The following is a 72,089-nucleotide window of genomic DNA, read 5'->3' on the forward strand; positions in this document are numbered from 1 at the left end:
GACTTTTTCATTGATTTCACTGGGTTGTCTTATTCGAAAGCAATCCGTTTTCCATTGTCTTTGATAGGATCTTTTTACATATGAATAGAGGATATGAGTTGATGACCGGATTGGGTGATGAGCAGCTCGGATGGAGGAGGAACCAAAGTCTCTTCAAGAAGCTCATCAGGTTTCTTGGTGGGAGAACCTTCATCAATTTAGACAATCCTCGGAGAAGTAATTGTATGAGGCATTGACTGAGTGGCTCGGAAAGCATCAATAGTCAAATTTTATTTTAACTTTGCCATGTCGTGAATCCTTCTGAATGCTTTTGATAGAGATGATGTCACACCCCAAAACTGGAACGGCAGAAATGTTCTGGGGCGGAAGACGTCATGTACAATATCATAACAATGCACAATAGTAAATCAAGCAACATCATCCATTTCATTAATTGAGTTGTTAATACAAGTGTATTCTTTAATAATAGTAAGATGCCAAAAATGTAACATCAAAATAAAACACGAGTCGTGAACATGCTTCGTCTTCTCAAAAACCTGGTCCAATGCACATGTTTACTGGATCCCTGAGAATACAAGTTATTTTGAAAGCGAGTATCAATATTTGATTTGGTGAGTTCATAAGTATTTGGTGTCAAATGTTTGCATTATTTTCACGAAAATGTTTGTATTGTCCTGTAAAAATGTTTGTATTAGTTTGAATCCTTTCCAGAAAATCCTATATTTTCTCCTTTGAAATGTAAAGTAGTCTACTCTCAAAGACTGACCTGTTTGTATGTTTGTTCTCTCGAAATGATGTAAAATGTATGTTTGTACTTGATAGAGTATAAAATGTATGTTTTCCATGTTTGTAACTATCTTTACTAGAAAAATAGTATGCTTATCTCATGCGAGAAATTCACTGCATGAATGTAATGGAAAATGAAGATATAAAGTAGTATTGTAAAAATTACACTACTTATGCTTTAACTACCTTTAAAACCTGAACTGGTTGTTTAAGGTTAAAATGTGATGAGGTTATAACCATGCTTGATTGACTTAGTATAAAACATGACGTTCTTCAGGCGTCGAAAATGAAATGACATTTGTCACCCGTAGACCTGTAGGTCCGACTATAGTTAGCAGCAAGGTGTGGGATGGTTAATCCCGTATGGATCTATACACAAACTCACGCTCTCCCTCCATGAGACTCTGGTTACAAAACGTGAAATCCATCGTAATCTGCTCCCACTTCCACTCAGGTATCTCCAGTTGTTGTAGAAGACCTGAGGGCTTTTGATATTCTACTTTAACTTTGGTGCAAGTAAGACACTTGCCTACAAAGGTAGAAATATCAGCTTTCATGTTAGTCCACCAAGATAACTTTTTGAGATCCAGATACATCTTATCTGAACCCGGATGAACGAAATATCGAGTATTGTGTGCTTCTCTCATGAGAACATCTCTGAATCCTCCGAAATTCGGTGTCCAGATCCGCTCCATGATGTAAAAGGCTTCGTCACTCTTGCCTTCTAAGTTCTTATCCATCCCTCTCAGGGTTTCACCTGCCACATTTTCAGGTTTTAAGGCTTCCTGTTGAGCCTCCTTAATTTGGGTGGACAGATGTGAATGGATCATAATAGTCAATGATTTGACTCTTCGACTAGAGTATACTTTCCGACTTAGGGCGTCAGCTACCACGTTGGCTTTACCGGGATGATAACGAATTTCACACTCGTAATCATCTAGTAGCTCGACCCACCATCGTTGTCTTATGCCGATCTCCTTCTAGTCGAGTATATGTTGAAGGCTTTTGTGGTCTGTAAAGATAGTGCTTTTCGTACCATACAAATAGTGTCTCCAGACCTTCAGAGCAAATACCACTGCTCCTAACTCAAGATCACGTGTAGTGTAGTTGACTTCGTGTGTATTAAGCTATCTTGAGGCATAGGCGATGACCTTTCCTCGTTGCATAAGAACACAACCAACCCCTTGATTAGATGCATCACAATACACTATGAAAGGTCACACCTTTCTGGGAGGGATAATATCGGTGCACTGCATAAGGCTTGCTTCAGCGTTTGGAATGTTCTTTCTTGTTTCTCTTCCCATTCAAAGGTCACACCTTTCTGGGTCAATGTGGTAAGTGGCTTCGCGATCCTTGAGAAATTCTGAATAAACCTACGATAGTATCCACCGAGGCCTAAGAATTGGCGTATCTCGGTAAGCGTCCTTGGTGCTGACCAGTTCTCAATGGCTTTGATTTTGGAAAGTTCCATGTGAATACCCTCTTTGCTAACCACGTGTCCCAAGAATTCGACTCTTCGAATCCAAAATTCGCATTTAGAGAACTTCACATAATGTTTCTCCGCTCGAAGTGTATATAGAATCTATCGCAAGTGTTGACTATGTTCCTACTTACTGCAAGAGTATATACGCATATCATTGATGAATACTATCACAAACTTATCTAAGTAAGGACGGTACACCCGATTCATTAAGTCCATGAATACCGTCGGTGTATTGGTTAATCCCAAGGGCATCACTACAAACTCGTAGTGACCATAACGAGTTCAGAAGGCTGTCTTGGGAACATCCTCCTCTAACATTCATAATTGATGGTACCCAAATCGTAAGTCGATCTTTGAAAAGTAGCTCGCCCCTTGTAGTTGATCAAATAAGTCATCTATGCGTGGTAGTGGGTATCGATTCTTAACGGTAAGTTTGTTCTGTTCGCGATAGTCGATGCATATACAAAACGATCCATCTTTCTTCTTCACGAACAAGACCGGTGCTCCCCAGGGTGAGAAACTTGGTCTAATAAATCCCTTGCTGAGAAGTTCGTTTAGTTGACTGGAAAGTTCATGCATCTCTGCTGGAGCTAGACGGTAAGGCGATTTAGCTACTGGGGTAGCTCCTGAAATTAAGTCGATTCTGAACTCGACTTGACGTTGTGGTTGTAATCCTTGTAGATCTTTAAGAGAGATGTCGGGAAAATCGTGGACTTCTGGAATGTTCCTTATGTCTTTCAATTCTTGTCTCAAATCAACTACGTGAGCGAGGAACGCATGATATTCCTTTCTTAAGTACTTTTGCGCTTGAATACTCGAGATGATTTGAAGGTTTGTGCCCGGTTTTCGCCGTAGATAACTAGGGTTTCGTTGTTTGGATGATTAAGACGAACGACTTTCTCAAAACACATGATGTCGGCACGACACAGACTCAACCAATCAAGATCGATTTAAAAAGAATAGTTATCTAAAGTAAGATTGCATCCTATGAATATTTCGGTAGTGCTCTCCGTTTTCCCGTTAGCCATTTCTACTGTGAACGTTTCTTTCAGTGCTTGTGGTTGTTGTTTAAGTAGGTGTTTAAATTTTTGTTTACGAAACTCCTCTCCGCTCCACTATCAAATAGTATGCATGCATAAGAGTTATCGAGGAGAAACCTACCCGTGATCACTGTAGGGTCTGCCACGGCTTCTTCATGGCCTATTGCCAAGATCGTTCCCACTCCTGCAACATTCCCAGCTTTCGCGCAGTTCCTTTTTTAGTGGCCAACTTCACCGCACCCGTAGCAGGCCTGGCTCACTTCAATACCAGGGGCCTGGTAGATTGGCCTAGCTGGTGCCTTACAGAAACGGGCAGTGTGCCCCTTCCTACTGCAGTTGGCACATTGCATCTCCCGGCAAGGTCCATTATAATGGAAGTTGCACTTGGTGCATTTTGGCAAATTTCCAGCGTATTGCTTTGCTGGTGTGGGGACAGCAGGGGTTGTTGCGGCATGAACAACCACGATTTGTTGTTTCTTGGCATAGTTCTGCCCTGATTGATTCTTCTTCCTGTCCCGAAACTTTCTTTTGTTGTCGTTTGTTTTGGCCGTTTCTGGGACAGTAGTGGTAGTTGTTTGAGGATGGACCCCATGGTCGATGAGTCTTTGTGCCAATCTCTTGGCACTGTCGAAAGTAGTGGGGTTTAAGGATAAAACGTTCCCCTGATATGGAGGTACCAGTCCCCATATGTACCTCTCGATCTTCTTGTTCTTAGTGGGGACCATTCCTGGACATAGAGCCACCAGGTCGCTGAACCTAGCCGTGTAGGCTACTATATCAGAGCCTTTCATTGTAAGGCTCCAAAGTTCCTGCTCAAGTTTCTGAACTTTGCCCCTCGGGCAGTATTCTGCCCTCATGAGGTCATTCAATGCTTCCCAGCCCATCTCATTCGCCAATACGAGGGTAAGTGACTTGACATGGCTGTTCCACCATGTAAGGGATCTTTCAGAGAAGGTGCAGGCGGAAAATTTTACCTTGCCGCATTCGGGACAGGAGCAAATTTCAAAGATAGACTCCGTTTTCTCGAACCATTGTGACAGAGCAATAATTCCTCTAATCCCATTAAAGAGTTTGGGTTTGTAGTTGGTGAAGTCCTTATACGAACACTGCCTAGGGTGTCCATGACTGTCAAAATGGTTAGAGGGTTGCACCCCAGTCCCTGAACATAGCATCTGCTAAATTTGCAGTGACTGCTGCCTGAAACATCGCAGCGTCAAATTGAGGAGGGGGTGGTGGAGGCGGCGCATCATTAACGTTGATACGTCTCGGGTTTCTTCGTGGAGGCATCTTTCACTTTAAGAATTAAAATATAAACAGATGATAAGATATCAATAATAAAATTGAAGTTGATATCTCTGAACTAACAATACATAGTTCAACATGAATTCTGAGAAGAGTTGGTAATAGCAGTCTACTACAAGTAACACTTGTAGAAAGGATAACACGAAATTGAGTAGTTATTTTTCCAAAAGAGATGTGATGCATGTCGATTTGTATTGGTATATTTAATACCTAGCGTTTGGGAAAACTTGACCTTAAGTAGGTCTACAATATACCACAATACTGGGAAAGACATCGACACCAAACTGACCTACCGAAAATAAAATTTTCGCGGTCGAATTGATAGACAAGAAAAATAAAGATACGACATATCCGAAGACTTTAATTTAAAACCCAAAAGAGTAAGTAGAGTACAATCTACTTCCTACTAGATCCGGCCCTGGATTTGGCTAATTGGCTCTATATCGACTAAACACCTTTCTTGTATCCTTTGATGATCTCGTAGCTCTTTAACTTCGGCTTGGGATGCCACTTGTTCTCTCTGCAAGAAATTAACACGATCTCTTGTTGCATCATGACTATATTTTAGGTTGTGAAGACGAACAGTGTTGACTCCAGTTGCAGCATCAACCTGCATAACTCGGTCGATGGCAGCTCTTCCCTGTTCAGTGTTACACGCAACATGAAGAAGTAGCACGGGAAGGGCTCTATCTGCTGAACCTGAAGCTTCAACATTATAGAAGCTTCGGTCTCCTTGGTAAGGGTGATTCTGACATTGTTCGTCACTCCACCTGTCTAGGTTTATTGCCCACAGAGGCAACTGGTGGTGGATTCTAGGGTTCTGATCCGGAATCAGCATCTTTAGGAAAATCTTCTGCACAATCATCGTCCAAGGTAATTTCAGGATTCTCTTATGGCTCTGCATCTAGCCATCCACCATTTCCCTTATTGGGAAAATACGGGTCTCCGGGGAGATGGAATCCAGCCATTTTTATCTAAGCGAGAATAAGGATATAAGAAATATCTAACAATTCTAACTTAAAGCAAGTAAACAATTTCAAGTTTGTGACAACCCGAAATTTCTATTTTGTACAACCATTCACTTCAATAGAAGTCAGAACAGTTTCTGCTAACTTCTGAGCTGTGTAGAGTCAGTTTGAGTATTCTAAAGCCTAGTACTTCAGGATATAACTGGAGAGAGGATGCCCTAGGGTTTATTGTGCAACAATAAAGTCCCAAAACTCCAAGAGTTTAGAGTTTATGGCCTAAACATGGAGTTTACGGCCGTAAACCCCAAGAGGTGTAAATATGGCACTTAGCCATTTTATTCACTTTTTCACAATTTCAAAACTAGAACACAAATCTTCTCAAGTAGCATCCAAATTTTCCTTCTTGATCTTCAACTATGTAAGTGTTTCTTACCCTAATAAGTTGATATCTTACTTAATCTAGTGATCTTACGTGATTCCATCCGTGAAATCATTCCATATGTGTAGATCTTCAAGTTTCACCAAGAACACCAAGAACACACACTAGTGTTCTTGGACTTCTAACACCCTTTCAAGCTTCTACATAGTAAGTACTCTTACCTTGGCTTGTTATAAGGCTTGTTACACTTCTTAATCATCTAGAAAACACAAGGAAACACTAGATCAAAGGTATTTACGGTCCATGATGTTTTTGGACCGTAAACCCTAATGAAGGGGCCAAAGTGTGCCCTAGTCCCTTACCAAGCCTTGTATACTAGTCTAGATCCCATCCTTGATGTGCTTAGGACTTAAAACACCAAAAAGACCATAACCATATGGGTTTATGGCCGTAAACACATGGAGAAATGGTCCATGGGCCGTAAACTCCATAAAGGGGTGAAATGTTGCCCTAATCACTTCCAAAGGCTTAGACTTGAAGTAGGAATGCTTCTTATGACTCTTAAAGATTCAAATCACAAAATGGTAAAAGTACCGTGAGTTTACGGCCGTACACTCATGTGTTTACGACCGTAAACTCCAAAGGAGTTGGTCACAAAACCGTAAACTCCAAAAGAGTGTCCCCTTGAACCCTAAACTCAAATGCATGTTATAGCACTTAAATCAAGTGTTTTACATGTCTTAGGATGCCTTAACTTGGTTAATTAGTTGTTAAATGACTAATTGAATACATATATGTGTTATTATATGTTAACTAGGATCCTTGTGTGTGTTCAAGTCTTCACTTGACACTTAGCATTCTATAACATCCGTTCATCCAAACCACTCACTACAGGTGAGTTCATACCCCTTAATTAACCTTTTAAATGTTTTTAAATGCTTTTATGGGGGGGATACAAGTTGATCTATTATAGTTATTATATCAATCACATGTGATTAATAACTACCAGCCTAGTGCATTTCTTACTTTTCAAATTGTTTTACAAACACTTTTACATACCAAATGCTTTTATCAAACTCTTTTACATTTTATCAAACTCTTTTACTTAAACTCTTTTACACTTATATTCTGTTAAATGTACATCTTTATAGATATAGTTATATAAGTAGGATTGAAAGGACTTAGGACTGATAACTCACCTTACCTCCTGTTCCTCGTTTGGTTGTGGACTTAGGGTATCGGTTATTTGTCCGAAGGTCGTTTGAATCCTAGTTATATATCATGTATATGTATATAGATATAAAAGTTCTTTCTTTCTATTTAATACCCTTGGGTAGCAAGGATATACAGTCATGTTCATACATACAAATCATATTACTAGTAAATTATAATAGGTATAGTTTAGGGAGATACTAATACTATTACTAGAACAGTGAAACATACAATGAGTCAGTTCATACATGAGTCAATAACATACAGATAGAGAATACTATGATGAGAAACAAACAATACCATACAGAGAGAACATACATACATGCTAGACAGAGAGAGAACACACAATACAGCTAGCACATACATATACTAGGACATTACTACAGGTATGTGAGCCACATAATGGGGTATGGCTCACCTGTCATGGCCCGTTTTGTATCCAGAATCTCCTTAAGTGGGGAGCGTATGAGTTTGTATATAGATCTATACTGGATTGACTATCCTACACCTCGCTGCTCGCTACAGTGGGACTTGCAAGTCTACGAGTGCCAAACGTCATTTCTTCCGACGTCTTACATCGTGGCGTTCTATAGTCGGTAGCAGGATACAGGCCGATCACATGGTACTTTAAATAACAATTGGTTTAAGGTAGTTAGTACAGTAGTAGTTACTTAATACAAAACTACAGTACTATTTCATTTTCCCATTGCATTCATTTTGTGATATTCACACAATAAACAGTAGTGTAGAAACTATACTTTTTGGTTAATGATAGTCAAATTTGGGGAAAATACATACTCTTACAAGAGACACACAGACACTAGATGCCTTGCTAGAAGGCTACTTTTAGTAGGAAACATAGGGTTTTCTAGGAGAGTCAAACCTTTTCCAAACATTCACAAACTTTTACAAACTTACACATCACATACTTATAAGCACTTTCATACAAATACAGACACTAAAATACTTATGATCTCACCAGCTTTAAAGCTGATACTCTCTTTCAAAATAACTTGTATCCTCAGGTCACTAGTAGACAGGTACCGGAGCCAGGTTTCGAGAAGATGGAGCTCGTTCAAGACTCATCTTTCATTTTGATTTATATTTTGGTGTCTATTTAACTTGACAGAACACACTTGTATTAAAATTATATTATTAATGCAATGGATGATGTTGTTGCTTGTTTACTACTATTCATTTTTGTGATACTGTACATGACGTCCACTGCCCCCGAACGTTTCCGCCGTTCTTGGTTTTGGGGTGTGACAGATTGGTATCAGAGCATTGTTTATAGGGAATTGAGTATATCAACCCATAAAAGATATACAGACTATAAATATAATGGGATTAAAAATACTCTGACCAAGAGTTGATACTTTTAAATAATAAAATATTTAAGTAAGTATACATGCCTGCATTCATACTAAAATCAGTGTCACTAGGATAGAACAAAAGTATTACGATTGTTGGGCAGCACAAGAAGACTTAGAGACATATAGTCAAAACTGGGAAGATATAGCCTGATCAACTATATTATCCGAGGATTGACTAGCATGTGCCTAAGTCTGGTTGTGAGGTTGCAACAAGTCTAAAAACTTACCAACACTACCACAATAAAAACCTTAGAACAGAACATAAACCTAAAATACTATAGGGGTATTTTGTGTTACTATAAATTACTTACGTGCTTATTTCTTATATCCCTTTTCTCGCATAGATAATATGGCTGGATTCCATCCCCACGGCAACTTGTACTTCCCTAACCAAGGTAATGAAGGAGGGTTTGAAGCCGAGCCAAAAAATGATCACCCAATCCCTGTGGATGGTCACCAGGCTGAAGGCTTTGCAGATGGTTCTGACTCCCAGCCTGAAGTTGAGAACCTACCCCCGATGGCTCTTGTCCCAAATCCTAACCCTCGTCCGGCTTTTGAAGGCCCGACACCTCCATGGGTAGAAAGCTTGGAAACATGGAGCCAAGGGCAAGATCTGCCCATGCCATTCAATGGAGACCGAAACTTTTATGACCTGAGCGAGGGGGGCTCACCAGACAGAGTCTTGCCAATCCTGGTCCGTAGAGTGGCCCGAAATGAGATTCAAGGCAGGACAGCTCTCCATCGAATCACGGAAGTTGACACCAATGCAAGAATGCATACAATCCGTACCGTTCGTCTGGAAGATGCTCGTGAGAGATCCAGAGTAGATCATGAGACCCTACAGCAAGAGCTAGCTGAAACTCGAGCTGAAGTCATAGAGCTCCGAGTACTCGAAAGGGTGTACGAAAGGCACCTAATTGATATGGAGCGTCAGCTGGCTGAACTAAGGGTTCCCCCAAGGGATAACCGTCCCCCGTAGGAGATATTCTACCTTTCTTTCCCAGGTTGAAAGAATAGTCTTCCTAGCTATGCTCTAAGTACTACTTTTCTAAGTAACTAACTTTGTACTGTAAGTACCTTCTAGTTAGGCCAGTATGCCGTCAAAACTTTTGTTACTTCGGATATGATGTAAGACCTACTCCAAGGTCATTTTCCCAAACGTATTACATCTTAAATATCAATGATATTGAAAGTCAGCAAATGTTTGGTGCCAATCGTTTTTCAAATACTTCCGTTTTGTTATCATTAGAATCCTATCTAAACACTCTCTTCGTCAAATTATTGAGCTGTGGTGAATGAGCTCAATGATTTCTTTCAAATTCTTGTCAAAAGTTGGATCCGGTTATCCACCAACCAATGATAGTCTAGTGCGAAATAGCAATTGTCTAGTAAACATTCTACGAACTTACTTCAACTCTTTTCCAGTTCTGTATCATAGGGATGTAGGTCAAACCATCGAGAACAGTTTAGAAAAACAAAAACTTTACGATTACATGATTGAGTAGAATACATCTAGGGCCGACCATAATCACTCACGAACTCATTTTCTTTTGCATAACAGAATCACGTCGTCACCCAGAAATAACCAGCCGAGCAACGAAACCCCTATCCTTCATATCGACGCCGCTACTTTCCAAGCCGCGGTATCATCTGCCGTGGCAGCTGTCCTTGCAAACCTCAGCGCTAACAACCTAAGCGAGGCTGACAAGGGGGTTGATAATGCGGAGCGTTGTATCAGTCCGGGAAACCAACAAATGATAACAGTCACATACTTGCAAAGCCGTAAAACCGAGAAAAGAAAACAAAAGCGCCAAGCCCAAAAGGAGAGCTAGCGATCCCAAAGACTTGCCATGAAACAGCAACAAGTGGCAACCCTTGCCATCCCAACACCGATCAGACCATATGAGGGAAAACTTACGAATTGTGACAAGTGTAGATTTCACCATAATGGGACTTGCAATGAAATGCAATGCTGCAATTGCCACAAAATAGGGAACCATGCTCGTAGCTGTGGAGCACCGGCACGACCCATCACTCAAGTCCCTGACATCGGAGCCAACCAGGCTTACTATGGTTGCGGTGAAATCGGACACCTTAAGAGGAATTGTTCGAAAAGGAGGAGCAGCGAAAGCAACTGTGTCCACATAACTCTGACCCGACACATAATTTCCACAACCAATGCAGGTGCAAGCCAGATATGTCACCTATACTGTGAGATAGGACACCTCGAGAAGGATTGTCCAATAACGAAGAACTCCGGTGCAGACGGGAAGATACTAAGGATCACAGCCGCAGGAGAGACTACTGCGGACCCACGTTGAAATACTAGGGCGTTTCGTTTTAGTACACTTATAAACTGTTAAAAACTAGTGCAACTCGAGTCTTATCTTTTTGCGAGACCCCGTCAGTCAAGGGACTCTCGTGCTGCGTATACATGCTTTTTGTAGTATTCCTGTTCACAGCAGTAGTCTTATAGATAAAACTAAAGTACTTAAACTCTATAAAAGTTGCACCGTTATGTTTTGTAACACCTTTATGATCTAGTCTAACGCCCTTTTATTCCGAGTAGTCCGACATTATCGATTAACTTGAGTAAAATTCGATTCTCACAATGCCAGTTTCATGCATAAATTCTTTTCTCCGAAATCGACTTTCTAGCAAAGCCGTCATTCCAGAACTCCAAGGTACTCATGCAGAGAGTACCTTATGTCTCGTATCCTTCCCGAAGGCACTTCGGCAAAACTCCCCGGAGTACCACTCGTACAGTACGTCAAGTTCAACCCGAAGATCCATAAGGTTGATCTATCACTGGAGAAGGTATACGCAAGGGAGATATATAATCAAGGTTCTAAAGGCTTAGAATTGATGATTCCGCTTTAACTTCTTTTCCTTGTTTGGATGTGAGCTTAAGGAAGAATCATTTATTCGACTGCCTTTTCAGTCTTAATTATATACGACTCGTATACACGAAGCTGTGGTTGATGAACCAAATATGACTTCTGATATGAACTTTAGGACGGAGACTATCCAAGACTACGAGTGATCGTACTGCCATGCGGATAAACTTAGAATCCAATCAGATGCTTTTCCCACCAATCGAGACAATAGATTCAAATAGAACAGAAAACTCCCAGGATTTCCTCCGCAATGTCAAGGTCGAATACCGGAAACCCTCGGGTCTACTACAACAGCTGGAGATACCGGAATGGAAGTGGGAGCGGATCACTATGGACTTCATAACCAAGTTGCCCAAGACAACGGGTGGACTTGATACCATATGGGTCATCATCGACAGATTGACCAAGTCCGCACACTTCCTGCCGATCAAGGAAACAGACAAGATAGAGAAGCTTACAAGAACTTACATGCGGGAGATGGTACGACTGCACGGTGTTCCCATATCTATTATCTCGGACAGAGATAGTAGATTCACTTCGACGTTCTGGCAGTCGCTACAAAGTTCCCTTGGAACTAGGCTGGACATGGGTACAGCCTACCATCCACAGACCGACGGACAAAGTGAGAGGACTATCCAAACCTTGGAAGTTATGTTGCGAGCCTGTGTGATCGACTTTGGAAAGAATGGGATTCTCATTTACCCCTTGTCAAATTTTCCTACAACAACAATTATCACACAAGCATAAAGGCTGCTCCATTCGAGGCCCCCTATGGCCGAAAGTGCAGATCCCCTCTGTGCTGGGCTGAGGTGGATGATACCCAGTTAGCTAAACGACGAGTTCCTGAAAGCACTCTCACGGGTCCGGAGATCATTCGGGAAACGACAGAGAAGATCGTTCAGATTCGTGAACGATTGAAAGCCTCTAGAGACCAACAGGAAAGCTACGTGGATAAACGAAGGAAACCGTTGGAATTCCAGGAGGGAGACCGTGTTCTATTGAAGGTCTCACCCTGGAAGGGCTTGATACGCTTCAGAATGCGTGGAAAGCTAAATCCAAGGTACATAGGGCCTTTCGAGATTCTTGCCAGAATCGGCCCTATAGCTTACAAACTTAACTTACCTCGTGAACTCAGTAACGTACATTCTACTTTCCACGTCTCGAACTTGAAAAAGTGCCTGTCCGACGAGACTCTTGTAATCCCACTCGACGAGATCGAGATCAACCAGTAGAGATCATGGACCGAGAGGTCAAGCAAACGAAACAAAGCCGTATCCCGATAGTGAAGGTTCGCTGGAACGCCAAGCGAGGACCTGAATTCACTTGGGAGCGAGAGGATCAGATGAAACTGAAATGTCCTCGTCTTTTTACTTAGTTATTGTAACTACTTATTTGCTTAGACTCTAATTTCGGGACGAAATTCCTTCTAACGGGGGGATGATGTGACAACCTGAAATTTCTATTCTGTACAACCATTCACTTCAATAGAAGTCAGAACAGTTTATGCTAACTTCTGAACTGTGTAGACTCAGTTTGAGTATTCTAAAGCCTAGTACTTCAGGATATAACAGGAGAGAGGATGCCCTAGGGTTTATTGTGCAACAATAAAGTCCCAAAACTCCAAGAGTTTAGAGTTTACGGCCTAAACATGGAGTTTACGGCCGTAAACCCCAAGAGGTATAAATATGGCACTTAGCCATTTTATTCACTTTTTCACAATTTGAAAACTAGAACTCAAATCCTCTCAAGTAGCATCCGACTTTTCCTTCTTGATCTTCAACTATGTAAGTGTTTCTTACCCTAATAAGTTGATATCTTACTTAATCTAGTGATCTTACGTGATTCCATCCGTGAAATCATTCCATATGTGTAGATCTTCAAGTTTCACCAAGAACACCAAGAACACACACTAGTGTTCTTGGACTTCTAACACCCTTTCAAGCTTCTACATAGTAAGTACTCTTAGCTTGGCTTGTTATAAGGCTTGTAACACTTCTTAATCATCTAGAAAACACAAGGAAACACTAGATCAAAGGTGTTTACGGTCCAAGATGTTCTTGGACCGTAAACCCTAATGAAGGGGCCAAAGTGTGCCCTAGTCCCTTACCAAGCCTTGTATACTAGTCTAGATCCCATCCTTGATGTGCTTAGGACTTAGAACACCAAAAAGACCATAAACCATATGGGTTTACGGCCGTAAACACATGGAGAAATGGTCCATGGGCCGTAAACTCCATAAAGGGGTGAAATGTTGCCCTAATCACTTCCAAAGGCTTAGACTTGAAGAAGGAATGCTTCTTATAACTCTTAAAGCATCAAATCACGAAATGGTAAAAGTACCATGAGTTTACGGCCGTAAACTCATGGGTTTACGACCGTAAACTCCAAAGGTTTTGGTCACAAAACCGTAAACTCCAAAAGAGTGTCCCCTTGAACCCTAAACTCAAATGCAAGGTCCTACAACCCTTAGATGCAATCCTTAGTACTTATAGCACTTAAATCAAGTGTTTTACATGTCTTAGGATGCCTTAACTTGGTTAATTAGTTGTTAAATGACTAATTGAATACATATATGTGTTATTATATGTTAACTAGGATCCTTGTGTGTGTTCAAGTTCACTTGACACTTAGCATTCTATAACATCCGTTCATCCAAACCACTCACTACAGGTGAGTTCATACCCCTTAATTAACCTTTTAAATGTTTTTAAATGCTTTTATGGGGGGGGATACAAGTTGATCTATTATAGTTATTATATCAATCACATGTGATTAATAACTACTAGCCTAGTGGATTTCTTACTTTTCAAATTGTTTTACAAACACTTTTACATACCAAATGCTTTTATCAAACTCTTTTACATTTTATCAAACTCTTTTACTTAAACTCTTTTACACTTATATTCTGTTAAATATATATCTTTATAGATATAGTTATATAAGTAGGATTGAAAGGACTTAGGACTGATAACTCACCTTACCTCCTGTTCCTCGTTTGGTTGTGGACTTAGGCTATCGGTTATTTTTCCGAAGGTCGTTTGAATCCTAGTTATATATCATGTATATTTATATAGATATAAAAGTTCTTTCTTTCTATTCAATACCCTTGGGTAGCAAGGATATACAGTCATGTTCATACATACAAATCATATTACTAGTAAACTATAATAGGTATAGTTTAGGGAGATACTAATACTATTACTAGAACAGTGAAACATACAATGAGTCAGTTCATACATGAGTCAATAACATACATATAGAGAATACTATGATGAGAAACAAACAATACCATACAGAGAGAAGATACATACATGCTAGACAGAGAGAGAACACACAATACAGCTAGCACATACATATACTAGGACATTACTACAGATATGTGAGCCACGTAATGGGGCAAGGCATCACCTGTCATGGCCCGTTTTGTATCCAGAATCTCCTTAAGTGGGGACCGTATGAGTTTGCGTATAGATCTATACTCGATTGACTATCCTACACCTCGCTGCTCGCTACAGTGGGACTTGCAAGTCTACGAGTGCCAAACGTCATTTCTTCCGACGTCTTACATCGTCGCGTTCTATAGTCGGTAGCAGGATACAGGCCGATCACATGGTACTTTAAATAACAATTGGTTTAAGGTAGTTAGTACATCAGTAGTTACTTAATACAACACTACAGTACTATTTCATTTTCCCATTGCATCATTTTGTGATATTCACACAATAAACAGTAGTGTAAAAACTATATTTTTGGTTAATGATAGTCAGATTTGGCGAAAATACATACTCTTACAAGAGACACACACATACACTAGATACCTTGCTAGAAGGCTACTTTTAGTAGGAAACATAGGGTTTTCTAGGAGAGTCAAACCTTTTCCTAACATTCACAAACTTTTACAAACTTACACATCACATACTTACAAGCACTTTCATACAAATACAGACACTAAAATACTTATGATCTCACCAGCTTTAAAGCTAATACTCTCTTTCCAAATTACTTGTATCCTTAGGTCACTAGTAGACAGGTACCGGAGCTAGGTTTCGAGAAGATGGAGCTCGTTCAAGACTCATCTTTCATTTTGATTTATATTTTGGTGTCTATTTAACTTGACAGAACACACTTGTATTAAAATTATATTATTAATGCAATGGATGATGTTGTTGCTTGTTTACTACTATTCATTGTTGTGATACTGTACATGACGTCCTCTGCCCCCGAACGTTTCCGCCGTTCTTGGTTTTGGGGTGTGAAAAAGTTTCTATAAGCGAAACTTACAGTTAACAGATAGTGTATTCTATACTGTATGACTCCTACTGGGTCCTTCTATGAGCACATAGTGTATACCAATTATATACTACTTGAGTCGAATAGACCTTCGAATAAATGGTCCTACTCTAATCCCACATCCAAATAAGGAAAAGGAAATAAAGCTTAGACCACACATTCTAAGTCTATGAAACATAATTATATATAACCATGATGCATGCACTTAGTACTCATAGAACTATCAGCAAAAGTCCTTTGTTTTCATGTAGTTCGTTCTTAGTAAATAGTACCGAAAATACTCCTATAATATTTTAACTTTCATGTTATGTTCTAGAGTTCTTATATATATATATATTGTATATGTATAGTTTGGTAAGTTTTAGACTTGTCGCAACACTACCATCACTCCCAAAACACATGTTCGCCGTATCTCAAGTAAATATAGTTTATCAGGCTATATTGATCCCATATATGATTCCATAAATGCCCAGGTTTGACTGTAATGTCCATCATCTAATTACTTTTTTTTCTGTTCTAGTATGACGTTGTTCGTTAGTATGTATGTAGGTATGTATACTTTAATAAAATGTCTTATAATTTTGAAGGTATAACTCTTGGTCAGAGTGTTTTAATCGCAATGTATTTATAGTTGTATATCTTTTATGGGTTGATATACTTAGTTCACTATAAACAATGCTTTGATACCAATCTGTCACACCCCAAAGCGGAGGAAATGTTCTGGGGCGGAGGACGTCATGTACAGTAACATAACAATGCACGATAGTAAATGAAGCAACAACATCCATTGAATTAGTAGAGTGGTTAATACAAGTGTATTATTTAATAATAGTAAGACACCAAAAATGTAACATCAAAAGAAAAGACGAGTCTTGAACATGCTTCGTCTTCTCAAAAACCCGGTCCAGTGCACCTGTCTACTGGATCCCTAAGAATATAAGTTTTTTTGAAAGCGAGTATCAACATTTAAGTTGGTGAGTTCATCAGTATTTAGTGTCAAATGTTTGCATTAGTTTAACGAAAATGTTTGTATTGTCCTATAAAAATGTTTGTATTAGTTTGAATCCTTTCCAGAAAATCCTATATTTTCTCCTTTTAAATGTAAAGTAGTCTACTCTCCAAGACTGACGTGTTTGTATGTTTGTTCTCTCGAACTGATGTAAAATGTATGTTTGTACTTGATATAGTATAAAATTTCTATTTTCCATGTTTGTAACTATCTTTACTAGAAAAATTGTATGCTTATCTCATTTGAGAAATTCACTGTATGAATGTGATGGAAAATGAAGATATAAAGTAGTATAGTATAATCACACTACTTATGCTTTAACTACCTTTAAAACCTGAATTTGTTGTTTAAGGTTTAAATGTGATGAGGTTATAACCATGCTTGATTGACTTAGTATAAAACACGACGTTCATTAGGCGTCGAAAATGAAATGACATTTGTCACCCGTAGACCTGCAGGTCCCACTGTAGCAAGCAGCAAGGTCTGGGATGGTCAATCCCATATAAAGCTATAAACAAACTCACGCTCTCCCTCCAGAAGACTCTGGTTACAAAATGTGACAAAGCAAGTATTGCTATGTCATGAAATAGAATCTCACATTTAGTTATCTTATTCTTGTTATAGTATGTGTTCCTTTCTGTACTTGTTAAAGTGTGTGTTCCTTTCTGTACTTGTTATAGTGTGTATGTTCCTTCTTGTTCTTGTAAATAAATAGTATACTTTGTATTGAATAGTAATAGTATGCATGTATTGATTCATGTATGTTCCTCTATCATAGAAAATAGTAAGTATTGAACCTCTCAACTATACCTATTATAGTTTAGTAGTACGGTCTTTAATTGAATGACTGATCATGTTTGTACACTTTTGCTCAACAAAGGTATTGAACTGATTGAACGCACTTTTATATCTATATACATATACAAATATATATAACTAAAACTTAAACGACATTCGGACAAACAACCGATACCCTAAATCCACATCCAAACAAGGGAAAAAAAATAAAGCGAGCTATCAGTCCTAAGCCCTTTAAACCTTATTTATATAACTATATATATAGACATGGTTTTGACAATATATAAGTTTAAAAGAGTTTTTGTAAAACATTTAAAGAGTTTAATCATTTGAATGATTCTTGGTGACTTGGTGTCAGTTTTTAAAATGATATGAAATAGTTTGTTTGATAACACAGTAATTAAATATAAGAAATCCTTTTTGTTTGAAAGTTTTCACATGAAAATGATAACACATATGTATTGTGTTCTACTTGTATCCCCCCCCCCCATAAAAGCATTTAAAACCATTAAAAGATAGATTTTAGGGGTATAAACTCACCTGAAGTGAGTGCTTTGAATGAAAGATCGATATAGGATGTTTGAATTCACAAGTGAAGTACCGAGCACAAACGGATCCTATTTAGCATATATTAACATATATCGGTATACAATTACTGCCTTTAACAACTATATGCATAGAAAACAGCCTTAGGAAGTAGGAAACACTTACAAAGAAGTTTTATAATCGAAAATGGAAGGCTGAAACTTGATCACGGCCAAGCTAGAAGAGTTCACGGCCTTAGAAGGGACCACGACCCTAGAACACTTGAAGTGTTCACGGTCCAATCTTGAAGGTTTGAAGGGTTATCAGCCACGATGAAGGGTTCACGGCCAGAAATCTTGAAGATCTTGATGATCTAGATGAAAAGTGATGAATTCAAGGATGAAATCAAAGGGTTTCAAAGTAACAACAAGAAAAAGGATGTGTTACTTACGATTTTGAGGAGCTAGGAGACCCTTTTTCAGATGATACTGGAGAGAGAAATACTTGGGTTCTCGGTTAGAGATGGAGAAGTGAAGAAATATTCAGCCGAAATCCTATATGTGGGAAAGAGTTCTCGGCCGAGAAGTTCACGGCTTCGGTTCACGGCCGTGAACCGTTTGCGGTCCGAGGGATGTTCACGGCCCGAAGGCTCGTTTGCGGCTGCGAGGCTTGTGGTCCGAAATGGTTTTCCCTCCAAAACACACAACACCTCCATGATACTAGGTTTTTCTACTTATAAAAATCCTTATCCTAACTATATTAAGATAATAATGGAAATAAGTTTGACCTTTGATTCATATGTTTGACTTTTACAAGAATAGGAATTACGGGTTGTCACAGATGATGGCCAAGAGACTAAGGACAATTTCATCTTATCTTCTCCCGAAAGGATTTTGGTGATGATAGGTTGTTCCCTGATAGCTTAAGTCCAAGAATCGCATTACTCACCATATCATTTTCATTAAATCCATCTTCTTATTTAAAAGCTTCTACTATAATGATTTCTTCGTTATTAGTTTCATCTTGGAGCACATATTGCGAGATAGGTTTCCACTTAACTATCTTCTCTACCCTCTTGCATGGGAAGGCCCTACCTCTGATGCAAGTAATGCATCTTATTGGACACTGTCTAAGCGTTCGAACAACCGTTGAAAGCTCATGTTGGCTTGCATGGAAAGCGAATCATAAGAATCAGCAGTTGGACCTTACGCTTTGTGATGGTCAAAATTTTATACCATAATTAACAGAAGCTCATCAAACTTGTGGTTTGGAGTATCCAAAAAGTGTTGAGCTGATCGAATAACCTTGACAAGAACTTCATGCATCACCATGTTCATGGCATCTTTGTGAAGAATTTCCTTTTCCAGTCTCTGAATTTGCTTCTCATGACGAACATGAGTTTTTTTGATTAGCTCGTTGGTTGTAGAGATCATGTCATCTTGGATACTAAGCCGTGTAGAGGTGGTAGAGATGTGATGACTCATATTTGCATTGTAACTTTCCTCAACCTCTTCTAAAGAGCGCTTTAAGCGAAGAAAACAAGTTGGTCCAACTGATTTGCTAGATCAAGATCCAAGGGTGCAGCAACCTTGATCTCAGAATGAGATTTAATCACAAGATAGAGATTCAAGTCAAGTGATGCAACCATTTCATTGACCTTGTCAACCTTGGAAGTAGCAGTGGAAACATTGTCTCGGAGTTCTATAAGAGCAAATGGATCAGTAATGTTTTTGTCTGAGGATCCTGTGTCCGAAGTATAACTCTCTGACTTCTTATCATTATCATCCAATGTAGTTTCTGGATGGGGAAAGGTGATGTTGAGTCCTTCTTGATTTCTTTTCTCCGTCCATGTCGTCCGAGGATGAAGATGGTCCAAGATCAACAAGAATAAGTTTTTTGCAATAGGTTGAAGGTAGTAGGAACTAGGATGACACCAACAGTTGTGTTATCATCTTCAAACATGATCTCATATGAGTGATCTTGTTCATCATTGGGCTTGGGAGTTTTAGATATAGGTATGGAGACATGAACATCATTTGCATAATCAGTCTTCAAAGGAGGATTATTCAATACAAAAGTTGTATTGGGAACTTCTCCTGCGCCAACGTCTTTATTCCGAGGAGGATCGTCCACTGTATTGTCAGGAGTGGGAACTTCTACACTCGGTTTAGACTTTAAGAAAATAAGAAATGGTTGAAGTTCTTGATCAATCTCTTCATTAGATGGAAGAGTGTAGGAAATGCGACTTCTGACTGCCGGTTGACGCATAAAGATGAGTGTGTACTCAAATTGGTCTAGAAGTAAGCTTCTGATGCATTGTGTGAGTTCTGCTGACAAAATCAACCCAATCGTCTTTAAAAACACACGATCGTCCTTTACTTCTGGCAGGTATCAGATCAGTAGAGGCTTCCAAGGTGGGTGAGACTACTCCTGTCTTGGAAAGCTTGGAATTAGTGGCAGGGGCCACTGGTTGATCTTGTGCAGAAATGAGAGGGTGATTCAAATTAACTCGTGAGTATGTCCCTAGAGCTCCAAGGAACTCTGTTCAATATCGACACCAACTTTTGAGAAGGTGGTGGTAGATTGTGTATAGACTCCCCGTGAGTGTGTGAAAAGTGTGTTTGTGAAACTCCAAAAGGTACTTCGAAAGAGTGGGTAGGTGGGGGTACAAGACCCATATTTAGTTCGAGATCCGATTTGTGAATCCTGTTGAGAGGATTCACCGGCTTTGGTTCTCTTTTTGGAATTAGGTTTCGAGGGTGATCAATTTCTCTTCTTAGTAGTTTTATTCGACTGGGGTAGGTTGTGTTGGGTTGAACACAACTGAAGTCTCAAGATGTTGTTTCAGATGTGGAGATTCGCAAGGAATAATAGCCAACGTGTGATGGGGTAGAGGTCGAATAGGCCTGAAAGAGGTTTGACTAGGTAACCTGTAGGTCTTAATTGTTTTAAAAGAGAAGTATACCTCTCGTATGTAGTAGTTGGTAGGAATGGATTCATGGAGCTTAGAGTACAATTGATGAAGAGTTAGAGCCCAGAATCTTGTACTCGAAATCTCGTTTGCCTTTCTGTTATGGGTGAACTTCCTGAAGTCTTGACAAAGAGATTTAGGTAGATCTACGACATTGTCTCTTCCAGTGGATATGTTGAAGACAACATAGATCCAATCGTTGCTCATCGTGTCCATTCCTTCGTGCTTCCCGAATATTCCTCTGAGGATGAGATGCATCAAGATGGTCAAAAGGCCCGGAACAACCGATTTCTTGAACTCCTTTGCCTAAAATTTTCCATTGCATCCAATTTGAGTGAGGAACGATTGGAATTCGTCTGATGTGGATTCCTACAATCAAAAAACTTGAGGGTTTTCTACAACTCCAATTGCACGAAGATATGTTGCTTGGTGCACTTGTACAATACGACCGTCTGCGATTTTCACTTCAAGAACATCATATTTGATCGTAACACGTTCAAAAGCATTGTGTAGAAGTGTAAGAGGGAAATTAGGGTTGAGAATTTTGGAATGAGGAATGGTGATGGGATGTCTAGAGATGAACTCGATCATGATTGAAGGAAAAGAGTTGGGTAGTTTTCCCTAAGGATGGGTTCGGTTAAAGAAGATGAATCAGGCCCCTTTGATGACTTCTTCTTAGTTGCAGGTTTAGAAGTTTTCGACACCATTGACGAATTTCAGGAAATCTAAAGAATTAGAGATTACAGTTGAGAGGTTCTAGGAATACGATAGCCAAAAGTGTGAAAATTGGGAACAGTTAGGAGTTAAAATCCTTTTATATGTGAATGTTTCCAAGTCGGGTCTAAGAGCTGAATGATGACACCCGAATGAGGAAATGGGTTGCATTAAATTCTTAGTTCTAAAAGACCTTCCTAAGTAAAAGCTGGTAACCACGAGATGGGACATTAGTTTGTTAAATTTGGGTAACTGGCGATTCGATTCACAAACACTCATTACATTAATTGGAATGTCTGCCAAAAACATGTTTATTGCTGATTAAGAGGATAATCATAAAGAAATTACTGTTTAAATCATCAAGAGAAAATGTTTCAAAATTTAATTCTTAAGTGATAACCTTAAAATTTATGTATTAAAGATTTAAGAGAATCTCAGAATGATCAAGTTCCAAGATGGAAATCATTTAAGATACTTTTGAAGAGATTTGAAAGCATCATTGATACTAGATATATGTTCAGAAATGGCACATACTCTAAATGAATTTAAGAGATATAAACGAATGAAGATCTTAGAGGTCATATTTTGAAAAGCGTATATCTGAGAAATTATGAGAGATGAAGGTGATAATCTCGGACTAAGATAAGTGAGAGATCATATTACCAATTCGGATTGGAATTCTGAGGTCGATTCATCGTTAGGATCTCGGAATGTGATATATTCCAAGGTGAAACATTCTTAGAATATCAGAAAAACATGAATTGGATGGAACTTTAATGAGGTGGCAATCTAAAAACCTTAAGACTGGAAGGAAAGGTTAGACAAAAAGACATATAATGATCATTTGTTTTCCGAGAAGAAATATTTCCAAGATAAAAGATATGTTTTAGAATTATTTGACTTTCCAATTTTTCCATTAGAGAGGACAAACTTCTTGAAAGAATTGAGGATCACACATCATGATTCCTATTTTGTTAAGAAAACCATTAAATATGGTTTCATTTAATTCCTTAGTAAAGACATCTGCAATTTCATCGTTAGATGGAACAAAAATGAGCTCAATGTTACCTTTTAAAATATGATCTTTAACAAAATGGTACTTAATATCAATGTGTTTGGTCAGGGAGTGATGAATTGGATTGTGAGATATCGCAATGGCACTTTGAGAGTCACAATAGATTGGAATCTGTTGAAATAGATAACCATATTCCAAAAGCTGAGATTTCATCCATAGAATTTGTGAGGTGCAGCTTGTAGTAGTAATGTATTCTGCTTCTGCTGTTGAAAAAGCATTGCTGTTTTGTTTCTTGGATGACTAGCTAACCAGTCATCCTCATAAAAATTGATCACCACCTGATGTGATTTTTCTATCAAGTTGAAGTCCTCCAAAGTTTAAGTCCGAATAAGCTTGTAGTAGGAAACTTTCATTTGCAGGATATGAAATTTCGAGGTTCTTTGTTCCTTTGAGATATTGGAAGATTTGCTTGATAGCCAAAAGATGAGAGATCTTCTGTTTAACCTAGAATCTAACACAAAGACATGTGGAGAACATGATTTCGTGACGACTTGCAATGTGGTGGAGTAGCGATCCAGTCATTCCCCTATACTTCTTATGATCAACGACTACACCGGATGGGTCTGAGAAGATCTTGTGTTCGAAACCCATTGGAACCTTTGCTGAGGCACAAGTCTCCACTGGATATTTCTTCAGAAGTTTAGAAATGTATTTCTTTTTATGAATTAAGATTCCTCTTTTGGCCTATTTAACTTGTAGTATGGGGAAGAAGCTTAATTAACGATTCATACTCATTTGGAATCAACTAACCATCAGCTTAGCAAAGTCAACAACCATTATCGGATCAGTTGATCCAAAGATAATGTCATTGATATATATTTGAACTAACATGAGATGATTTCCGTTGGATCTTCAGAATAATGAAGGGTCAAGAATTCCTATTTGAAATCGAGAACGCTTCAGAAAATAGATGAGTGTCTCGTACCAGGCATGGGGAGCTTGCTTGAGGCCATAAACAACATTTTGATGTTTGTAGCAGTAGTTCGGACATGAAAGGTTTAAAAACCCAGAAGGTTGTTGAAGATATACTTCACTATCAAGTTCACCATTGAGAAAATAACTCTTACCGTCCATTACGTAAAATTTAAAGCATTTGTGAGGAACATAAACGAGAAAGATTCAGATAGCTTCAAGACGGGCAACAGGAGCAAAGGTCTCATCATAGTCAAGTCGTTCGATCTGAGTAAATCCTTTGGCTACCAATCTATCTTTGTTTCGAATTATGATTCCAGCTTCATCGAGTTTGTTTTGGAAGATCCATCTTGTACGAACAATAGGGTGATCCCGAGGAGGAGGGACAAGAGTCCATACTTGATTTTCTGTCAAATTCTGCTAACTCTTCTTGCATGGCTGTAATCCAATCAAAATGTTCTAAGGCTTCTTTGATAGATTTAGGTTTAACCATTGATATGAATTCAGAGAAGTGACACTCATTTTGAATGTTAGTAGTAGAGCGAGTTTGAACTCCAGCGTTAAGATTTCCAATTACTTGTTTCGGAGGATGATCCTTTGTCCATATATGCAATCTCGAAAGTTCTTGTGTAACATCTCGTTTTGAGAAGTTTCTTATTCTGGGAATGTTGACAATAAATTGATCAAGTAAAGGTCTTGGACTTCAAGGGAATGGTTTTTAGAACTTATTGGATGATGGTAATGTTGGATAAATGATTCAATCATTGGTATGTGTCTTGGAGTCAAAGGTAAAATGTGAAAAGTGATGTGTTAGACTTCTTTTATGAATTAAGGATTTTAGTTCAATTTGTTTTAAGTTAAAAGTAATTACATAGGGCTGTAGGCTCATCCATACCTTTACGTTCATATAAAGAACGCCAAAAAAGGAGTTTAAACGAAGAAGCTATGACCATTTAAAGTTGGAGTGAAATTGGGTGAAAACCCAAAGCACACAAGAGTTTTAGAGTTATGAAGGTATTTAAAGGTAAGGATTCATATTTTAGGGTATTTTATTAGCCTCCATCACATTTTGAACCACTTAGGAGAAACCCTAGCCTCCACTTTCAATATTTGAGCCTCCCCTCTCCTCTCTTATCTATTTTTGGAGTTTTTGGTGGTTTTGGAGCAATGATTTCATGCAAGATTGATCCTTGAATCTTGGAAATTGAAGATCTCAACTTTCATCAACCTTCAAGATCGTTGTAAGTTATAAAGTTCCAAGGTTTATTGATTTTCATCTTTGGATTTAAGTGTATTTGGTGTTTTGGTTCGTTTCAATGAGTTTTGTGTGAGAGTTGGGAATAAAGTTTAAAACTTTATTAATCTCCATGGTCCCAAGAACATTGTATATTTCAGATCTGGATTCCAACAACTTTTGAACTGTATAAAATGTTTTCTTGGACCTCATGGACTGGGAATGTTTTGATATTTTGCCTTCTCTTTCAGCCATGCAAGTTATTTTGGTCATTTAGGCTATTTTATTGTGTTAAAGTTTAGATCTTTAAATCTTGAGACATTATTATAGATAAAGTTGGAAACTTTATCCATCTAAACATCATGTTGATTCAGATCTGAAGGTTAGAGACTTGGACTTCATGAATTAAGTTGATAAATATTCATTTTTAGGTCCCTTTGATACTTAAAGTCTATATCTTGGTGGTTTGTACCTTCATAATGAATAAATTAGTTAGAAACTTAATCCATTAAGACCTTCGAAAGGATCAGATATGAGCTTTGGAACTCTTGAAATCAGAATAAAATGAATTATGCTCATTTGTGTTGTTCAGACCAGTCCCCACGGTGTGGTCTTAGGCTGCCATGACGTGGTGACAAGGAGATTAGTGACTCTTTTGGCATTTTGTGCCCACGACATGGCCGAAGAAGGCCATGATGTTGAGGGCTGTTGATTGGCAATTTTAACATTGACTTTGACTGTTGACTTTTTGATCAGTTTGACTTTTGGTCAAACTTGGGTAGAATTGACCATTTGACTAAGGATTGGTCTCAGTTTGGTTTCAGGAAGTTTGGGTTGGATGTTTTGATATTGAGGTAGCTGTTGGGCTTCTGTTGAATAGTTCAGGTGAGTCTCCTCACAATATTTATTGGTCGAAGGCACCAATGCTGGCCCATTGATTTATGTTTATACGATGTTGGCTGTCTGTGTGACTCTTGCATGTATTGTATGTGTTTGTATATATACCGAGCAGCGCCCGATGCCAGACGAGGCCTGATGAATGTGTTGGGTGAGGCATATCCCTTGTTTCTGACAGATATATAATGGGCGGGGCCCGTTGTATGAATGGTATGTGGTATTTTGGGGAACTCACAAAGCTTTTTACTTACGGTTTATGTTTAAAATGTTTTCAGGTGCTATTGGTTTCAAACGGAAGGGACCGGCTTGATCGCACTGCATCCCATGGTGATTTCTTTCGCGTTGACTATTTATGATTTTACTTTGATGTGTTGAGAATACTTTTATTATGACCGTATGTTGGGATAATGACTGAATGGTTTTGACTAAATTAAAATGAAATTTTTACTCGGTAATTTTGGGGTGTTACAAGTTGGTATCAAAGCCTTGGTTTGAGGGATTCGGGAACACTCTCGCTCTTTCTAACCTAAACTAAGGATTTCTATAATCCTTTAAAAGAAAATGAGTTTCTAAAAAGGTTTTCTAAGAAAAAGGGGTACAATGCATGCAATCAGCCGAGCTCAAGTAAGTATTTCCCAAAATACTCGTACATGTTTTATGCTTATTGTTTTGTTATGAGTATATGAGAATTTCATGCTAGACTAGGGCTAAGGATCTGCTCAGGATTTGCTTGATAGGATGCTTGGAGATATGCCTTTATATGCCTGTTTACTGGGATTTTGGAACTGCATGCTAGTTTGGATTTCAGATTGTTGGATAGAAGGGCTTGATTAAGTGAGGCATTGGTTTAGATTACTAGATGCACGAATGATGCTTTCTTTGTGCTTTTAGAGACCTCCAATTATATTAGCTAACTATTAAGCGAATACGTTATGTTACATGTTGCAGGGATTTGATAATTTTAGAAGGTTAGGTTTAGCTCTATTACATAACTCTTGTTTGAGTCCAACCGTTGTAGTGTTGGATTAATGTCTAAGTCCATAACTATAATTGGTAAGACTTGACCCGACCCGGCATGGTCCATTTGGGTTGCATGGCATCATGCATTTGGATAGACTATAATGAGAGAAATAACACTTAAGGTTGGTTAATATATTATAAGTTCTAATATATTAATAAGGTTATTTAATTAGTATTGATCAAGAATTAATTTGGAATTAATTAAGTGATCAAAAGGAGACTAATTAAATATATGGGTTGATTGTGTAAATCATTCATTCTTATATATGTGGGCTTGTGATCCAAGATTTCTTATGTTGGACTAAGTCCATGGGGTGACCCATGGATACTCCATGGAGGTTAAAATCCATGGAGCATAAGGAATGGGTAAAGTTATGAGTTACATGGTGTAACCCTAATAGCCACCATATAAAAGAATCCCATGGCTCAAGAAATCGTGCACTAATGTGTGAATATAAGGGCTAGACGATTTCAAGGAGTGTTCCATTTCTCTCAAGTCATTCCATGTGCATTTGGTGTTGTGTGAACCATTTGAGGTGTCACACTTGGGGCACTAGGCACTCAAGCTTCATGGAGACAAGCTACATCAAACAAAGGTATGTATTCTATCCATTTGATTACCCAAGTATCAAGTATTGTATGCTAGATAGGGTAATACCTTGGAAAGTTCATAATTGCATGTATAATAGAGAAAACATAGATCCAAGGTATTTAGGGTTGCATGTACACTTAGGAGTGTTAGAATGCGCAAAACCCATCAGTGGTGTCAGAGCCAAGGTTTGTTTTCTTGTTATACTTGCAAAATTAGCTGAAAAATCGAATTGTATTAGTTTAAAAGTTATGCTAATTACTTGAAAAAGAATTTGATGTGAATTATCTTTGTTCATATGAGTTTATTAGATTAATAGAAAAGTTAATTGATTATGTGTTTTCAATCCATTTTAATCTAAGAGTTGATTCTAAAATGTGTTTTTGTAACTTGTCCTCAAGTTATATGAAAAGTCACATTTAAGTTTCATAAAACTCATAAAAAGTTGGCAATGGTTACAAAAATGAAGAGTCTTGTCCTCATTAAATGGTTTTATGACTCCATAACTTGTCCTCAAGTTATGGAGGTTCAAGAGTCACTTCATTAAATGATAAAATGTGTAACCTTAATTAGTTCCATAAGTTACAAAAATAAAGAAAAGTTACATTGTTTTATTAGTTTAAAGTGTTCCATAACTTGTCCTCAAGTTATGGAACTTGAAGAGTTTTTTTTTAATTAAAACTACTTTAAACACATAAGTAATGGAATTAATTAGTTTTGAATATTTTCAAAACTTGCCCTCAAGTTTTGGAATTTGTAAAGTTTTCCCCATGAATACTTTAATTCCAAGTTATCCCTTAGAATTTTAAAAGTTAAAATTCAACCCTTATACTTTATAGTATTATAAGTTAATAATAAATATATGTATAAGAGCAAGTCAGTCTTACCGTTAGTAGGCCTCATTCACAAAGCCGGTCTATAAGGGGGGTATAAGGTTACTGCCTATAAAATGGCAGTTTAATGGGTGTCCACTCTCACCGACCGCTTCCTTGACTGGTGGAGGGTCGTTAGCCGAACGGGTAGGACAAGGACTATAATTCTCCCTTCATTAAAAGTATTAATGATAAATACTAAGTAACTAAACACTTATAAATTCCCAATCTTAGTTACTTAGGAAAATGTGAATAAGGTGCTAATCCATGAAATTACACTTTGCACTTTGTTTAAACCGTTTGTGGAGCGTGTGTGGTTAACCGGCACACTAACCTGGATTTAACAAAGTAGGCAAAGGGTAACTTAATATTTATCATAGTATCGGTGGAGCTCGTGTGGTTAACCGGCACATCGATTGAGGGGTAAATATTAAGGGTACCAAGTATATTTGCATGGTTACTTCACACCTTGTTTTGTGATCCTCGGCATCCCAGTCACAAAATCTGAAGGGCACACTCGAGATTGAAACATGCCATTGAAAAGTTCAATGAATCTCAAAAGATCTAGGAGTTTCAAATCCAATTAAAAACCTAATTACATTATTTCGTTTTTCATAGTGGAAATTGGTAAATCGTCATTTACCTACCTTCAACTATTTTATAACTCGGATTACGGCATCCCTCTTCCAGTTATAAATAGGTTGTTGGATCCTAGCCTTAATATTTCATATTGGGTGTTATATTAAGGACTTTAGATCAACTATCTTGAATATCTCCCAAAAGATGTCTAGTTCAGACATCTATGATCTTCCCAAATCTCTTGGAACTTTACTTCCTCCACCTCCTCCAATTATTCTCCCTAACCCACTAGTTCAAGGTCACTCAAGCCCTAATGGCAAGCAAGGTCTATGTGTGATCACATCTTAGAGATGAAGTCACATATTGACAAGCTGGGAGAGTTGGGTGTCAAAGTCTTGAGAAAGTTGGTGGTTCAATCACTTTCTAAGTCACATAGTGAGTTCCTTTGGGACTCCTATGAAACAGACTATGACAAGACCCGATCTTATCTATTTGCTTGGTACTACTGAATCAGCTATGATTTGGAAGGCTAGTAAAGCAAATTTTATTAGAAGATCGACTTCCCAAAACTTTATGGACATTGACAATGATGACACTGGAAATTCAGAAAAAGCATTCTCTTCCCAATGGAAGGGATCGGCCATAGTCAACTCGGTTGACCAAATGGTAAAGAGAAAAGCTAAGTGTGTGATAGTCCCATGTACCATTACCAAAGGGTCCATTTGTTAAAATTGCCAAAGGAAAGGGGCAATGTTTGCGAAGCTGCCAAATTTACCTAAGGATGTTAAAGTCAATAAGTTTGACTCTACTTCAGGTAAAGTCCATTATCTAACTCTGTTAAGCTCCTATTTGGAGATTCTTATTTCATAATGTGACTGAGTCACATGGTGATGTTATAAGAATCAAATAAAAGAGAGAAAGCGTAAAGGAAGTATATGCTGCTTCTGATCGCGAAGATGGACTTCGATCGCATCAGAATTTTGAAGCTGTTACTTAGGAGTTATGACACATTGCTTAGGAATATATAACAACAAGGTTTTCATATGGATTGTAAGGATGAGTTTTTCCGCAAAGTTTTTAAAATAAAAGGAAATTTTTGATTTTATTTATTTTAAGTATCCTTACAATGGCATTTGTGAAAAAAAATTGTTGTTTATATGATTCCATTGCTAGTAATATAGGAAAATGGTTTTGATTCTTTCATTTGTGGTAGTGTCTAAATTTACCAAATAAAGAAAGTTTCTCATCACCCAAGTTTCAATTGGACCGAAACTTGGAATCATGCAAGTTGTATAGTATGATGAATGAGAACTTTCAAGCATTGGAAAATTAAGACTTGTTCACATGGATGTGTGAATCAAGTGAAGGACTAAAGAGATCGAGTACACATTCTTGTGCACTGGTCATGTCCACCACAAAGCTCGTTAAGACTATTTGATTTACTAAAGTTTAGTAAATATGGTTATACTTACAAGTTTAAGTATAATTCTGAAACATTGGAAAAGTCTCAATGTATGACAGAACAAATGAGAAGAATCAAATTAGGCAGAAAGATAAAAGTTTTCTCAAATCTGAAAAGATAGGAGAGTACTTTAGTATCATATTTTGTGATCATATTAATGATTTAAGAACCACATCACAATTGGTCTTATAAGGACATCTTAGTGCATTCTTATGACTAAGAAGAGGAGTCATGAATTGTTGAAATGGTTAAATCAAGAAGATGAGTCATACTTCGTTTCAAAACAAGTCTTAGAGTCATACTCCAAGACTATAAGTTGAGTGGCATATCTTAAAGAAAGGTTTATAACACTTGTCAAATGTAAGAGTAAAAGTGTCCTACTCTTGTTCATTTGAAGTTAGTAAGTTGTGATATTTTGGATTAAACAAAGACCAACTAAGGCCAATTGTGTGAAGTGTTTGTCTTGATAAAGAATCCGTACTATCTCTTGAATATTTGGCAAGATAGTCTTATATGTCAAGAGGACAGTGGGAGTCTTAAAGATCCTAAAAAGAATTTCAAGAACTAATCAAGAATAAAACCTGAGGTTCTTCACTAGCATACGACTTGAGGTTTATAACCTATCATGTTGACATATTCTGTGCCCATTCCAGTTAAAGTTGGCTTTGCATAGGAGTTTTGAAAGTTCTCAATTGGTTGCATAACAACTTGGAAGCAATGGCAGGCCGTGTACTGCCAGGTGGCAAGAAGTTAAGATTGCATAAGTTTAGTCCATATGAGTTTGGATTTGTCATTATCCTTGTCTTGTGACTATGGTTTTGACGATTCACATGGATAAGAACACATACACCATAAAATCTAAGGGTCATAAGGTTTCTCTCCGATTCATGAAAATGATGGTGAGGAAACACTTCCACCAAGTAGATTTGAAGCAGATGGCAAAAGGTCTAAACAATTGAGACTATGATTACGACATCCATTTTCATAGTTCTGAAATTGTTTAGATACACATGCATGCTATCTAAGGAAAGGTGTATGATTTTGATAAAGTTTTATTAAAGCATCTCGTATCAGAAATCTGAACTTTGGTAAGGAAGTCAATAAAGTATTGATTTCTAGAAGTCCAGCTGATTTCTGAGTACATGTCAAAGCTAGTGGGAGCATAAGTGTTATGCTAATAATCATCATGTTAGTGGGAGCATGATAATTATTGTTAGTGTTGCAAGTTAGCAATGTTAATTATAGAAAACAAAAGTTTCAATTCGTGAGGCTGCAGAGATTGAAAAAGTTGTTTTGCTATAACTAAGGGAGAGGATATACTTCATTTCAGTTCTAAAGGCTTAGATTGAGACCTTAATCATCTTTAGTCAAGAATATATATATGAATTTCATGTTGGATTGGTTCAACTTAAGGAAATTCTATATATTGCGTTCTCAAAATTCGATTACGATTACGACATCCCTCTTCGTAGTCAAATTTTGAAAACATGGCAAATAAAAATATTGTAGCAAAAGACTGGTCTAGAATCATGTCTTTATGTGAGACATCATGAATCGTGTACCATTTGCTTTGGTACAGGATCGATTGCATGTGCTATAATATTTGTCATTTCTAAATTTTTCCAAATGCCCAGAGGCATTAAGAAGGGAAAAGGTCTAGAATTGGATATGACTAAAATGATTAAGCAATTGTCGAGGACAATCTGAGGTTTACCAAAGATTGGTTTCTCAGGGACAGTTGGAAGTATAGTGCTAATTTTGGAAGGACCATATTGACATATTCTGAAAAGAGGCATCTCTTATTTAGAAGTGATAGTTAAAATGAGAATATGGAGTTATCTCCATAGGTGGAAGTTATCTGTGTAAGATTAGAAAACTTAATGCAAGAAGCATGTCCAAAGCAATGTACTTTGAATATGAGACTTAGTTTCCATGGAGTTGATCTCCATTGGAATACCTTATAATGAATGTTGACAAGTCTTTGTGACTTTGTACATATTCATTACAGGAGGGTCAGTGCATATAAGTTTAAAATCTAAACAGATTTCAATAAATGATAGGAATTTGAAATTCTCACATTTTTCGATAAGGATTTGGGAGTGTGAAATTTGAATAAATGAGTTTATGTTCAATTGGTTTATTTCACAAAGTAAGGATCATAGACAAACATAGAGTGCATACTTGGTGTATGGCAAAGCTATTGTTTAAGAAAAACATAGTGTACATGCTTGGAGCATGGGACAACTAGTGTTTTTAATTCAAGTATAAAGTTGATAAAACCGAAACAATGAATAATGAGTAATCAGTATGGTGATAAATAAAAGTGTTTATTTATATTCATAGGGTTTGATACCATATTTGATTCATTTATTCTTGTGTTTCACTTTGCATGTTTTGACTTCCAGAATAACTAAGTCGCTCTTCCTGAATGATTAAGTTATTCAAACCATCCACAGTCGGTCATATGTTGGAAGTAGATATGAATCAAGACTGTCATGGGTTGGTTTGTAGAGGTCCAAGTTGGTGGACAAAGTGGTGCTACAACACTCATGAGTGCTCATACGTTCTGAGTATTGGATTCAACCCGCGCTCATTTGAATCACTTCATGGATTTTATCACGAGTGATCATGAGACGATAATATCTTATATTCTTCAAACCTAGAGATATGAGTTGTTACTATAAGTTGGTTGTACATTGATTGCACGAATCCGCATTGGTAACTCGATGTTATAAAACGTGCCTTTGTGTATGATTCAACAAGTAGTAGAACAAGCCATATGAGTCGAAGTTTATCCATTCCTTTTACCTTCAGGATAAAAGCGATATCTGTGGGCCCCTCGATGATTTAGCGATGACACATGTGAGTGCTTGGCCAAGCCAGGACTGATTTGATTTGTTCAATCAGTCAGTCGTCATAAATCGGAAATCGGGAAACAACAAATGGACAGAGAGAATGATTTACAATCCATGTCTCAGTCCATATGATATCTAGAATCGAGGGATATATGATCCCTTATCTAATGGACAAGTCATTGACAAAGGTCAGAGTTCATCGACAAGGTCAGAGTTCGACAGAAGGTTTTGAGAGCTACGATTGCTGATCGGTTCCTGAAGTCATACGCAATAATAGTTTTAGACTTATCCAAGTGGGAGACTGTTGGATTAATGTCTAAGTCCATAACTATAATTGCTAAGACTTGACCCGACCCGTCATGGTCCATTTGGGTTGCATGGCATCATGCATTTGGATAGACTATAATGAGAGAAATAACACTTAAGGTTGGTTAATATATTATAAGTTCTAATATATTAATAAGGTTATTTAATTAGTATTGATCAAGAATTAATTTGGAATTAATTAAGTGATCAAAATGAGACTAATTAAATATATGGGTTGATTGTGTAAATCATTCATTCTTATATATGTGGGCTTGTGATCCAAGATTTCTTATGTTGGACTAAGTCCATGGGGTGACCCATGGATACTCCATGGTGGTTAAAATCCATAGAGCATAAGGAATGGGTAAAGTTATGAGTTACATGGTGTAACCCTAATAGCCGCCATATAAAAGAATCCCATGGCTCAAGAAATCGTGCACTAATGTGTGAATATAAGGGCTAGACGATTTCAAGGAGTGTTCCATTTCTCTCAAGTCATTTCATGTGCATTTGGTGTTGTGTGAACCATTTGAGGTGTGACACTTGGGGCACTAGGCACTCAAGCTTCATGGAGACAAGCTACATCAAACAAAGGTATGTATTCTATCCATTTGATTACCCAAGTATCAAGTATTGTATGCTAGATAGGGTAATACCTTGGAAAGTTCATAATTGGATGTATAATAGAGAAAACATAGATCCAATGTATTTAGGGTTGCATGTACACTTAGGAGTGTTAGAATGCGCAAAACCCACCATGTAGTGTGTGACGTTGCAGACGAAGAATTATCTAATTCCTGTGGCTTGTAGTTGTATTCGTGAAGTAGTTAGTATTAGAGGGAGTCTCTTCTACAACTGATGGTAGAGGGTGGTAGAAGGGAACCCTAGGAAATCCTAGGAAGAATGTTAGAATGTGCTTGCTTGAGCATTTTCAAAAGAGAGATTCTAGAAGGAGAACCTATGAAGATTTGTAATGTTGGCAGAATTTCCTAGCATCATAGAAGCATGTTAGTTGGAGGATGCCTTTTTATGTTTTGTGGTCTATAGAATGTTACTGGCTGAATGTTGCTTGCTTTGTGCTTTGTGGGATCCACATTGATATGGGATGATAATTAAATGAATATTTTAAGTTACATGTTGCAAAGGTTAAATAATTCTAGAATGATTGATTTGGATCTATTGCGTAGCTCTCGTTTGAGTCTAACCATTGTAGGGTTGCGTCTTTTATTCGAAAAATATTTAAGTTTTGTTGCATGTAATTGTATTCATGAAGTAGTTTGTTGATATTAAAGGAGGTTCGTCAACATCTGATGGTAGGGTAAGGTTTAGATGGTGCATTGAGGATGGGTCTAGTGATTTCCTGGCCCTCAGTGGCCATGTCTGTAAGATTTAGATGATGCAGACCTAGGTGAGTTAGTTGATTTTGAGGTCTCGATCTCCTTTCTCGAGCTAGTGGCAAATGAGTCGCATGACTCAAGAAGGAAGCAATTGTGATGATCGACTCAAGGATTGCAACCAGAGACTAAGTTATTGGCAGACGGATTGGGATGTCTATAACTACGATGGAGGTCATGCACTTCCAGTTTTCCGTGTGTGGACGAGAGAGAGAAAACATGAGATTTTCATAGTAAGGACGTAGACTCAACATGGAGCTAGATAGTTTCAGTTTTTGGCGGCAAGTATGGAAGTGTAGGTATATACAAGAAGATTCTTGTGGTATGGTTGACTTGAGATGATATCAATGGCCTGCTTTCTTTGATTTTATTTAAGTCAGGTGCTAGTTGATTGTTTCAGGTTATTAAGTGAGGTGAATTGGGAATGAGAACCTTTGTTGTCTCGTATGTATCCTGACTATGAGAATGATTCCTGTTGAATTTATGAATGATTCTCACGATGAATTGATGCTTGGGGATTTATAGGGAAGGTGTGTGGTAGTCCATTCGTTTCTAGATAAAGAATCAGTGTTATGAAATGGACTGTCAGAATTATTGCTTGTGCATCTACAAGGGATTCTTGATGTTGGAGGCGGTTATTATTGCGAGATTTACAAGGTCTCCATCTAAGATTCAGATTATATTTTAGTTTTCTTGGTCTTCATTTGGAAGATCATCTTGCTTAGTGTTATACATTTTGAGAATCAATGATGATATGTATCTGGTTGAGTCGGTTTGAGGGTTGGCTTTTTGCAATGTCAATTGGTGGTAGTTCGAACCCTATATAGGGGAGTACTAGGTATTCTGCTTGGAGGATCATCGATTTGTTAGAGTACATGGTTTCAGAAGGATGGGTCATAGGGATCTTTGGTTTGGGTATATGTGACTTTGGGTTTGAGATGTGGTCAAGACAGGGGCACATCGCAAGTATTTATCATATATATGTGCTCCAGAATGCATGAGTTGTCTTCACGGAAGGAAGCTGTTGACAAGTAGCTCGTGGTAGACAGTGGGTCCTTTTGGGAACGCAAATGAATTGGTCAAGATGCGTTTGGGTCATTAAGTTGAGTATTGGTTGTAGAGGGATTCGTCAACTTGTTGTATAGATTGTTATCCATAGTCTACGCTCGGCAGCTGTTAATCTGTAAATCAGCTTCAGAGTTTCGTAAGCTTTGTTTCACATGGGTTTTGTTCAGTAGTGTATTGGGTCATTGGATTAGTTGTCAATGCATTCTCGATCACTGTTCATATTGTTCATCGTTAATTACTGAGGGTTCTTCAAAAGCTTTGAGCTTTATTAGTTGAGGTTCAATGGATGCGTCAACCTATCGTCAAAATCTGTACATTGCACATTTTGGTTTCTAGGTATGGGTACCCTCAATTGTAGGTTATGGAAGTATTCTTCATAGAGGGCTCGGGTTCAGCAGATGTCCTTGGTTATTGGGAGTTCGGGTGTAACTCTAGATCAACGTACAATCCAATTTTAGGGCATGTGAGGGTTGGTATTTGGATTGACCTGACTAGGGTTTTGACAACAAATATGGATAACTTTGGAAGTTTTCTTGAGCTAGTTACGTATTAATGTGATCTATTTAGTTTCAATCGAGCTGTCGGATCTTGTATCAGTTGTTCATGAGGATGTTTCTGCTAATGACTGTTGTTCGTCATTTCGTTAGATCTACTGGTACCTCACCCTTTAGGTAAGGTTGCGAGGAATAAAGAATGAAATAGATCCAAGGTTGGTTATGTGCCTCCCCTTGAGGGTGTACATTATGGTAGTGCCTCGATTATGGTCACGAGGTAGTGTCTTTGGACTGAGTGTGATGGCATGAGAGCACTTGATTCAAATTATTGGCATGGTTCTTATTTGGTTTATAGCTTTTGAATTGGAAAAAGAGTATGATCACATATCTCATTCCTTAGTTGCATGCGACCATGTTTTCGTCTGATTTTGCATCGATAACAGCCTGTACAGTGAAAGGAATTATGTGTGATAAAAGGGCATGGCTCGTGTTGTGTTCGGTAAACATTGAGGGGGATGTTGATTGGATTCCTGTAACTCGGTAAATTGGCGGTTGAGTAGCTTTAGGCGCATGTAGTCCTGGTCGTCAGTCTTCAGGACAGTGACAAAATAGCGGCAAGATCGGCATAATACTATGAGCTTATTGTTCTAGTGGCTAGCGGGTGCCACGATGTATCATGGAACATTGGTTGTATGATTCATATGGGTGGAACCCGGTAGTCATTTGATTGAGACTATTAGGTCTTAGATCGTTAGTCTTGTTTGCATTTTTTGGTGTTACTACATTGTTGGGAGCCGGGAGACTCGGTGACCAGCTGGTTTGGATCGAGTGGAAAAGAAAAGGTTGTTGGGAATATTTATTGAGCATCGAAAGTCTCTTGTTGAATGAACCATGTTTCCTTACGAGCTGTTCATTAGGAGTTTGGTTACTGATGTTGGCTATGGGTTCTAAAATCTTGAGTCATAAAGTTCGTTTTAATTGTCTCGAGTGATTTTTCAGGTGGATGTACACCTGAGCCAATGAGGGACTTAGATGAAATGAGAGATTCTCATATTTACCAGCATCACACTGATGGGAGCAGTGGGTTTGTGATGACTTGTCAAGATTTCAAGTGTATATGTAAGTTTTATGGGCACAACTTTTAGACTTGGATTGGTTGAAATACACAATAAGCATGGTTTGGTGGTGTTTCTAGTCTGGGAAGTAGGGGCAGGTATGAAGAATGGATGATCATCGGACATAGGGTATGGTTTTTGAAGTTTAGGTTGCCATGACGTGGCGACTGGGGGATTAGTGACCGTTTTAGCACTTTCTGCCCACGACATGGCCAAGGAAGGCCACGACGTGGAGGCTACTGATTGGAAATCTTGACTTTGACTTTGACCATTGACTTTTTGATCAATTTAACTTTTGGGAAAACTTGGGTACAATTGAGCATTTGATTAAGGATTGGTCTCAGTTTGGTTTTTTGAAGTGTGGTTTGGTTGTTCTGATGATAATGTAGATGTTGGGCTTCTGTTGAATAGTTATGGTGAGTCTCGTCACAGCTTTTACGGGACGAAGGTACCAATGTTCGCCCATTAATTTATGTTTATAGGATGCTAGTTATCTGTGTGACTCTTGCATGTATTGTATCTGTTTGTATGTATACCGGTCAGGGCCCGATGCCAGGCATGGCCTGCTGATTGTGTTGGGTGAGGCCCATCCCATATTACCGATAGATTTACTAATAGATTTATACCAGGTGGGGCCCGATGGATGCTAGGTGGGGCCGTTGTATTTATGGTATGTGGTATTTTGGGGAACTCACTATGCTTTGTTCTTACTGTTTGTGTTTAAAATGTTTTCAGGTACAATTGGTTTCAAACGGAAGGGTCCGACATGATCGTACTCCATCCCCTAGAGATTTATTATGCATTTACTTTTTATGAGTTTACTCAGATGGTTTGAGAATACTTTTATTATGACCGTCTTTTGAGATAATGAATGAATTGTTTTGACTTATTTACATTAAAAGTTTTACTCGGTAATTTTGGGGTGTTACATCATGTACAACGGATGATCCGACATCAACAATGAGGTTATATTGCTCCCTCTGAACAATTTTGAATTTGAAGATGATGTTCCCCATGAACTTCTGAACTAGATATGTCAACATCGTCATCGTTCAGAAAGTCAAAGAAGTTGACATCATCATCATCGCTCGGAAATTGGTCAATTTCAGCAAATTGATCTGCTGCATCTTGCAATCCATCGACATTTGGTTCGAGGGTTAGATTACTATTATACCAATTAATGTGATAAGGTTGAAATGTCTTAGAATCAAATGGATGAAAGGTTGGGGTCGGGTCACATACATTTTGAGAAAGAGGAGTGGCGGCTAAGGATGGTCTTGATCGAGATTCTGAATCGAGAGCAGTTTCTATTGGTCTGAACAGGCTTTCGAAATCAACTTCGTAGATAACTTGAGGATTTGGAGACCGAGGATGTGGAGCATTAAACTCCAGGATGTGTTGAAAGATGAGTAGGTATCGAGTTCCGAACTAAATTATCATAAAAAGTGATATCAAAGCTTTCTTCAATTACACGAGTTCTATGATTCAGAAATTGGTAAGCTTTTGATTTGGATGAGTATCACAAAAACATGGCTTCATCGGATTTCGGTTGAAACTTGATGAGTTGATCACAGTTTTTTTTGATAAAGCACCTACAGCAAAAAAATGTGCAAGAATAAGATACTTGGCTTTCGACCTTTCATTGCTTCGTATAATGTCTTTTTGAGTCGACGGTTGATTATGCTTTGATTTTGAGTGAAGGAGGCTATTGACATGACTTCGTCGTAAAGATAAGTAGGAATATTTGCAAAGCTCAGCATCGACCGAACGGCTTCAACTAGAATTCGGTTTCTTCTTCCACAATACCATTTTTTGAGGAGTGTAAGGAGCAGAAAAGTAGTGTTTAGTTCCTTTGTATGTATGAAAATTTTTAGTTGTGGCATTTGTGAACTCGGATCCATTATCACTTCAAATTCTTCGAGCAGACTGTTTTTTTAGACCTTCAATTCCTTTGATGAAATTTATGAGCTCGGAAGCAGTTTCCGACTTTAGCCTTAAGAATAAAACCCATGTGAATCTTGTGTAATCATCAACAATCATAAGAATACAATTTTGTGATGTAAGCTTTCTATGTCACACGACCCACGAGATCAATGTGAATAAGTTCAAGTGGTTCTGAAATAGATATTTCGATAGGAACAGGATAACCTTTCTTCGACTGTTTCCCACATTCACATGCAGCGCAAAGATGATCGTTTTCAAATTTAATGAGTGACAGACCTCAGAATATTTCAATAGAAACCTGGTCATTCATGTATCAGAAGTTCAGATGAGCGAGCCTCCGATGCCATAGCCAACTTACGTCAGGAACCGCTTTTGATAAAAGACACAATTGAGGCTTCCCATGACCAATTTGATGTCCAGAGGATGCATATTTTTGATGCAATTTGCTTTTGTAAGACATTCTTTTCGGTCTTCAGTCATAACATAGCTATGCTTCTTAGATAACTCAAATCTGTGATTTGCATCAGTGAGTTGGGCCACATTGATCAGATAATGCTTGAGACCAACCACGTAAGCCACATTTAAGACAGAGAAATTGTCGTTGGTCAAGATGCCATAACCTCGAATTTCGGAATTTCAATTGTTTCCGTAAGTAACATAACCAACATTTGCAGTAGGCTTCAAATCACGCATAAAATCCTTCTGCCCAGTCATGTCCATGGAACAAGTACTATCAATATACCATATTTTATCTTGTTCTGAAGCACAAAAAGCCTGCAAAATCAGTGAGTTTTGGAGTTTTTAGGCCCTAAGTTAAAGTTAGGGACTTTAACATGGGCTTAGGACTTGGCTTGTGATTTTTGAACAGCTGGTATCTCGGAAGGTTTTTTCTGATATTCTTTCGGGAATATGCAGAATGTTAGAGCCTTTTCATTTATCCGAAAATCATGCTAAACTATTGACTGTTTGGGCACTGCTTTTCTCGGAGGAATGGTTTTCCGAGATGTTTTAGGAAGAACTACGTTCTAAGGTGTTTTAATTGAGATTCCAAACTTTTTTACTTTCTATTCAAACTTTTGATTTGAACCATTAGACGGTTTCTAAACAACAGTGAGGATCATTTCCTTTCTTCACTATGTTTGTAGGCACATTTGATTTTGGAAATTGTTTTTCTTTAAAAATCATGTCATCCGAGGTAGCAATAAACATAGAAGAAGATACTTACCAAGGAGAATCAAATTTCTTAGATGAGGTCTCAACAATAAAGTTTTCACACAAATTTTTACAAATGTATTATAAATTTTCGAGCTAACAGGAATAAATGATCTCTTAAGAATATTTACAGGAATGAAAGTATTATGATTCGTAGTAGCTGGACTAACTGTATGAGGTAGTTTCTTCTAGGTTAAGGAACCTAGAGCATTGCCTAGACCTAGTTTCATTTTTTTCTAGAGATTTCCTAGCTTCTATATTGAACAATATCCATCTTGCTCAATCAAGGTTTCTTCCGAGAGACAGATGATGTCTTGCAAGATTGTCCAACATATGGATTGTTGAAACGAGGCTTAATTGGAACTAGGATTGAGTTAGAAACTACTTTTGAGATATAGACACAAGAATCGGACGAAGTGTCGTTATCACTCTTAGATTCTACCTCAATATCAAGGGATAACCAAAAGGAGTTGGATTGGTCCGAGTGATGTCGACATGTCTCAGTAACGAAGTCCTCAATGACATAATTGTTCGAAGGACTAGAGTTAGGAAAACAAACTCCAGTACAAACTATACAATGTGGAGGCTCCGAAGACAGATCAGGTACAGGGATAACAGAGGCGGAAATTTCATGGAATGAGGACATGTAATAGTGATTGGATTGAACTGAGGAATTAGTGATTGATATTTGTCCGAGGTCTCATGAAGGAACGACAATGGTGAGACAAGGGTATCCGAATAAGTGGGATTCAAAACATCTCTCATGAACGTTAAGTTTTGAAGTTCCTTCAGTGGAAAGTCAATAGGTTTCGGAAAATCGAATCCGAGACCTGGTGCTTTTGAACGAAGGGTGATGACAATTATGTGTCATTCTTTGATTATCTTCAAGAACATCAATTGAATTATGAAAACTATGAATTTTTGCATTAATAAGCTTGTTGTCATTAATCAAAATATTTCTTTCACTAACTAAGATTTCACATTTTTCATTGAAAATAATACATATATCTTTGGCCATTACAAGTTCCCTCTCTAATGATTCTATCTTAAGCTTGCGGTCTTCAAATCATAATCTAAGATGGGTCAACTCACTATCCAGCTTCTCACTGACTTCTAATGCATACTCATTTGCTTTATAAATTACTATCATATCTGATTGAATTTGAGTTAGATAAGGTTTGCCAATAGATAAATCAAAATTATTATCAGTGATCATAGATTTTACCTGCGGGATGATGCTACGGCCAAGTGGATCGTTGGTTACCATGTAGATGTAGTTTGGATCAACATCTTCATTAGCAGCTTCCAAACTGGAAGACCAGTAACCCTCATGACACTCAATTGACTGTCTAGCCATAAGACACAAATTTCTTGCATATTTTCCTTCACCCTCATCACCATATGACCAATACCGATCAAAATTCCTTAAAATTGTAGTGACAAAAGCCTTTTTTCACTTTCAACAAGTTCTTGTGCTCGTCGAGCATACTAGGCAGAGTCTTTCACCTTTGATTTTTGAGGAACATCAGCTAAACAATCATTTTCATAGTCGTTTCCGAGACCACATTTGTGAACTACACCTGAGCTTACGACGAGCAATTTGGAATGTAGGGTCGATATGCTGGTGGATTTTCGGTTGGTTGAGGGTAAGGTGACGATTACTTTGGTGAGAAGCTTGAAATATGTTTTGAGAAGGTTTTTTCATTAGAATTCCAAGTTCATTTATACTTCATATACAGAAGTGCAAACTCTTACTGGAAGAGAAGTTTAGAGTCAACATATTCTTGATCAAAGTTTTCTTCGTATGGGTAGTTCGGAACTGGAGGAACATGTGCAAAGGGTGGATTGGGTCGTGTAGGTTGAACATGTGGAATAGGTGGCATGGCTCCAAAAGGATCTAAAACAGATGTGTTAAGAATTAGTGGATTGATCGAGCTTACTAAAGCGAGAGGACATCCTAAGAGTTCTCTCAGTGTTTGAGAATGTTAGATTCATGACCTTGCAGTTCGTCAAATAATTGATAGATCTTTAGTTTTTTCAGAGATACGTTGCTCTGAAGACAGGACATAACATTTCCCATCCTTTTCCTAAATTTTTGATGAACTTGAGATTGTACTTGATAGGATTTCGGACTAATTAGTGTGTTGTCATGTTGTTCACCACGATCCTATACGGATTTGATGCAGAGGCTACAGATTCACCAGGATTGGTAATGAAAGTGTCAAATTCATTTAACACAGATGTCAAACGCTTATCCTTCATGTTCTCTGATCCTTCAAACAAATCTTGTAGTCTATCCTAAATCTCATTTGTAGATTTGCACAACTTAAGATGCTCAAAGGGAGATGGAGGTACACGAAAAAACATTTTAGAAAAATGAGTTGATATGCATGATTTTTATCAATATCATTTGTAGTCAGTGGTGTTGGTCGAGACTCTTCTTGACCCATGAGAGTGGGGAAAACAACTCTAACGACTTGTCTAACAGGAACATACAGACCTTCTTTCACCGACCTCCATATTTCTTCACTTTTTTCTTAACCAAGAAAAATATCTCAAGCTTCTTCTTCACTTCAAGAACACAAGAATCCACTCACAAGTTCTGAAATGCACACACAAGCTATAAGAACGATGATTTAGGGTTAGGAGGGCTTGTTGTCTGAGAATGGTGACCAGGAACGAGGCCATCTCATTCTTTATATAGGGACACTCCTCAATTAGGGTTTTTTTCCTTCTGTGCCTAGTACGCCAGCGTACTAGGTGGCTCCGCTTAAAAGTTACGCGCATGAGTACGCTAAGCGTACACACAAACGTATGCCCATCGTACTCCACTTCCATCTTTTTCACTTAAAGGACATATCTTGCCAAATCTTCAAACTGTCATAACTCCCTTGTTATAAGTCCATTTCCCATGAACCTCATATCCATGGAAAGGTGACGGGAAACCCTAGTCTTCAATCATCTCGTCGTAGCCTCGAGGCTTCCTCATGCCCGGTTTGAAGCCCACGAATCCCTAAATCAGAAATGATCCAAAACAGGATGTTACACATACTCTTCAACAACTAGCAATAGGGCACGCGATAGTCAATCCACGCTATTTTTTATTAGGACAACCAGTTAGGCTCCGATACCATTTATGAAGGCAAGGATTTACACGGATAAGGTTTTATAATTCAAACTGTTAGGGAAAATAGATGATACTTGTCAAGAATCATAACAAATCTAAAGCCACTTGCCAAGTACTGATGACCCTTGTTAGAAAGTAATGTGGATAACAAGAAAAACAAAAAGCAAACAAAGACACAATATTTACGTGGTTCGGTCAAGGAGACCTACTTCCACGGGCAGGAGGGTAATATTCTTTATTTCAGTGTTCTCAAACAGAGTTTACAAGTACAATTCACTAGAGATTCGTCCTACTCAACTCAGGATTCAAGATACCACACACAAGACAACTCAAATGACTCTGCATGCATCCATATTTATACATGAGGGATTAGACCTAAAACCCTAATGGGCAAATCCCATTGTCCCATAGACCCATCAATGGTGACAATCAATCATATTCCGCCATGCATCATCTTCAAGGACATTCTTCCATGTCATACAACCCACGAGCATCAGCAACACACATGATGGAGCACCATGTGCGATAGTAGAGCATCATGATGTACAAGTGGCACATCATGAACAGTAGTGGCCCCACATCCATCATGGTGGCACAAAATGGTGTAATCCTTTTAGCAATAACAACTTCTGATCATCCTTGAACGACTTGAGCATCATAGAGGACTTCATAGCATACTTGGATCATCAGGGATACCATGGCTCAACAAGAAACCAACATGGCCCATCTTGCACCATGATGGCACAACATGTCCAAGGATGGCACAACATGATCCAAGTGTGGCACAAGACTTCTAGGTTGGGGCAACATCATCACCTTGGCGCAACAAGGACCATCTTTGCACAACAAGGACATGTTTGGCGCAACAATAACCTACTTGGCACAACAAGGCTTCTTCATGGCGCAAGAGGGACTCTCCATGGCGCAAGAAGGATGTTCTTGGCTCAAGAAGGAAAGCCCTTGGCCCAAAAACATCCTTCTTGGCCAAACACTTCATTAAATGGTACAACAAGGTCTCGTTGTTGCTCCATATCATTCCCAATGGATACAAACCTCTTATAGTTGCTCCAAACCCCCTTCGGTATGATCTATTCCTTTGGCACTTGATCCATTACTTTTTCAGATGATCCATTCCTTTCTCAGTTGATCCGTTCCTTTGTCACATGCTCCATGAACCCCAACTGCTCCGTTGAGTTCTAAGTGCCCCAAATGCTCCATGAACATGATCCAAATTCTCCATGATCATGATCCAAATGCTCGAGTCACATTTAACAATATCCACCTTGACTTGAGCATCCTCTGAACTCCACCTGAAACAAGAATTTTCTCTCCCATCCTGCCATCAATCCCCAAAGGGGCTTACCTCCTGCGAACATTAACCAAGTTCATGCAAAGCTTGAACTTCTCTCTGAGAAACGTCCTTGCTAACATGTCTTCCGGATTCTCCTTGGCATCATACTTTTGAATGCATAACCTGTCATAGGACATGATAGGTTTCTCCACCTTCAAAATATAACTCAAGACCAACCACCAATGATCTTCTTATCTCCAGATCACTTTCATGGTCCACGTCTATCAATCCAACCAAGTCTAAAAGTCTTGCATTTGCACCATACACCAGAAAAACATCAAGCGTTCCATTCAAGTGTTGTAAGATCCACATGATCACTTCCCAATGAGCTTTCCCTTATTGCCTTGAACCACCAAAGAAGAACCAACAAGTTTGCAGTGATTATGATAGAACAACCACAAGACTTTCTCAATGTAATAAGAAATGTATAACCACCCTGATCTTCTATCACTCTGAATCTCCATCCTTGTTAACTTCTTTTCAGATCCTAAATCGTCTATCACAAGCTCATTCTCTAGAAGTTTCTTCAAGTTGTCTTTCCCGAAATCAACATCACCATACACTTCTTCCCTGGGTTGTTCAAGGGATTCCTCACGTCTATGTTAATCCATGTCACCCTGCTATTCCACATTTATCACAAAACTTTGTGGGGTTTTTATTTCAAACTCCACATTCTGGCTAGCACCCTGATTGTTCCCCGCAACACTTGTAACACCTCCTCTCTGGTTACACATAGCAGATTCAAAGGTCACATCTCTGCTAATAATGAATTTTTGATATTGTTATACTGTACACCACATACGATGACCTTTCCCTCCAGATGTATATCCTAGAAATATGAACTTTATTTCCTTGCACTTCAGTTTACCATCATTCACACGAGCTTAAGCAGAGCATCCAAATATTCGTAAACCAGTGTTCTCCAAGGGTTTCCCAGAGCACACCTCTTGAGGAGTCTTACAATCAATTGAAGTTGATGGAGATCTATTCGCTAAATAGCAAGTTGTATTAATTGTTCCCTCCCAAAATTGCTTTGATAAATCAGCAAATAATCGTATGCATTAAGCGTGATCCACCGGTGTTTGGTTCATCCGTTCTGCCACTTCGCTTTGTTGTGGTGTTAGTCGTACATTGTGATGCCTTACTGTAACTTCTATTTTATAGAAATTGTCAAACGAAGCCTTGCAGAACTCCAACCCATTTTCTATTACGAGTGACCTAACATGGTTCCTGTTTTGTTTCTCAACCATCGTCTTCCACTCTTTGAACCGCCCAAACAATTCATCTTCATCCTTTTTCTTCAGGAAATACACCCAGATCTTCGTTGAGTAATCATCGATAAAAGTCACAAAGTATTGACATCCACCATGAGACTTCACAGGAAAGGGACCCCATAGATCTGAGTGAACACACTTGAGAATCTCCTTGCTTGAGTGTTGAATCGAACTAAATTTCACCCACCTTTGTATCTCTTAAACACAAGCTTCACCAGCTTTAGCATTTCCAGTTGCATCTCCACCGAACAACCCCTTCTTGCTCACATGTCCCAACTTATGATGCCATAACTTTCTTTCATCATCATTCTGATCCAAGGATTGGGATACAGTTATCGTTCCCCCAGTCCTAAAACCATCCAGAATATAAATCCCATGAGGCTTCATCCTTCCCTTCATAACTACAAAGAGAACCCTTGGAGACTATTAACTAGTCTCCCTCTCTTGAATACTTCATTCCATCCTCCTCGAAAGTGTCAAGAGAAATCAAATTCTTCCGAAGCTCTGGGACAAACCACCAATCTAGTTTCCTGACCATACTATTATGCATCTTGATCTACAACATGGAACTTTCCTTGATATTGCTCACCCAATTAACACCCATCTTGACTATTCCATTCCACTCGTTGAAGGAGTCGAACCAGTCGCGATTTCATGTCATATGATAGGATGCTCCAGAGTCAAAGACCTAAGCATCAGCAGAACTAGATGTACAAACTATCAAAACTTCACCATCATCCGCTTCATCAGAATTTCCTTGAACCAAAACAACATTGTTGTTGCTTGGTCCAACACCATTATTCCCTTTCTTCAGCAATGGACAATCTCTTCTGAAGTGCCCCTTTTCTTTGCAGTTATAACATTCTATGTTGGCTTTAGATTTAGAACTTGACGTCCCTTCGTTACCTCCACCTCTATCCAATGTACTTCCTCTACCTGCAAACAAACTGTACTGGAAACTTCTTCCCTAAATAAATATTTTCTTTTTAGTTCCTTGGACATCAAACAATCCTTCACATCATTCACAATGATCATTTTCCTAGCATACAACATGGTATCAACGAAATTCTCATAAGAATTCGGTAGTGAACATAAGAGGATAAGTGCTTGATCTTCATCTTCAATCTTTACATTCACACCTTGTAGGTCCAAGATGATCCTATTCAAGTTGTCCAGATGATCCTTTACTTGGGTGCTTTCTAACATCCTAAGAGTATAGAAATGTTGCTTCTTGTATAGCCTTTTCATCATAGAATTGTTCTGATACTTGTCACACAATTTCTCCCAAAGACCATCAACACTTGTTTGATCCACAACCTCTCTCAGTACCTCGTCTATCAAATTCAACAGAATAGTACTATTCGCTCTTCCAAGAATATCCACCTTCCTTTCATCCGACATGTCCTTTGGTAGTTTTCCTTCTCCTTCCAGTGCCTGCTCACAACCTTGTTGTACCAGAAGAGCCTTCATCTTCACCTTCCACAAAGTAAAATCATTCGAACCATTGATCTTCTCAAAATTCAACTTGTGAGATGCCATGTTCAATCAACAGAACACCACTCACAGCTTTGATACCACTTGTTATGGAAAAAAAAGATAATACTTGTCAAAACTCAGAACAAGTCTAATGTCGTTTGCCTAGTTCTGACGACCCTTGTTAGGAAGTCATGCGGATAACAAGCAAAACTAAAAGCACACAAGGACACAATATTTACGTGGTTCATTTAAGGTGACCTACGTCCATGGGTAGGAGGGAGTATTCTTTATTTCATAGTTCTCAAACAGAGGTTTCAAGTACAATTCACCACAGATTTGTCCTACTCACTAAGGATTCAAGATACAAGACACAAGACACCTCAAATAACTTTGCATACATCCATTTTTATACTTGAGGGATCATACCTAAAACCCTAATGAGCCAATATTATTGGCCCATAGACCCATGAATGTTGACAACCAATCATATTCCGCCATGCACCATCTTCTAGAACATTCTTCCATGTCATTTACCCATGAGCATCATCAACACAAATGATGGAGCACCATGTCCCATAGTGGAGCATCTTGATTTACAAGTGGCGTATCATCAACATTAATGGCCCAACATCCATCATGGTGGAACAACATGGTTTAATCCTTTGAGGAATACCAACTTCTGAGCATCCTTGAACAATCTTGAGAATCATAGATGACTTCATACCATACTTTGCTCATCAGGGATACCATGGTTCATCAAGAAACCAAGTTGGCCCATCTAGCACCATGATAGTGCAACATGTGCATCGATATCGCAACATGATCCAAGTGTGGCACAAGAACTTCTAGGTTGGTGCAACATCACCACCTTGGTGCAAAAAGGAACATCTTAGCATAACAAAGACATGCTTGGCACAACACGAACCTACTTGGCATGACAAGGCTTCTTCATGGCACAAGAAGGACTCTCCATGGTGCAAGAGGGATATGGTTGGTGGAAGAAGGAAATACCTTGGCACAACATCATCCTTCTGTTGGATTAGGTGTCTAAGCCCATAACTATAATTGGTATGTACTTGAACTGAGAGTAGCATGGTCCATTTGGGTTGCATATCACCAGGACAATTTGATAGGATGGACTTTTGAGAAGAGGTTATTTGTGATTTATTAATATATTATAAGTTTTAATATATTATTATGAAATAATATGATTTAATTAGTATTGATCAAGAATTAATTTGGAATTAATTCAGTGATCAAAAGAGACTAATTAAATTAATGGGGACTAATTGTGTAAATTAGTTTTATATATGGTTTGGGCTTATGATACATGATGGACTAAGATTATGGAAGAATCCATAAAGAGTTAGCCCACTTGAATCATGGATCATGGATAATAAGAGTATGGATTAGGGTTTACCCATGACTCTTGGATTCCTAACATATATATATTTGAACCCATAGCTAAAATCGGTTGCCAAGTGTTCTTGGAGTTCCCATAAGCAATTTTGAGTGTAAGAAACTCTCTCAAAAGTCATCCTTTGTCCTAGATATGTTGTGATTCCATTTGAGGCATTCATACTATTGGTGCTATGTTCTTAAAGGCCAAATACAACAAGCTCTACAAGCTACATAAAGAGGTAAACTAATAACTAGTAATTTATGTTGTTTATGGCATTTCTATGCTAGTTGTAGGCTTAATGCTTTGGAAACAATATTGCATGCATAATTAGAGAAAACATAGATCCAAATCATTTATGGTTGTATGTACACCACAGGCTGTTGTAATATACCAAAACCCAATAGTGGTATCAGATCCTAGGGTTGTTTTCTATTATACTTGATGCTTATTGGTTTTTAAAGTTGAAAAAATATCGTTTTTCTGCATTCTGACTGATGAACTCGCCGAGTCCACTGGGTGACTCGATGAGACCACATATAAATGGACCAACTCGACGAGTCCAGTTCATGTACTCGCCGAATTGGTGCTCTAATGTGCAGAATTTCGAGTTTTGGACAAAAATTGGAATAGGATCATTACCCCAAACTGTTTTTTGAACCATGAAATCTGTTTTTTCATAAGGTAATGATCATGCTTGTCCTATTAAAATAAAATTGTCATAATTTCAAAATTTGTATTAGTTTATATCATTAGGCTAATTTCTTGAAGATTGTTGATATGAATTATCTTGTTCTTATGAGTTTAACTAGATCATGCATAAATTATTTGATTATTGTGTTAATTAAAAATTTTTTGATCTAAATTCTTTTAATGAAGTCCATAACTTGTCCTCAAGTTATGGAAAATGAAAAGTCTCATTTTAAAAGTCATCTTAAATGGTTTTAAACTCTTCCATAACTTGTCCTCAAGTTATGGAACTTGAAAAGCTTTTCATAAACACCATAATAAACTCATAAGTTATGGAAACCAAAAGTTGATGTCACACCCCGTTAACGTGGAAACACTAAGGGTGACAGGCTAAGGTCTCATAAGACAAGGTACATAGGATTACCAACCATAATCATTGAGATTTTTAAGTTTACATCATGTTCGAAGCAAAATTACATTTTAGTTCCCTAGTACAAAGTCTAATATATAACAAAAGAAACATCAGGTGAAAATTCTTGTTGATGTCTAATTTAGATCACTGACCGTTCCCTGAAAAGCATGCAAAAACGAGGGTCAACTATAAAATAGTTGGTAAGTTCACAGGTTTATATAGGTACATCATTTCAGTAAGAAAATATAGATTTGTTCACAAAAGTTCAAACTCAAAATGAGTGTTGAATGCCAAAGCACTCCGTTCACAACCAAGCCTAACGACCGTTCTTGCCCCATTCCACCATGTCCATGGTTTCCATGATGTCAGTTCACGGAAATATGCACTCACGGTTCTGAGTGAGTGGGGGCTGTCTACCCCAAATAGTGCTATCCATAAGACCGTCGGCTCGAAATACGAGTTAATAGGTTGTAGTTCGGTTCTCGAGGACTTAACATACAAAGTTCATAACAAATTCATATCACAAAGTTCATATCAAAAGTTCATCGTATAAAGTTCATAACAGATAGTTCATAAAAGAGTATCGTTCCAAGTTCAGCAAGTTCATAAAACAATATCTTTTTAAGTTCATTAAGTTCATAAAACCATACCGTTCCAAGTTTATTAAGTTCATAAAACAAGATCATTTCAAGTTCATTAAGTTCATAAAACAAGATCATTCCAAGTTCATTCAGTTCATAAAACAAGATCATTCCAAGTTCATTAATATAGTACGGATAGCTCATAAAACAGTAGCATGCTTTTCACCCCAAAACATAAAAACAGTAAAAAGGGGGCTGTGAATACTCACTAGGGAGAGTTTGCGGTACGAACTTCGCGGTTCGGTGTTGTAGAGATCGATTTCTACTAGTACCCTATGGAACAAATAGTTTCTAGTGAGATACAATTCACTAATCCATTATCTAATAACTACCTATCCAACTACTGGTGTCGTAAAAGTGTCCAAAGTGTGTACGATTCATTATCGGTATTATCGAATTCACGGTGCCTTGTGTTCAAAAATCTATAAAGGCATGAAAATGAACTCCAAAAATTGTAAAACCTTACATTCTGAATCTAACAGAGGGTATTAGTGTCCAGATATTTTATAGACATTTTTGAAGGTCATTTGTTATTTATTTGCAATTTGAGTCTAAATAACAAGAAAAATTCAAAGTAAATAGTAAACTATTTCAAAAATTCACAAATTAATTTCCACAGGTTATAATAATGTTTATAAAGCTGGGAAAAATATTGGTTTGAGCATTTGAGTTAGAAGACCCAGTTTTGTAAATTCATGCTCTAATTCAATGAAAAATTTGAATAAAATACCAAACAGTGACAAAATTGTCTGAAAATTTAGGTGACATCCTTACATAGTACATAAATCAGGTATTTAATTATTCAGATTTTTATCTCATTTGTAAGTATTTATTTTGAAATTTTGACCATTAAATCCTTATATGTGTAGAAAAATAAAGAATTTGTTCTAGCACTTTGGGTTTTACAGAACATCACTTGAAGATATGAAATTACATAAAACAATTTTGCTCAAAATTATTTCAGAACTAAATGGGGGCATTGCACCAACTAGGGGATGAGTTCCAAATGTAGCTTGAAGTTCAACAATTTTTTGTAGAAATTTCTATAATGTTTTTGTTCATGATATTTTATGTACTCTAAGGTAATTGTGTTATGTTACTAAAATAATTTTATCCAGATTTATTTTACGGTTTAAGGCCTTTGATCATGTAATGAAATACTAGTGGTCACAGAAAAAGTGCTGATGGTGCAACTGTTTTGTAAAAATTGCTTAAAATCTAAATCTTAATGTTTTACACTGAGACTAATTGGGTTCGAAAGTTAACTCAAAGTAATATGTCTCAGAAAAAGAGTCTCATGATTTCGTTGAGAAATGAGTGAGTTATGACCTTTTAAAGTGGACTAAACAAATCTGACAGAATGTTGAAGGCTAAAACTCATGAAAACATAGTTCAAATTCCTATTTTACCGAATGATATGGGTTTATTTTGTATAGATTGAAATATAAAAACATTATATTAAAGATATTCTGTAGAAATACTTGTTTCTAACCATTTGACCTTACATACAACCAAGCTAGATGAGACTAAACTTTTGAAAATTTGGTTTTTAGTGTTAGATAAGGCTTGCATGTGCTCACCTTTGCTCTTGACTTTGGTTTGATCATGTATCATCACCATTTACAGAACATGCAACTTTTTTTTGGTGGTGATCTACAAACATCAAGATCAAACAAAGGTTATTTGCAAGAACATGCCTTTGAAATCAGAAATTAGAAGGAGAGAGTGAGTAGAACTTGTAAAATTTGTTATGGATCTTCAAGAGATGTATGATAAGCACTTACCCTTTGATATGAAGCTTCAAGAACACCCAAAAAAGTGCTGAAAATTTGTGGTTGAGGGGCTGATTTTTAGAGAGAGAAAGTGAGGTTTCTAGAGAGAAGGAAGAGAGAAATTGAGATTCTGTCTCTCTGGATAGACCATCTCTCTCGTCATCTCTTTGGGTCTATACTTCATTAAAATCGGCCACAAAACTCCAGAAATGTTGTTTACCATCTGAAAAATGAATTGGAAAAATCTCTCGCACAGAAAATGCCTCTAAGGTCAGTTTTGCCATCTCACATTGACATGCAAAATCTGACCTCGGGATTTTGCATAAATGAGTAATAATGAGAGAGAGAGAGAGAGAGAGAGAGAAGGAATGGAAGAGCCTATGAACGAATTTTGGGAGGAGAGAAGGGATTAGAGGCTTGTTGAAAAGTGGTAAACTTTATAAATATGGCCCCATTTCAAGTTTTATAAAAATTATCTTTAGTTTTTATAAAAGTTCTAGATATATTATATAAACTTCCAGGAGTTTATTTCTTGGTTTTCATTCAAGCATTTTTTTTAAATAAATTCATAGACTTGCATTTTAATTTATAATTGTAGGAATTAATTATTTTGTGATTTAAACGGAATAAGGGTTCATAATATAAGAACGTAGGATTAGACAATCCTTGAATTGTACTTTTGATTCATAAATGAAATTATGAATTGCATGAACATTGTCTCAAATTTGTAATTAGTTATTATTATGATTTGATTTTGTTCATATTTGCTTAGAATACTTAACCTTGTTAAGAATTTGATTGTTCCAATATGGAGATTTTGGGTTGATAGCATACCCTTGAGTTGTGATCTACAGAACATAGTTTTGTGTTTAGAATTAAGGTTGAACTTTGGCACTTTACCACACAGTTGGTTCATTCACATGTCAATGTGATTGTTCCACACAAGCTCAGGTACACTAATTGTTCCAAAGGATCTATTAGGTCACGAACCTAGTTCAACTTGTAACTGTAAAGAAAAGTTAAGTGCACACAATGAAATGACAAGGTTCTAGATGAGTCCTAACCTGAGATTTGACGGTTGTCACAGTTGACAAGTTTCAAAACTTGCCCTCAAGCTTTAGAATTTGTAAAGTCTCACTTTTAAATACTTTAATTCCAAACCCTAGAGTTTTAAAAGTTAAAATTCAACCCTTATATTATTATATTATTATAAGTTTAATAATTATAAATATATATATATATATATATATATATATATATATATATATATATATATATATATATATATATATATATGCATAAGACAAGTCAGTCTTACCGTTAGTAGGCCTCATTCACGAAGCCGGTCTATAAGGGGGTATAAGTTTACTATCTATAAAATGGCAGTTTAATGAGTGTCCACTGTCACCCACCGTTTCCTTGACTGGTGGAGGGTCGTTAGCCGAACGGGTAGGATATGACATTAATTCTCATTAAAAGTAGAGTGATAATTATAAAGTAACTAAAATTTTATTAAATACCCAATCTTAGTTACTTTTGGAAAAATGTGAACATGGTGCTAATCCATGAAATTGCACTTTGCACATTTTTAAGTCGTTAGTGGAGCGTGTGTGGTTAACTGGCACACTAATCTGGGACTGACAGTGCGTGGCAAAGGGTAGCTTGATGTTAATCATAGATCAATGGAGTGTGTGTGGTTAACCGGCACATTGATTAGGTGGTTTGTAACATTTGGTGCACCACGCTAATTTGCATGGTTATTCACTCCTTGTTTGCGATCATCGACATCCCAATCACAAACTTGAAGGGCACAATCGATATTTAAAGATGTCACTGAAAAGTGCAATTGTAGAATATTGTGTTGGGTCCTAGCCTTAATATTTCGTTTTGGGTGTTATATTAAGGACTTAAATCAACTAACTTGAATTTCTCTCAAATAGATGTCTAGTTCAGACAACAATGGTCTTCCCAAATATTTTGGAAAAGGCTTTCCTCTTGAAGATGATGTTCCATGATTGGATCGTGGAAATGGAAATCATGCGTCACTTCCTCCACCTCCTCCAATAATTGTCCCTAACCCACATGTTCATAGATTTGAAAAATTCAAGGTAACTCAAGCCCTATTGGCTAGATGGAAGGTCTGTGTGTGCACATGTCTTGGAGATGAAGTCACACATTAACAGGCTGGGAATGTTGGCTGTTGACTTGGTTCTTCAATCACTTCCTAAGTCATATAGCAGGTCTTTAAGGAATACTATATGGGAGATCACGACATGACCCTTATTGATCTAACATATTTGCTTGTTGCTGCTGAATCAGCATAGATTTAGCATACTGGTAAAGCAAATTCGGTTGGAAGATCTACTACCCAAACTTCCATGGACATTGAAAATGGAAACAACATATGGAAATGGAAACATTGGAATTCCAGAAAGGATTTCTCTTCCCAATAGAAAGGGATCGGCCATAGTCAACTCGGTTGACCAAATGGTAAAGAGAAAGGCTAAGTCTGAGATTGTCCCGTGTACCATTTAGAGAGAATCTGTTTGTTTTTATTGCCAAGAGAAGGGGCATTGGTTGCGAAGCTCCCATATCAACCTGAAGGATCATAAGGATGGTAAAGTCAGAGTATATGACTTTGCTTCAGGTAAGTCCACTATGTAACTCAATTAAGTTCCTATTTTGAGATTCTTAATAAATGATGTAATGTTATTACATTTTGATGTTTTGTAGAATCGAAGAAAATAGAGGAAGCTTAAAGGAAGAGTAAGCTGAATCTGATCGCGAAGAGATGGATTTTGATCGCCTGATTCGATGATCGGATTTTTGAGCTGCTGCTTAAGAGTTATGATATATTTCTTACAAATATTTTGTAACATAATTTTCATTTGTAATTGCATTGTAAGGAAAAAAAATTCAGCAGTTTTATAAAATAAAGGAAAATTTTAATTTACGTTATTTTATATTTCCTTGCAATGGCATTTATGAAAATTGATGTTTATTTATATTCTATAAACATTTGAAAATGGATTTGATTCTTTCGTTTGTGGTAGTGTCAAAATTTACCAAATAAGAAAAGATTCTCATCACTCAAGATTCAGTTGGACAGAAACTTGGAATCATGCAACTTGTATTGTATGATGAATGAGAATTTTCAACTTTTGGGAAATTAAGACTAATTCTTTGTTCACATGTATATGTGAGTCAAGTAAAGGACAAGGGGATCACGTACACTTGGTTGTGTGCTGGTCAGGCCCACCACAAAAAACGATAAGGCTATTCGTCATGATTTACTAAATTTTAGTAAATATGTTTAAACTTACAAGTTTAGGTATATTTCTGAATCATTGGAAAAGTTCAATATATGGCAGAACGAATGAGAAGAATCAAATTAGGTAAAAAGATAGAAGTTTCTCCAATCTGATGGGAGAGTACTTGAGTATCGTGTTTTATGATCATCTTAATGATTATGTAAACCACATCATAATTGATCCTCTAAGGACATCTTAGTGAATTTGCATGGCTAAGAAGAGGAAACGTGAATTGTTGAAATGGTTAAATCAAAAGGTGAATCATAGTTCGTTCCAAAATCAAATCTTAGAGTCACACTCCAAGATTGAGCCTTGAGTGATATAATCTTAAGAAAGGTTTATAACACTTATCAAATGTAGAGTAAAATGTTTCTACTCTTGTACATTTGAAATTGGTAAGTTGTGATGTTTTGGATAAAATAAAGACCAACTAAGGCCAATTGTGTAAAGTGTTTGTCTTGATAAGAAGCTGCACTAACTCTTGAAGATTTGTTTGTCAGGTAATGTTCCTTGACAAAGTGAATCTTATATGTCAAGAGGTCAGTGGGAGTCTTAATGATCTTGAATAGGTTCAAGAACTAATCAAGAGTAAACCTATTTTTGATCACTAGCACACGACTTGAGGTTTGTAACCTATTGTGTTGACATATTCTTGTTTCTTTGTCCATTCTAGTTAAAATTGACTATGCATGTGAGTTCTACGAGTTCCCAATTTTTCGGATAACAACTTGGAAGCAATGGTAGGCACTTGTCTTGTGATTATGGCTATGAAGAATTCACATGGATAGGACCACATACACCATAAGATCTAAGTGTCATAAGGTTTCTCTCCAACTCATGAAAATGATTGTGAGGAAGCGCTTTCACTAAGTAGATTTTAAATAGTTAGCAATTGTTAAGACTGAGCTATCTAAGGAAAGGTGTATGATTTTGAGAATCCTAGATAAAGTCTTATTAAAGCATCTCATATCAGAAATCTGAACTTTGGTAATGAAAGTCAATAAGTATCGATTTCTAGAAGTCCAGCTAATTTATAGGTACATGTCAAAGCTAATAGGCGCATAAGTATTATGCTAATCAAGAAATAATTACTATGCTAGTGGGAGCATAATCAATTATGGTAAGTGTTGCGAGTTAGCAATATTAATTATAGATAACAAAGGTTTCAATTTGCAAAGTTGCAGGGTTTGAAAAGTTCTTTGCTATAATTAAGGGAGATGAATTCATACTTCATTTCAAATCTAAAAGATTAGATTGAGATTGTAAACAAATTTAGTCAAATATATATGAATGTTATGTTGGAATGGTTAAACATAAGGAAATTTTTTATATGGAAATGTTAATTGCATTCTCAAAATTCGATTATGATTACGGCATCCCTCTTCATAGTTCGAATGGTGAAAACATGTCAACTAGAAATATTATGGCAAAAGACTGGTCAAGTATCATGTCTTTATGTAAGACATCATGAATCGTGTCCAATATGCTTCGGGTATAGGATCGATTACATGTGCTATAATATTTATCTGTTCTAAATTTTCCAAATGCCTAGGGCATTAAGAGGGAAAAAGGACTAGAACCGGATATGACTAAAGTGGTTAAACAACTGTTAAAGGACAGTTGGAAGTATAGTAATGGATGGACCATATTAACATTATTATCAATAGACAAGATTCTATTAATAATGAGTTGTCATATGGCAAATATGGAATGTTTCCATATTTGGAGTTGGATATTAAGAATCTATGTGTGTATAGAAACTTTTATGCAAGAAGGATGTTCAAAGGAATGTACTTTGAATTTGAGACTTCACTTCCATGGAATTGTCTTGTAACTAAAGGAATATTTTGTAATATCGTTGGTCAAGACTCTGTGACTTTTGGTACCTAGACATTACACAATGAATAATTGCATGATAGTTTAGAAGCTAACACAATCTAATAGTGGCAAGAATTTGGAATTCTTACATTTCTGATAAAGATTTGGAATTGTGAAATGAGTTTTATTTAAGCTGTGTTCAATTGATCTATTTCACAATGTAAGGACCATAGACAAACATAGTGTGCAAGCTTGGAGCATGGCATAACTATTGTTTTAATTCATGTATTAAGTTGATTAATCGAAACATTATACAATGAATAATGTGTAATCAATATGGTGATTAAATAAAAGGTGTTTTATTTATATTCATAAGTTCCGAGACCATATTGGATTCGATTATTCTTGTGTTTCACTTTGCATGTTTTGAATTCCTGAATAACTAGGTTATTCAAACTATCCACAGTGGATCATACTTTGGAAGTAGGTATTGAGGCAAAACTGTTATGAATTTGGATTGTAGATTGTCTAAAGTGCTTAGACATAGCAAAAGATTGCTACAATATTCATGAGTGCTCACAAGGTTTGAGTATAGGATTAAACCCACGCTCATCTGAATCACTTCATGGATTTTATCACGAGTGATTGTGAGACGATAATATCTTATATTTTGAAACCAAGACGTATGAGTGGTAGTTTACAATTCGGTTGCACATTGACATATGTAAACGCACCAGTAACTTGGTGTTATAAAACATATTGGTGTGTGTGATTTGATGAGTAAGTACAAGCAAGCATTTGAGTCGAGGTTTATCCGTTCCTTTTACCCCATGTGGATAAAAGCGATATTTGTGGGCCCCTCGATGATTTAGTGATCACAACCCTAAGCGCTTGGCCAAGCCTACACTGATTTGATTTGTTCAATTAGTCAGTCGTCATAAATCGGAAATCGGGAAACAACAGATGGACAGAGAGAATGATTATAATCCATGTCTCAGTCTATATGATATCTTGTAGAATGGAGGAATATATGATCCCTTATCTAATGGACGCGTCATTGACTAGGTTAGAGTTCGACAACGGCTTTTAAGAGCTACGATTGCTAGTCGGGATTTTGGAGTCTTACTTGCAATAATAGTTATTAGACTTATCCAAGTGGGAGACTGTTGGATTAGATGTCTAAGCCCATAACTATAATTGGTATGTACTTGACCCGAGAGTAGCATGGTCCATTTGGGTTGCATATTACCAGGACAATTTGATAGGATGGACTTTTGAGAAGAGGTTAGTTGTGATTTATTAGTATATTATAATTCTAATATATTAATATGAAATCATATGATTTAATTAGTATTGATCAAGAGTTAATTGGGAATTAATTCAGTGATCAAATGAGACTAATTAAATTAATGGGGACTAATTATGTAAATTAGTTATATATATGGTTTGGGCTTATGATACTTGATGGACTAAGTTTATGGAAGAATACATAAACAGTTAGCCAACTTGAATCATGGATCATGGATAATAATCCCAAGGGTGTTGATTAGGGTTTACCTATGACTCTTGGATTCCTAACATATATATATATATATATATATATATATATATATATATATATATATATATATATATATATATATATAAATATATATATTTGACCACATAACTAAAATCGGATGACAAGTGTTCTTGGGGTTCCCATAACCGATTTTGAGAGCAAGAAACTCTCTCAAAAGTCATCATTTGTCCTAGGTGTGTTGTGATTCCATTTGAGGCATTCATACTATTGGTGCTAAGTTCTTAAAGGCCAAATACAACTAGTTCTACAAGCTACATAAAGAGGTAAACTCCTAACTAGTATTTTATGTTGTTTTTGTCATTTGTATGCTAGTTGTAGGCATAATGTTTTGGAAACAATATTGCATGTATAATTAGAGAAAACATAGATCCAAAGCATTTAGGGTTGTATGTGCGCCATAGGATGTTGTAATATACCAAAAACCAACACCTTCTTGGTCCAACACTTCATTAGATGGCATAAAATGGTTTCCTTGTTGCTCCATATAACTCCCAAGTGCTCCAACCCTGTTCCAGGTGCTACAAAACCCCTTCTGTATGATCTGTTCCTTTGGCACTTGATCCGTTCCTTTTTCAGATGATTCATTCCTTTCTCAGATGATTCATTCCTTTTTCACAAGCTCGATGAACCCCAACTACTCTGTTGAGTTCCAAGTGCTCCAAATACTCCATGAACATGATCCAAATGCTCGAGTCACATTTTACACAAACCCTGAGTTAACATAAGATGAATGTATGATTGTAATAAAGATCCCCTCAAGTCTGGTAAACCAGTCTTGTCTCACAATAGAGATAATTAAGAAGTACTCAAATATGGAAAAATAATAAGTATGAAAAATGTAAAGTAATTCAGGAATAAAAAGAATGTAAAATAAAATTGTTGATTGAATGATTCTTGATTAGAGTGAAAAAGGTGCACACTTCTCTATCTTCATAAAAGGAAGACAATGTTGGATATAGTGTCTAAGTCCATAACTATATTTGGTATGTACTTGACCCGACCCGGCATGGTCCATTTGGGTTGCACTTCACCCGAACAATTTATGGATAATCGTTTGAGAATAGTATAAGTTATGATTTATTAATATATTATAAGTCCTAATATATTAATATAAAATCATATTATTTAATTAGTATTGATCTATAATTAATCTAGAATTAATTTAGAGATCAAAAGTATGACTAATTAAATATGGGCTCTTGTATTTATATAGTGTGGGCTAATGCTTATTTGGAATTGGCTAGGCTTGCATGGAAAGTCCATGGATACTCCATGGAGCTTTAACCCATGGATCTGATGGAAATGAAAAGACATGGGTATTTGGGTTTACATGAATGTAACCCTAATCCACCATACTATATAAAGGAGGCTTTGGTTCTAGAAATCACACTAGTTGTGGTGAGTAAAGTAAGAGGGCCGATTTCAAGAAAGGTGATTACTATTCTCTCAAAGTTCCAAGTTTGTGGTGATTTGTGATTTCCATTTGAGGCATCCACACTATTGGTGCTAGGCTCTAAAACTCCAAGCAATCAACTACAACTACAAGGTAAGTAATTCTACTAGCTTTATTTGATTCAAGTTCCCCATGCCATTCTAGATATGATAAGAACCTTGGAAAAATAATTATTTGCATGTATCATAGTCAAACATAGATCCAAGGTTTCTAGGGTTGCATGTACACCATAGGAGTGTTAGAATGCTCAAAACCCATCAGTGCTATCAGAGCCTGGTTTATTTATATGATACTTGATGCAAAAAAAAAAAAAAAAAAAAAAAAAAAAAAAAAAAAAAACTTGAAAATCGAAGCTTTGTTCAAAAGCTCGTATCAAAATTTCAAGTTTTGTATATGTACTTACGATTCTTGAAATTTTTTATATGAACATTCATAAACATATGAGTTTAGAAGATCATAGAAATTATGTGCTAATAATTGATTAGATTAATTCTTGATCTTTATGTGTTTTAATGGAGTTCATAACTAGTTCTTAAGTTATGGATAACCAAAAGTCACATTTATAAATAACCATTAAAAGAACACATAGGTTACAAAAAATGAAGAGTCTTCATTTTTAATAACCATTAACTCATAAGTTATGAGAAATGAAACGTTTTGAAAGTTTACAAAACTTGGCCTCAAGTTTTGGAACATGTAAAGTCATATTAAAAACTTTAGTTCCAACCCCTAGAATTTTAAATGTTAAAATTCAACCCTTATACTTTATAATATTATAAGTTTAACAATATTTATATATGTATAAGATCAAGTCGTCTTACCGCTAGTACGCCTCATTCACGAAGCCAGTCTATAAGGGGGGTATAAGGTTGTTGCCTATAAAATGACAACTTAATGGGTGTCCACTCTCACCCACCGCTTCCTTGATCGGTGGAGGGTCGTTAGCTGAACGGGTAGGACAAGGACTTATAAATTCTCATTAAAAGTATAATGATAATACTAAAGTAACTAAACTTTATTGAATTCGCAATCTTAGTTATTTTAGGAAAATGTGAATACGGTGCTAATCCATGAAATTACACTTTACACTTTGTTTAAGTCGTTAGTGGAGCGTGTGTGGTTAACCGGCACACTAACTTTAACTTAACAAGGTAGGTAAAGGGTGACTTAATGTTTATCATAGTATCGATGGAGCGTGTGTAGTTAACTGGCACATCGATTGAGGGGTAATACATTAAGGGTACCAAGTAATTTGCATGGTTACTTCACACCTTGTTTTGTGATCCTCGGCATCACAGTCACAAAACTTGAAGGGCACACTCGAGATTGAAACATGCCATTGAAGAAAGTTCAATGAATCTCAAAGAATCTAGGAGTTTCTAAACCAATTAAAACCTAATTAAATATTTCGTTTTTCATGGTGGAAATTGGTGAATCGTCATTCACCTACCTTCAAATATCTTATAGCTTAGATTACGGCATCCCTCTTCTAAGTTATAAAATATTGTGTTGGGTCCTAGCCTTAATATTACATTTGGGTGTTTTGTTAAGGACTATCTCTATATCTAATCTAATCTATTCCCTCTTCTTTTCAGATGTCTTCCAATAACAATGCTTCTGGCTCAAACCCTACTAGCTCCTTCTCTCTCATGAATCTTTGTGGGAGAGTCATCTTTGATGGGTCCAACTTTACAGATTGGATCAGAAACATCAGGATGGTTACTTGGTATGAGAACAAAGAATATGTTCTCGACAAGGAGCTGAAGGTACCCGAGCCAACTGCTACTCCTGAAGAGCTTGCTGAATATGAGGTACATGAAAGAGATGCTACAAAAGTGGCATGCATCATGATGGCCACCATGACAGCTGAGCTCCAAAAGTCCTATGAGGACTATTATCCTTTTGAGATGCACCAGGACTTGATGGACCGCTACCATCAAAGTGCTCGTCAAGAGCGATATGAAATAATCTCCTCCATGATAACAACCCGAATGAAGGATGGTGAACCCATCATGGGCCAGATGCAGAAAATGCAAAGGTATGTGGACCGTTTGCTGAAGCTGAATGTGAACTTTCCTGAGGAGTTAGCAATAAACATCATTTTGCACTCCTTGCCATTGTGTTATGATCAGTTCCGCATGACATATCACATGAACAAGGAAGAAGTCACCCTCAGCAAACTTCAAGGACTCTTGAAGACCGCCGAAAGTGGTCTAAAGGGTAAGTCGGTTGTTACTACTCCTACTCCTACTCCATCTGCGGCCAATGTCTTGGCAATCGGGCATGGCAAAGGGAAGAAGAGAAAGAACCCTTCTAAGGGTACCAAGGGTAAGACCCTTGAAGGCTCCTCTTCAAGCAAAACCAAGAAAGGTTTTGTCACTCCTTCTGCTAACCCTAATGAGGCTGAATGCCTCTATTGCCATGAAAAGTCGCACTGGAAGCGAAACTGCCCAAAGTACCAGCAAGATTTGAAGGAAGGGAAAGTAAAACCCAACCATGCAGGTATATACACTATATTGTCTAATAACTCACCTCATTCTAAGTCTTGGGTCCTTGATACAGGTTGTGGTATTCACATATGTTGTGATTTGCAGGGACTAAAAAGAAGTGAGAATGTGGAGCAGGGAAAGATAAACTTGATCATGGGAAACAGGAAAGCTTCACCTGTCACCAAGATAGGAGTTTATTCCTTAGTTCTAAATAGTGGGTTTACATTAGATTTGAATAAATGTTATTATTCGCCAGAAATGGCAAGAAATGTTATTTCCTTTCATGCATTGTATAAACAAGGTTTTACCTTTTATTTTGATAATAATAATGGTAGTATTGATGCTTTCTTTAATAATGTTCTTTATTTTAAAGCATTACCTTGTGATGGCGTGTATGAAACTGTATCTGTTGTAGATAATCTAGGAAATAATGTATTGTGTATTAACTCTTCCACTAGCTTAGATAAAGCATCCTTATGGCATTGTCGTCTTGGATATGTAAGCAAGAAACGAATAGGCCAACTCCAAAAGGATGGAGTCTTGGAGTCATTTGACCTAAAGTCAGATGATAGTTGTGAATCTTGTTTGCTTGGTAAAATGACAAAGTCACCTTTTACTGGCACTTGTGTTAGGAGTGAAGGTTGTTGGACCTCATACACACGGATGTGTGTGGACCCTTCAGAACCGCCACAAGAGATGCTAATCGGTTCTATGTGACTTTTACTGATGATTTTAGTAGATATGGATATGTCTACCTAATCAAGCATAAGTCAGAAACCTTTGAGAAATTCAAAGAGTTTAAGCAAGAAGTGGAGAATCAGTTGGGCAGGAACATTAGGATGCTTCGATCCGATCGTGGTGGTGAGTATCTTAGTACTGAGTTCCTTGACTATCTTAATGAATGTGGGATTGTCTCACAATTGACACCTCCTAGAACACCACAGTTGAATGGTGTAGCTGAGAGGTGCAATCGGACCTTGTTGGACATGGTTCGTTCCATGATGAGTCGAGCTTCGCTACCAATCTCATTTTGGGGGTATGCCTTAGAGACTGCCGCCCATATCCTTAATTTAGTCCCTACAAAGAAGGTTGCCAAAACACCTCACGAGGTGTGGACGTGAAAAGTTCCCAATCTAGACCACATAAAGATTTGGGGTTGCGAGGCTTTCGTGAGACGCGAGACTCACGATAAGCTTGAACCCCGAAGCGAAAGGTGTATTTTCATCGACTACCCACATAAATCCTTTGGTTACATCTTCTACAGACCCAGTGATAATGTGGTCTTTGTAGCAAGAAGAGGATTCTTTCGAGAGAGAGAGAGAGAATTCATGAGCCAAGGAGACAGTGGGAGGCAAATTGACCTTGAGGAAATTCAAGAGTCAAGTGGTGAAGGAACCTCAAACCCTAGCCCTCAACCTGAGGAGGAAACTCCTGTTGAGCCGATTGAAGAATCTATACCTCTGAGGCGTTCCACCAGAGTTAGGAATGCACCTGAGAATTATTATGGTTTTCATATTACTGCAGAAGGTGAGACACTTATCAGTGATAACACACTGGTAAATCTGGATGAGCCTAACAGCTACACGGAAGCCATGGCAGGCCCTGAGGCTGCTAAATGGAAAGAGGCTATGGATAGCGAGATACAGTCCATGTATGACAATCAAGTTTGGAACTTGGTTGACAATGTACCTGATCGTAAGATAGTTGGGTGCAAATGGATCTTCAAGAAGAAGACCGACATGGATGATAATGTACACACTTATAAGGCACGACTGGTTGCAAAGTGTTATTCTCAAACTCCGGGAGTTGATTATGATGAGACCTTTTCACCAGTGGCCAAAATTAAGTCTATTAGGGTTCTGTTAGCCATTGCTGCATTTCATGATTATGAAATATGGCAAATGGATGTCAAAACCGCTTTCCTTAATGGAAAGTTGGCTGAAGATGTTTACATGGTTCAGCCAGAGGGTTTTGTCAGTACAGAGTACACCAGTAGACTGTGTAAGCTCGAGAAATCCATTTATGGATTAAAACAGGTACCTCGCAGATGGAATCTTTGCTTTGATGAGAAAATCAAAGAATTTGGCTTTTCAAGAAGTGAAGATGAATCTTGTGTCTATATCAAGGCTAGTGGGAGTATAGTCAGCTTTTTGGTACTGTATGTGGATGACATACTACTCATAGGAAATGACATCCCAACCCTACAGGAAGTAAAGTCCTGGCTTGGGAAGTGTTTCGCTATGAAGGACCTTGGAGAAGCTGCCTATATCCTAGGGATAAGGATTTTGAGAAACAGGAGTAAAAGACTAATTGGACTTAGTCAAAGCACCTATGTGGACAAAGTGTTGAAAAGGTTCAACATGCATAATTCCAAGAAAGGAGAGTTACCCATCCAGAGTAACGCCAGATTGAGTAAGACACAAAGCCCTAGTACTGAGGCTGAGATAGCATAAATGAGTAGAATACCTTATGCTTCAGCTGTAGGATCGATCATGTATGCTATGACGTGTACTTGACCTGATGTAGCCTTTGCTTTGAGCATGGTTAGCAGGTATCAGGGGAACCCTGGCAAGGCACACTGGACTGCGGTAAAGAATATCCTCAAGTACCTACGGAGGTCTAAGGACTGGGTCCTTACCCTCGGTGGTAGTGAGGACTTGAGAGTTGCAGGGTACAGTGATGCTAGCTTTCAGACTGACAGGGATAATTTCCGCTCTCAGTCGGGCTGGGTCTTTACTCTAAACGGAGGGGCAATTACTTGGAAAAGTTCCAAGCAGGAGACAGTGGCCGATTCCACTTGTGAATCAGAGTATATAGCAGCAAGCGAGGCAGCAAAGGAGGCTATATGGCTAAAGAACTTCATCGGAGACCTTGGAGTTGTACCAGCTATAAAGGAGCCAATGGAGATTTTCTATGACAGCAATAGTGCGGTTGCCTTAGCCAAGGAACCAAGAGATCATGGGAGATCCAGACACATTGACAGAAAATATCACTTCATTAGACATCGAATAGAAGAAGGAATCGTCGTGGCAAAGAGGGTATCAACGGATGAGAACACAGCAGATCCCCTCACGAAGGGGCTGACTCGGGCTAAGCATCTCTAGCATGCTCGGAGCATAGGGCTGAAGGATGATATTAGTTTTAGTAGTTAGATAATCTTGAAATTTGTAAAATGTAATTGTCATTTGATGATAAATAAAAGCTGTTATTTATGAGTAAAGTGTTGCTATCTCTTGTCAATCGTTTACTATTATTTCTTTTTGCATGTTTTGACTGCCAGAATAATTATGTTATGGTTTATATCATATTATTCAAACTCTCCACAGTCGGTCATATGTTGGAAGTAGATATGAATCAAGACTGTCATGGGTTGGCTTGTAGAGGTCTAAGATGTTAGACAAAGCGGGGCTACAGCACTCATGAGTGCTCATAAGTTCTGAGTATTGGATTCAACCCACGCTCACTTGTATCACTTCATGGAATTTATCTCGAGTGATCGTGAGATGGTAATATCATATAAGTCTTCAAACCTAGAGATATGATTTGTTGCCTATGAGTTGGTTATGCATTGATTGCACGAAAATGCATTGGTAACTCGATGTTATAAACCGTGCTTTTGTGTGTAATTCAACAAGTAGTAGAGCAAACATATGAGTCGAAGTTTATCTGTTCCATCTAGGATTAGAAGCGATATCTGGGCCTCTCGATGATTTTGTTTTGACCTATGTATCGGGCCCGATCAGAACTAAATTGATGTGTTCAGTTAAGTTCTATGTCAAACAAATCGGAAATCGGGAAACAAATGCTGGACAATAAGCAAGACCATGTTCCATGTATTTGTCCAGCTGATATCTAGAAAAGAGGATTATATGATCACTTATCTAAAATGGCGCTTCATAGTTCAACAGAGTCTAAAGAGCTACGATTGTTGATCGGTTCCTGAAGTCATACTTGCAACTATAGTTATTAGACTTATCCAAGTGGGAGACTGTTGGATATAGTGTCTGAGTCCATAACTATATTTGGTATGTACTTGACCCAACCCGGCATGGTCCATTTGGGTTGCACTTCACCCGAACAATTTATGGATAATTGTTTGAGAATAGTATAAGTTATGATTTATTAATATATTATAAGTCCTAATATATTAATATAAAATCATATTATTTAATTAGTATAGATCTATAATTAATCTAGAATTAATTTAGAGATCAAAAGTATGACTAATTAAATATCGGCTCTTGTATTTATATAGTGTGGGCTAATGCTTATTTGGAATGGGCTAGGCTTGCATGGAAAGTCCATGGATACTCCATGGAGCTTTAACCCATGGATCTCATGGAAATGAAAAGACATGGGTATTAGGGTTTACATGAATGTAACCCTAATCCACCACACTATATAAAGGAGGCTTTGGTTCTTGAAATCACACTAGTTGTGGTGAGTAAAGTAAGAGGGCCGATTTCAAGAAAGGTGATTACTATTCTCTCAAAGTTCCAAGTTTGTGGTGATTTGTGATTTCCATTTGAGGCATCCACACTATTGGTGCTAGGCTCTAAAACTCCAAGCAATCAACTACAACTACAAGGTAAGTAATTCTACTAGCTTTATTTGATTCAAGTTCCCCATGCCATGCTAGATAGGATAAGAACCTTGGAAAAATAATTATTTGCATGTATCATAGTCAAACATAGATCCAAGGTTTCTAGGGTTGCATGTACACCATAGGAGTGTTAGAATGCTCAAAACCCATCAGACAACTCCTTAAATAGTCAAGGAGTGACTAAAAGACAAATCTGATAAAGTGTGTATGAACTGAGAGACATCTGGAGATCAACCGACTGACACTTCCGTTGTTGTTGATCTTGTCTCTTGTACTATACATGAAAACAGTAAGAACAATACACAATAGTACTTGCAACAAATAATGCATTATAGAAACATAATGTTTCTAAACAAACATAGATCTCAGAGTTATCGTCACTTTGGAGCATCTTCACTTCGGACTTAATCTTCATATCAAGAGTCTTCATCTAGGATTGCGCAAGCATTAATTTTCGATGTTCCAATAATCACAAGTTGCAGCACACACTACCAACGTATCAAGAGTTGTAGCGGAATGATTAAAGATGATTCCCAATAGTATGTGGTTGTATTTTAGATCATTGACATAGAATTGTGTAGTCTCATCAGCATGTGGTTTTATATGTTGAATCACTGACCTCTTTTATTAGAATAAAAAGGGAAAGAGAGGAAATATGCGTGTAATGTATCACGGTACATGATATACCTATCGTCACAAATTTTTCAAATTCTCATCAACGTCTGGTATCTTACACTGAATCATAAAACTTTAAAGAAGAAAATGTTGTAAGAAGGGGTTGGTACGTACGATAAACTATGATACATAGCTTAACCATCGACACAGAGTTTCAAACTTTTATCAGTGTATAGCATCATACAATGAATCATTAAGTTCTATATTTAGAAGAATTGTAAAGAGATAGTTGAAAACTAGAAAAAAAACCCTTTCCAATTTAAGGACCTGACAAGTAACTCTTACGCTGATGACAATGCAATCAGGGTAAGCCACTAGGTAATTGCTAAGTGTTCCAGCAGAACACTAGACTTGTACATACGGTGAGCATACTTTCAGGGAGAAATGCAGGTAAGAAACAATTAAACATGAAAATAAGCACTCAAGCCTTTGAATGATTTTCTAATTTGGACCAGGTAGTCTCATGCTGAAACATACGATAGTGCATAACTGTCAGTGAGAGTGAGTGACTCAATGTCATCTCAGCAGATGATCTCACTGATGGCATGCTTACAAGGATTTAGACACATACAACAACAAGCTTCTAGGGACATATTTTTTTCAAAACTTTCATACTGTAAATTCATTGGTACAAGAAATAAGGGAGAAAAGGTGTTGAAAACACAAAAAGAAGTGTATTTTGGAAACATGAGAAATGAGTCTTAGTCATTGAAAGCATGCTAAGTGCAATGATTAACGTGTTCAGGGTCTTCTCATCTAAAGCCTTGGAAAAAATATATGCTAGTTGATCGGTGGTTGGAATGTAGAACAATTCAAATTTTCTTTTCTAAACGATATCTCGAATGAAGTGAAGACTGATATCGATGTGTTTACTCTTAGAATGATGAATTGATTTTTTTTATCATCAAAATGGTACTGGTGTTGTCGCAACAATTAAGGGTCTTGAAAAATTGAAATCCATAATACAGAAGCTGATTCTAAATCCAACAAATCTGAGCACATCACCTACCAATGGCCACATATTCTACTTCAGTGATCGAGCAAGTCACTGGCATCTGCTTTTTGCTAGACCAGCTGACAAGTCTATTTCCGAGTAGTTGAGCTCCCCCTGACGTACTTTTTTTGATCTATACCACATCCACCATGTTCACAATTAGTGAAACCAACCACTTTGAATTCTGAATCATGTCGATACCAAAATCCAAGATTAGGTGTATGCTTCAGATAACAGAGGATTCTCTTTACAACATAAAGATGAGATTTTTTGGGATTGGCTAGATAGTAAGCATATAAAATGGTGGCAAACATGATATCTGGACAAATGACAGTGGGATAGAGCAGACGGCCTATCATTCCTGTATACATTGCCACATTAACGTTAGCGTCAGTTGGATCAACGGTTATTGTCATCGATGGTGACATATGGCTCTTCGTTGGTTTACTATCAGCGAAACCAAACTTCTTAAGCAGGTCAGTGATGTACTTGGCTTGAAAAATAAGGATCCCATTACCGAGTTGCCTGACTTGCAGCCCTAAAAAACTTAGTTCACTTGTCATGCTTATTTCAGATTTCATAGCCACTACTTCAGCGAATTCAATAATCAGTGTCTCATCAGTAGATCCAAAAATGATATCATCTACATAAAATTGAGCAAGAATAATATACGACCCTGACTGATTGATAAACAATGTGTCATCAATATCCCCTCACTTGTATCTATTCTCCATGAGATAATTAGCCAGTGTGTCGTACCAAGCTCTAGGATCTTGTTTCAGACTGTATGCAGCTTTGTCTAGACGATACACATGATCTGGATATTCTTCACTTTCAAATCCTGATGGTTGTTTCAGAAAGACTTCTTCTTGAGGATCCCCATGTAGAAAAGCGGTCTTGACGTCCATCTGATAGGCTTTGAAGATCTTGAAATATGCATATCCAAGAAACAAGCATATTACCTCAAGTCTTGCTACAGGGACAAGTTTTTCATCATAATCTAATCCCCCCTATTAAAAAAATCCCTGAGCAACTAGTATTGCCTTGTTTCTTGTGACAATCCCATCTTCTTTTTGAAGACCCAACGAGAGCCAACGATAGTCTTCCCATGAGGACACAAAACTAATGTCAAATGTTATGTCATTCAAACTCAATTAGCTCGTCTTGCATTCCCTTGACAAGTCAGCATCTGTTAGCACTTTAGTCAACTTATTGGGTTCAATCACTGATAGAAAGTTGACAACCATGCATAAATTACTGGTTTCCATTTCCAATGGTTGAGATTTAGGTCGATCACGATGAAATCGATGATTTACACTAGAATTATTGAGTGACACATCACCGGAGAATCATTCTTCACAATTGGTAGTTGCACCAGGGTTTGGTTATTTAAAATTGTGAGATTGATCTTCAACGTCAGTTTGATTTTCATCGTCGGATAGATGGTTGAGACTAGGATCGATCTTGAATATATGTATCTTCATCAAAGCTAAGATGAATAGATTTCTTAATGGTTTTTCTTCAATGATTGAATACTATGAATGCTTTAGCTTCACTTCAGTATCCCAAGAAGAATCCTTCATCAACCTTTGCTTCAAATTTCGAACGTTGATTGTAACAACCCGAAATTATGCATTGTAAAAGTCACTCATTTCAAAGTCAGACTTGTTTCTGCTGACTTTTAGCCATAGTAAAGGTCTGTTTCACAGTTTCTAGTCTTAGTGTAATGTATGAATGGGTGTTAGAATGTGTTTACTTGAAGTCGGAGGATTTGACTCGGTCCGGAAAACCACTCACAAGGTGTGTACGGCCGTACACAGGGTTCACGGCCGTACACCACCTTCTATATATATGGGATCAACCTCTTTTCTCCTCACTTCTTCACTTCCCAGCTGAAAACACTCTCATTCTCTCTCAACTATCATCGACCGTGAACACCCCAAGGCTCCAAAAACGTAAGTATTTCAACCTTCAGGTTGTTATACTTGAAATACCACTAGATCCAAGCCATGATTCTTCATATTCCGACATCAACTTCATGATCTTGAAGGGTGTACAACCGTGAACCCTTCATAGGTTCATTGGTCGTACACACCCTAAAAGGGGTCCAAATCGAGTACTTAGTTCATCTTCTTGTTGTACATTAGACACACTAGCTTCCCCATGGATCGAATACTTCTTTTGCATGTTTCTTCCACGAGTGTACGGCCGTACACACTCATTGGCTGTGAACTAATTGTTCGTGAA

Source organism: Lactuca virosa, chromosome 4 (genome assembly GCF_052849685.1).
Source record: "Lactuca virosa cultivar CGN04683 chromosome 4, Lactuca_virosa_CGN04683_v6, whole genome shotgun sequence".
NCBI lineage: Eukaryota > Viridiplantae > Streptophyta > Magnoliopsida > Asterales > Asteraceae > Lactuca > Lactuca virosa.